Source organism: Amblyomma mixtum, chromosome 3 (assembly GCF_055824585.1).
Source record: "Amblyomma mixtum isolate Tamu chromosome 3, ASM5582458v1, whole genome shotgun sequence".
NCBI lineage: Eukaryota > Metazoa > Arthropoda > Arachnida > Ixodida > Ixodidae > Amblyomma > Amblyomma mixtum.
The window spans coordinates 57,784,937-57,857,025 of record NC_143014.1 but is presented as its reverse complement, the minus strand read 5'-3'; the positions used below and the strand labels follow the sequence as shown (position 1 = coordinate 57,857,025).

At 47.8% G+C, this 72,089-nt stretch overlaps 1 protein-coding gene and 1 long non-coding RNA gene across 3 annotated transcripts; one reads left to right on the top strand and one right to left on the bottom strand.

Moving 5' to 3' along the window:
- Positions 1–14,184: 14,184 nt before the first annotated feature.
- On the bottom strand, positions 14,185–19,874 carry LOC149350296 (pfs47 receptor-like). Its single transcript, XM_089576867.1, has 3 exons — positions 19,829–19,874; positions 18,938–19,179; positions 14,185–14,701 (listed from the first exon to the last, which is right to left on the bottom strand). Exons 2-3 carry the CDS (start codon positions 19,136–19,138, stop codon positions 14,456–14,458), a joined length of 447 nt encoding a protein of 148 aa, XP_089432993.1. The 5' UTR covers positions 19,139–19,179; positions 19,829–19,874; the 3' UTR covers positions 14,185–14,455.
- Positions 19,875–45,134: 25,260 nt separating this feature from the next.
- Positions 45,135–51,554, top strand: LOC149350295 (uncharacterized). Of its 2 annotated transcripts, XR_016290316.1 has the most exons (4): positions 45,135–45,409; positions 45,954–46,118; positions 48,680–48,849; positions 49,198–51,554. It is a non-coding gene; the product is annotated as an uncharacterized LOC149350295 (long non-coding RNA). The 2 variants fall into 2 exon arrangements; XR_016290317.1 differs by lacking the exon at positions 48,680–48,849 and having other exon boundaries at positions 45,140–45,409.
- The last annotated feature ends 20,535 nt before the right edge of the window (positions 51,555–72,089 follow it).

The following is a 72,089-nucleotide window of genomic DNA, read 5'->3' as shown; positions in this document are numbered from 1 at the left end:
CATTGAACCCTAGACTGCGCCTTCGTCTTCTCCACAATATACCGCGAAGCAACATAGCTGTGCCGTCTATGGCTCGGTGTTGCATTTGCAAACGAGTACACGTTCCGGATTGGGATGGCCGACAGCCCTGCTTGTGAAAGATGTGGCTGGGAGGAGGCAATAGAGCATCTCCTGTGAGTGTCCAGGTTTTGCGACAGAAAGGCATCCGCTGCGTACTGCTCTGGACCACTTCGTCCCTTGCCCTTTAACAAAGATTAAGATCCAGGGACCATGGCCGCAACAGTCGACTGCCCTGCAGGCCTGCAAGGCACTGTTTCGCTTCCTGACAGCGACTGACCTTAACGCTAGGGCATGAGCGCCTGGTTGATGATCTTCCCAAACGACAGGGTATAATTCGCTGTTAGCTGTTTGTGAGCAGTTCAACAAAAAAAAAACAGACAAGAAAAGCTTTTTACCTGCAATTTCTATCCAACCATTTGATTAACGCAGACGAATGCACGGTTCACGTCCAGAGAAAATGGCCAGGGTTGATAAAAGGCACACTTATCATACTAGTATTGTGCCAAATGAAACAGCTGCTGACCAAAAGCGTCTCCACAAAAATATCAGTACAATGAAGTTAGGAAATAAGAACGAAGAGACAGCACTTAAATTAGAACTTAGTATTTGTTCAGTTTTTATCGTTCTGAGCGCTGTTTTAAGTGTTTACGAATACAAACTTGTAAAAGCAAACACATTTCGCCTCTGATGGCTCGACATTTCAGTAGTATTTCTGCAAACATTTAATAACACAGAAAGCGTGTCATGTAGTCCCAGCAATTTTAAAGAAATATATCGCCATGACGAACATAATGTCGTAAAATTCACAGCACGCTAATAAAACGACTAGGTCAAGAAGTTCTCACAGAATATGTTCCTGCCGGATACTTCCGGTAGACTCCGATACTCGGCACGTCTTAACACCGCCCGCAATGAAGAAAAAAGCACTGAACAATAGTAAACAGTCTGTGTCCCGTATTGAGTTCACTTCAAGAAATTCACGAACCAATAAACGGTAGAGGCCTTGAATAATTAAAGCCACGCTATAAACAATTTCGTGCCACTTCTGGCGAGTGCGCGAGAAATGAATGATTGTATAAAAAAGATTGTCCTCCAAGAGCTCGTGCCGGGAGTGATCTTCCGCTGCAAGCACAAGGTCCCACAGTTTGTGGTTTGTCCAATCCAACATTAATACTTTCAAATACCAAGGACATAAAACATGACGAAAGCACATGACTGGAGTTTCCGGATGACAAAAAAAAATAGCACACTTCAACTTTCCGATGTCCATTTAGATATATTGATATCGGCGTAACGAGATCGGCATCTCAGGTAGCCTATATTTAATCATTGCTTCGGACATAAGAAGCTGGCATACACAAGAGGCAAGCACTGACATTTTTTGTATGAACGCCAGTCCTTTACGCGTTGACTTGGGCTTACTGCCGACGGGAAGGCTGCCGACGCCCTACCGAAACCTTTGCGTCAGCCGGCTGGAAAACAGCTGCTGTGGTTGTGAGCTGTAGGCGGCTGGCACCCAGGTTCCTCCTAGTCAATCTCCACGCCACCGACGACAGATGGCGACAGAGCACGCGATGCATCAACAAGGAAGACCTCCTGGAATATGCTGTCAGTTTGTCACCAAGCTTCTCGTCTTCTTGGATGCTTCAGGCGCAACATGGTACGTCAACAGAGCACTCCTTCAGCAAGACATCCGTCAGGTGGCCATCAAGTTCCTCCTCCTTGTAGACGCCAGTGAGGCCACATGATTGAAGAACACCTGGTACATCTACAGGACGGTCCTCCTGGAAGACGGCCATCTGTTGATTGACAAGTTCTTCCTCGTCTTCCTTGACGCTGTCGACGCCGCATGATGGAAATGCACCTGCTACGTAAACAGGACGGCCATACGGGAAGACGGCTGGCATGTGATCAGAAAGTTCCTCCTCCACCTTTATTGCGCTACCGTAGCCACAAGGTGGAAGCATACCTGGTACGTCAAAAAGACTCTCCCTCATGGAGACGTCCGGCAGGTGGCCAAGTTCCTGCACCTCCTGGATAGCAGTGAAGCCGTATGGTGGAAGCATACCTGCTACATCTGTAGCACGGTTCTTCAGGAAGACGGCTGGCAAGTGTTCACAAAGTTCTTTCTCGTCTTCCTTGATGCTACCGAGGCCGCACGGTGGAAGCGGGCCTGGTATGTCTGCAGGATGGTTCTTCAGGAAGACGGCTGGCCGGTGGTCACAAAGTTCAGTCTCGTCCACCTTGATGCTGCCGAGGCCGCATGGTGGAAGTGGACCTGGCACGTCAACAGCGTTCTCCTTCATGGAGACTTCCGGAAGCTGGCCAAGTTCCTGCTCCTCGTGGATATCAGTGAGGATGTATGGTGGAAGCGCACCTGCTACATGAACAGGAGGGTCATTCAGCAACACGGCTGGCTGGTGATCACGAAGCTCTTCCTCAACCTCCATCATGCTACCGAAGCCGCATGATGGAAGCACGCCTGGTACGTCAACAGGGTTCTCCTTTATGGAGACGTCCAGCTGGTGGGCAAGTTAATGCTCCTCCTGGACGTCAGTGAGGCCGTATTGTTGAAGCGTACCTGCTACGTCTGCAGTATGGTTCTTCAGAAACACGGCTGGCAGGTGGTCACAAAGTTTACTCTCGTCTACCTTGATGCTGCCGAGGCCGCATGGTGGAAGTGGACCTGGTACGTCAACAGGGTTCCCCTTCATGGAGACGTCCGGGAGGTGGCCAACTTCCTGCTCCTCCTGGATATCAGTGAGGCCGTATGGTGGAAGCGCATCTGCTGCGTCTGCAGGATGGTTCATCAGGAAGACGGCTGGCAGGTGATCACAATGGTGTTTCTCGTCTTCCTTGAAGCTGCAGATGCCGCACGGTGGAAGGGGGCCTGGTACGTCTGCAGGATGGTTCTTCAGGAAGGCGGCTGGCAGGTGGTCACAAAGTTCAGTCTCGTCTACCTTGATGCTGCCGACGCCGCATGGTGGAAGTGGACCTGGTACGTCAACAGCGTTCTCCTTCATGGAGACTTCCGGAAGGTGACCAAGTTCCTGCTCCTCGTGGATATCAGTGAGGCCGTATGGTGGAAGCGCACCTGCTACATCAACAGGAGGGTCATTCAGGAACACGGCTGGCTGGTAATCACGAAGCTCTTCCTCAACCTCCATCATGCTACCGAAGCCGCATGATGGAAGCACGCCTGGTACGTCAACAGGGTTCTCCTTTATGGAGACGTCCAGCTGGTGGCCAAGTTCATGCTCCTCCTGGATGTCAGTGAGGCCGTATTGTGGAAGCGTACCTGCTACGTCTGCAGCATGGTTCTTCAGAAAGACGGCTGGCAGGTGGTCACAAAGTTTAGTCTCGTATACCTTGATGCTGCCGAGGCCGGATGGTGGAAGTGGACCTGGTACGTCAGCAGGGTTCCCCTTCATGAAGACGTCCGGGAGGTGGCCAGCTTCCTGCTCCTCATGGATATCAGTGAGGCCGTATGGTGGAAGCGCACCTGCTGCGTCAACAGTAGGGTTATTCAGGAAGACGACTGGCAGCTGAACACAAAGCTCTTCCTCAACCTCCATCATGTTACCAAAGTCGCATGGTGGAAGCACGCCTGGTACGTCAACAGGGTTCTCCTTTATGCGGACGTTCGGCTGGTGGCCAAGTTGCTGCTCCTCCTGGATATCAGTGAGGCCGCATGGTGGAAGCGTACCTGCTACGTCACCAGGATGGTTCTTCAGAAAGACGGCTGGCAGGAGGTCACAAAGTACTTTTCCGTCTTTCTTGAAGCTGCCGAGGCCGCATGGTTGAAGCGGACCTGGTACGTCATCAGAGTTCCCCTTTATGAAGACGTCTGGAAGGTGGCCATGTTCTTGCTCCTCCTGGATATCAGTGACGCCGTGCGGTGGAAGCGTACCTGCTACGTCTGCAGGATGGTTCTTCAGGAAGACGGCTGGCAGGTGATCACAATGGTGTTTCTCGTCTTCCTTGAAGCTGCAGATGCCGCATGGTGGAAGCGGACCTGGAAGCGGACCCATTCTCTCGCTCGCCATCAGCTGGGCATGCAGCACTAAAGTGGGGTTCCAGGGCGACCGTGGTTGCTGCAGCTCAAGACTGCACGGCAGTAGCTGCGCCATCAGAGTAGGCTACAAGGTGGGAGCTTCCTAGAGGCAATAGAAGCTAGCGTTGTGGGCGCGAGCTGGGGCTTGTGCGCTGCGCTTGGTTCGAAATGGAAGAACTCAGGATCTGTACCTTGCGTAGATGTCCACTCCGAGGGCTTCCGGTGTCGCCAGTTTTGGTTGAAAGGAGCACAGAGGCGTCACCGCGCTGCGCTGAGCTCAGCTGAAAAGCGAGCCTGGAGCGACGTCTTCAGTCGGTGTCTTTGCTCTCTGAAGCGGATGGGACGGAAGCCTTGAAGGTCTAGTAAAGAATTTCAACGAAGAATTCACTTTCCCTGGCTGTTAAGCACCGAGCACAGTTCCCAAATGGACGTGCATGGAGGTTCCCGCGAGAGTGCAATAAGCCACCCTCATCTTTTTTTTCATCACCTGGCTGTCACTGGGAGGTGCCTTTTCCTTTGAAACATGATAATTAATGTCCTGTATTCTGGGAATCCGGCGATTGTGCATACAGACGGTGGCAGTAGTGACTGCGCTGACTACGGATGCCTAGTTTTTGCTCCTCAGTTGGTGCAGGCCTTGCCTCGTGTGGTCGCTGATCATTCTGCAACTGCCCCTAGCGCATCTGCACAATCGCCCACCGACTATCTCCGGATTCTAAAGCAGCGCTGAGTCATTCACCCCTTGCTGCGCGCCAATTAGCCTCACCAGTATCTACGTGACGTCATCCGAAGAGGACTTCATATACCTGCAACAAGCCCTGGAACCTCTCTTGGCAGCAGTGACAGAGCTGACTGCGGACGCCTAATTTTATTAAGAAAGCATCAGTACGCTCACTAACGGCCTTTCACCGGTAGCGACGTTTGACCTTTAGAATTACCTCTGACATAGCAACCGTCGCGGTGGACACCTGAAACGCACCGTACCAGAAGGGAGGCAGTGGGAGTGAAAGAAGAAAGAGAAAGAGGAGCGGTAGTGAAGAAAATGAAAATTCTATTCGAGGAAACGAAATTACGCAGTAACTGTCTCGGATCTCTTGGTGGACACCCGTCATCCATTTGCAGAGGAAGGGAGGAAGTGGGCGTGAAAGAAGGAACAGAAAGAGGGCCTGTAATGAAGAAAATGAATTAGAGGAAGGGAAATTTAAGCAGGAGGTTGCGCCGCTGCGCGGAGGAGAGGCCACAGTTGCCACGATTCTAGCGCAAGGACGGACATCGCGAGCATGAACCATTAAAGGCTTTCGCATTAAAATGAATTAGAGGAAAGGAAATTACGGAGGAGGTTGCGCCGCTGCAGGCAATCCATCGCCGACGGATTCACCATCGCCCAAGTTGAAACCAAAAGGCATTTCTTCACGGATCACCGAAGCGTATTTATACGCATAAATAAACTTCAACCACAGTAGAATCCGTGTCTAGCCTCAGTTTAATCACATAGCCAAACAATACATGGGTGCACCATGAGCTTGACCCAAAGGGAAAGCCATGTAGAAGCCGTGTTTAACCAAGGGCACCACCAAGGTACACCACAAGCCGTGCTAAGGTGTAGCCAAGGTGTATTGCTTTCGCAACCTACCAGGCTTAACCAAAGCTAAGGCCCCTCCTATTTTTTGCTCCTCAATTTGTGCAGGTTAGTTCTGGTACCGAAATTTGCATATTGTCATTTCTACTAAGCACTGTGGCTGCTGCTGCCCAAGCAAATTTTTTTTTACTTTGGTATTTACTGGTTGTGTTCTCGTTTTGTAGAAAAAGTACTATGACAAAGGGTGCAAAAAGCAATGGCAGAGACAATCGCGGCAAAAGCCGCGATCATCGCTCCGAAATGGCCGAAATGAAAGAAAGCTTAACTTTCATCAACGACGCACTTGAAACGTTCAAGAAGCAGCTTAGTGCTATTTTGGCAGAAAGTCAGGAATTAAAGAAAGAAAATGAGCATCTTCGCAATAGATGCACTGAAAATGAAAAGCGAATAACTGCCCTTGAAAATAAACTGGTTCAGTGCGAGCAGTATTCACGACGAATTAGCTTACAGATTAAAGGAGTGACTGAAAGCGACCAAGAAGACCTTGACGATTGTCGGGAAAATGAGTTATGCTGTGGGAGTGGCTACATCTCCGGCTGATATCGAGGCTTGTCATCGCGTACCAACACGGAACGCAGAAGTGAGGAACATTATCCTCCAGCCATGAAGCCGTGGGCTGCGGGACCAAGTTCTTGAAAAGGCTAGAAAACAACGTCTGAGAGCTGCTTCGCTGGACTTGCCCTCGACTAAGCACAGTGCTAACGACAGTGCCGCCGGTTCCGTCAATGCTGCTCCAGTATTTGTGAATGAGCACTTATATCCCCGTTTGAAAGAACTTCTATCCTTGGCCGTTGCTAGAAAGCGCCAATTTCACTGGAAATTTGTTTGGACACGAAATGGACTTATCTTCGCACGTCAGGTTGGGGGTAGTGCGGTAGTTGAAATCAACTCTGCTGAAAGTCTTAATATGATTGCATAGAACAAAGCTATTAACGACAAAGGATCTTTCATTTTCCATGGCTCTGCACAAAACTTCTCAGGAATTTGTCCCGAATCGCTGCAACTTTGTTCTGATGTCCAAAACATTGAAACAGTTCGTGTAAACGCTTGTTCCCTCGTTAACAAAGCTGATCAATTCACACTGTTTCTTGAACAATTTGCTTTCAGGTTTACTTTTATAATGATAACCGAAACATGGTTTTCTTCTGAGTAATCTGAGCAATCTGAGTAATCTGTAATCTGAGTGGCTATAGGGTTTTTTCTGCGCACCGAACTGGAAAACGTGGTGGTAATGTAGCGATTTATGTTTCGGACACAATATCTTGGGATGAATTGCCCAATTTTACTTTTGTAAACCCAAATTGTGTGGTCCTATGCTTGCAAAACTGCAACAATCTTTTCTGTGTTATGTATCGCCGCCCTTGGGCTAATACTAATGTTTTTTTAAAATTTTGTTGACTCTGTTCTTGAGTTTGATGCCACTAATAGCTTGAGGTTGGTTTTAGGGGATGATTTAAACATTAATCTTTCTCCTGAAAGCGTTGCGACCAAATAACTCATGAACAGAATAACATCATCAGGTTTTCGGAATCTAATCGTTACCCCGTCTCGTGTAACTCCAACGACTTCTAGTAATTTGGATCTGTTCATAACTAATGTTAGCACTGCCGTGGTGGCGGCTGGCACTTTAAGCTCTCGCATTGGTTATCATTGTCCCGTATTGATAGCTTATTCGCGATCCACTCCTCGATTAAAGCAACGACTGCCCATAATTAAGCATCAAATCAATGCTTATTCTAGTTTGGACTTATTTCGTGTCAAGATCCAGAACAACTACTGATCTGCGGTTCTCAAGGAAAACACGACCAACGGCGCCTACAGTACATTTATGTCCATGTGTTTGCGAATTTACAGCTCTTCTTTTCCTCTAAAAAACCTTAAGCTTCATAAGCATGAGCGAAGACCTTGGATCCGTCCCGAACACATGCAGTTAATTCGTAAAAAGAACAAACTATATGGAGCATTTTTTAAAAGCAAGGATCCGTGAACGTTCGCAGCATTCAAAAAATTCCCCAGCAAGATTACGGTGAAACTGAGAAAAGCGAAAAGCACACTATTACCACCAACTGTTCAGTGACATCTCTATGGGTCGACCACACCGAACTTGGCGAATCGGCAATGACGTGCTTGGAAAGTGCCTTAACCACCCTGATATGCTCGAGATCGTCGTTGATGGTGAACCAATTTCTGGATCTGCATTATCTGACCGCTTTAACGCCCACTTTGCTGCCAGACCAAAAAAAGACTCGTCACCAGGTAAGGCCTCATGCTGCCCACAGAAAGACTTTCCTGAGACCATGTTTTTAAAACGAACAGATGAATCCGAAGTTCTTGACAAGTTTCTAAGCCTGAAGAATAGCAGAGCCCTTTACACTGATAGCACTCAGATTAAACCTATAAAACATGTTCTTGATCTCCTATGTCCGTACTTAGTGCACATATTCAATCTTTCGCTAGCATCTGGCACTTTTCCTAACGACATGAAACGTGCAAAGGTTTCTGTTATATATAAGGGAGGAAACAAGAATGATGTAAGCAACTACAGACCAATATCTATAATTCCAATCTTCTCAAAGGGCCTTGAGAAGGTTATGCTTACCCGAATGGGTGTCTTTTTTACTAAACACAATATCTTATCAGAAAGTCAGCATGGTTTTCGTAAGGGAAGGTCAACGGAATCTGCCCTTCTGTTACAAAAGGAAATCATCATAAAGAGCATTGACGCGAATAAATGTACACTGGGAATATATATAGACTTCAGTAAAGCCTTTGATTCAATATGTCACGCAACCATCCTTAATAACATAGATTATTATGGTGTCCGTGGGCTAACAAATACTCTTCTGCAGTCGTACCTAACCGGCCGATCCCAGTGTGTTGAGATTGATGGTCACTGCTCCACTTTCCAACAGATTTCATCCGGTGTTCCACAGGGTAGTATTCTTGGACCGTTTTTATTTAATCTCTGTGTAAATGACCTTGAGTCTACGTATGATAATGCCGTATTTGTATTATATGCGGATGATTCAAGCTTGTTCTTTAGCTCAACTAATGAAGTTGATTTGTTTAAACTGGCAAATAATGCGTTGTCAAAACTACTGAAATGGTCTGAAACATACAGCTTAAAAATAAATGGGAAAAAAACTAACGCAATTTTATTTGCGCCTAAAAAAACGCTTCGCCTCTAGTCGTGAGCTAAAATTGGGACCTAATGAAATAGATATCGTGAAATAATATAAAATACTAGGTGACGTATTCTCCACTCAGATTACATGGGACAGTCATGTTGAGCAAATGGCTAAAAACTCTCAACTGCTGTAGGTGCCTCATTTCGAACGCCTGATGTCTTTCCGATATCCATTAGACTACAAGATTACCACGCACTCTTCCGTTCACACCTTAACTATTGCACACTAGTATGGGGAACGGCTACAAAAAAAAAAAAAAACGTCGGTACACTTCTGCCTCTAGAGAAAAATGCGTTGCATAAACAATGTGCCATATTTACATCCTTCAGTCGTGCTACTTCGGCAGCATCATGTCATTAATATCGAGTCTCTTTATAGTTACCACCTCCTCAACCACTTTTATTCTGCTAATGAAATGTATCAAGAATTCCTAATGACACTCGGGTGCAACGGTACGCTGCAATATTTCTAAAACACGTGCCCCTGAAAAATGGTTGATTCCACACCACCGAACTAATTACCTTCTGCAGTCATTAACTATACAGTGCCAGTGTTGCTAAATAAGATTAGTCTATCTAGTTTTAATAACACTCGAATAACACGTAAAATTTTGCGTTCAATGTTTCTGGAGTGTCCCGTGTTTGCTGTTTCTGGCGTAAACTGGTAACGCGTACAATAAAAACATACAGATGGTAATTTAACCTCTCATATGTGCAATTATCGTTTTTTTTGCAGTATCATGTGCATGTTAACGTTAGTCTTTGTGTAACATCTCGGAATCTTTTTTGATTCATTTACTTCACCTCTTATTTTTGTAAATTTATGATAAAATGTGACTGTTTCGTTGAGTATAGCAATTGATATCTTGTACAGAATTATTTTGTACTGCTGTCACTGTTGCACTGTTGTACTGCTGTTCTATTTTTTTTTTCATTGCTTTTAGAAAGGGAAGGGGACACCAAAGTTTCCAAAAGCAATTTTCTGCACGTTATGACCTCAATACGCACTGTAAAAGTAGGTCTAAATTAGCTGTTTGTGGAGTCTGCAAAGCATATGGAGCCGTCTGCATGGTAGCGAGGTCTTCATAGCAACCAACCGCTGACTGATGTCACTGTTATGTCGGCTACTCCGAATTTCCGCTTCGTCTGCGTCACGTTGAAGAAACCGGTCGAGTTTCGGTAATGTGCATACGAAGCTGCGCAACTGATTTGTGTGAGAGCGCGTGAAAAAACTTGTGTACGTGCGCTGGAACCTCGACATGTTAAAAGGTTCACTAGCAAGCACTTTCCTACCCAACAGTAACGAGCAAGACTGTTGCAATGCTTTGCATCGATTGTACTGTATGCATTACCTCACTATCTTTTCCTGAAGAACTTTGCACCATCTTTGTTTTGGTGCGACAATATAATTATTTTCTTATTTCTACTGAGAATAAGTTAATCTGCCCAATAAGTTACTTTCTCGTTTATTCCCGAAATTTCATATTATTCTAGAAAAAAAGACAATGTTTTACCGGGGTTTCACATATTTTTGAAATTTCATATCCCTACTCAAAACCCAAACCTTGCCTCGACCAATGGGATGTCACCCTACGACCCTGACCGACAGGCTGTTCGTCCGGGCCACGGCGACGGCGTCGACCAATGGGATCGCAGATTACAGGAGGGGCCTGGTTAATTTTTTTAATAAACAGACACTTTCCAAACTTCGCAAAAACTGTTTCATAAATTCGTGTCTAACTGCGCCTAACGTTTTTCAGGAAATGACAATTTTACAACCAGTATACGCCACACATGGCTTTTAATTGGCATCGCAAAGAGGCATGCATCCTTCCGAGAAGCTGTTAAGTAAGCTACCACCATTGCGTGCGTTCGTCGCACTGCGCAGCATCGCTGTAAATTTTGCGCGATACTGCGAAGACCAGTGTACAGGCGTCCAGAAGAAATAGTAGCAGTTGCTTATTAACAGGCGTCATAGAAAATACACTGACTGGGTGATTTCCACTGTTTTACGCGAGATTCAGCGACAGCTGTTTGGGTATTTTTATTTCGCGATATATTAGGGCAAAGAATTTGAGAGCTACACGCATAGAGGTATAGGTGGTCTTTTCAGTTTTCCATGCATACGCATTCTTCAACTGACATTCCTTTCATGTCCGCCGCCCCACACACGCGGCGCCACCGCCGTTGGGCCTCTCCTCTACTCCTATCCACTCTCATCCTACTCTCCCTCGTCCTTTCAAAGTAACCGTCCAGGTGCGCATTCCTCCGGTCTCCCCATACTCTCCTCCTTCCACGGTAGCCACCTTCCGGCTACGCACTCCTCCGCTCTCACCATACACTCCACCCATGGAACCCCTGCTGCTCCTATGACATAACCAGCCTCTGGATGGCTGTCCTTCCACGTAGACCCTCCTCCATCGTCCACGGGGCCCACCTTGTAGGTGGTACCTGTACGTGGTAACCGCCTTCTGATTGCACTCTCGTCCACTCTCGCCGTACTCTCCTGCCGCATTATTCTTCCTCCCCCTCCTTCGGTAACCATTCTCCGTATGTGACCGTATAATAACCACCTTCCGGTCACTACTCCTCCCCTCTCGCTTTACTGTCCTTTCAAGGCAACCTTCCTCCTCCGCCTGGATGAGTTTTTTGTGGGCAGAGGTTTCCTATTCTTATCGAGCCTAGCGTACACTAGGATATCTCTCAGGTTTGTGTTGCGTTGTCCCGCTCGGTACATCATGAAATATTTCGTTAAGGCGATCGTTGCTAATACAGATAGGGTGATATTTCCGTATGTATGCACATCCTTAAGTTAGGAAGGGTGTTCGATAAATTTGTTATAAATGCAGGTGGCCGCCTAATGTTAGGTTTTAAGGCGGAAGCCTTTAATGTCTCATCGTTGTAAGCAGCAGTTGTCGACAGAAAATGTCACGCTTTTCAATTGGTGGAAACGGTCGTGACGTCACAGTGCGCGAATTTCAAACGGGTCCAATTGTACTTTGGCTAGTAACCATGCAACCAATTGAAGGGATCGTATAGTGATGCTCCAATTTAGTGGGACTGAGCTTAGTTATCTGCTAAATTACCCAATTAGCCTAATTAGCTTTACTAGTCAAGCCATATAAATAAACAAAATCGATTAAGAAATTGGTCGAGCTCAGGAATCGAACCCCGGTCTTCGGCGTGAGAGACGAGCATGCTATCCACTCCGCCATGCCAGCTCGATGGTTTGGAATGAACAAAGGCGCGTCTAGTGAATACGGTGTCTTCACTCACTCTCATCCTCCTCCATTCCCTTCCGGCGAGGTTTAGGTGTCCACCGACAAAAGAGACAGATACATTTCCTTTCCTCAAAAACCAATTTACTGACGAGCGAGGCGTACAACCGAATGGGCGATGGCGTTCTATGGACCCCTTGGCAGCGTTGCAAGACGCTGTCGCGTTCCACTCTTAGGGGCATCAGTCACCACACTTTAGGTCAAAAAAGTGCCCCCCTGAATTTTGTGAGACAGTTACTGCGTAATTTCCTTTCCTCAAATACAATTTTCATTTTCTTCATTACGGCTCCTCTTTATCTATCTTCTTTCACTCCCACTTCCTCCCTTCCTCTACGGTGCGGTTCAGGTGTCCACCGAGATGACAGAGAATTACTGCGCCATTTCCTTTCCTCAAAAAGCGTTGCGTTCAAGGGGTCGCGCTGAACGGGTGGTGTTCCGTGGACTCCTTGGCAGTGCTACAACGCGCGGTCGCGTTCCACTCCTAAAGGCGAAGCTTAAGCGTCATTAATTAGCAGTTAATTAGTATTCGGACATTAATCAGTAATTAACCATTAATTAGTGATCTGTCATCACTTAGTAATTAGTAGTCAATGATGTGACGCCACCGGTGCCACAGAAACAGCGAAGGTGGTGCGGAAAACGCTTCCGCCTCTACCCACTTTAGACAGTCAAAGTGCCCCCTGAATTTTTGGTTGTGTTTCGAAAGTTGTTCGTTCGAAAGTCTTAAGAGAGTTCTGGGGGCGATACCTATGGTTTGGTAGGTTGGTTTATGGGGGTTTAACGTCCCGAAGCGACTCGGGCTATGAAGGACGCCATAGTAAAGGGCTCCGGAAATTTTGATCAGCTGGGGTTTTTTAACATGCACTGACATCGCACAGTACACGGGCCTCTAGAATTTCGCCTCCTTCGAAATTCGGCCGCCGCGGCTGGGATCGAACCCGCGTTTTTTGGGTCAGCAGCCGAGCGCCATGATTTATCTTTTGTTAGCTAACTTCCTGAAGTGAAAAGTTCCAAAAGGAGACGGGCCGCCGTGGTAGCTCAGTGGTTGTGGTGCTCGGCTGCTAACCTGAAAGGCGTGGGTTCTAACACAGCCGCGGCAGCTGCACTTCGATGGAGGCGAAATGCTAGAGGCCCGTGTGCTGTGCGATGTCAGTGCACATTAAAGAACACCAGGTGGCCGAAATTACCCGGAGCTGTCCACTTCAGCTTTTGAGGTTGAAGTGTCCACCGTGAAGCGAGACAGCTACTGCGCGGTTCTCTTACTCACAAATAACCGGCGGCTCTCTCTCACACACACACACGCACACACACACACACACACACACACACACACACACGCACACGCACACGCACACGCACACACGCACACACGCACGCACGCACACGCACACACACACACACACGCACACACGCACGCACGCACGCACACGCACGCACACACACACGCACGCACGCACACACACACACGCACACACGCACACACACGCACGCACGCGCACTCTTCAATCGTTATTGCTCTGCGTCTTTCCTTCCTACCCTCCTTGTCACGCCATCCGTGGTTGCGGTGACGGTACCCCCTGAGATATAAGGCAGTTAGTGCGATATTTACTTTGAGTTCAATGCAGCGTTGACGATGTGCTAAAAGGAGTCCAATACTTCGCGAAAAGTTCGACATGGCGTGCTCGTAGATTCGCCATGCCGGCAGGAGCGGATATTCTCCATTCCGACGGGAAAGCCAAGCAGCTTTGGGTGTCAGGTTGGCTCGTAGCGTGCATAAAATATGTCTGTAAATGCGTTTGAGCGAGTGCAACCGTCTTCGTTGCATGCATATGACAGACCGACCTTACCTGGTTGAAACGCCGCTAATTCCAACCAACTTTCATTGATTAATACATTAGGCTGGTAAGCTTATCTCTACTAATTTTTTGTGAGTGTGTAATAAATAGAAACTGCCGGAAGTCAAAAAGCTCATCCATTTTGTTTTATTGTTCACATGTTCAAAATCACTTCACCTCAGCCCTGAATTAATTGTAGTGTCGGAATAATACAAAGTTTTCCATTTATGGGTTGAGCCAACAGAAGCTCGCAACATACGCTGCCTAGAAAACTGTTTAGTATCCTCCCCACGACTTCATCGCAAGCATGGCATCAGCTCTGTCTTTCAGAACGCACACTGCGTAGACTGTTTACGATAAAGTATGGTGTCCATAAAACCAGTCGCGCAATCTTACATCCACTCAGGACTCATCGGCATTCACCAAGACCTCGTAACCATTGTAGCGGTACTCTTTGTTGCCGTAAGGAATAAAAATTGACCGTGTAGACGGGTGGACCTTGCCCACGGTCAACGTGCCCGCGTGGCCAGTGCGGCCGATGTAGAGCGTTTCGCCGTCGGATGTGTGGCCACCCGCGATTGCACCTTTCGGCACGTTTCCATCGCAACTCGGTACCCACTTCAATGAGGCGCCATCGTTGACCAGGACCTACCAAAGAGAGGTACAAAGATAGTGGCGTTTATTAGAATCACCCTCATTCCGTTTCCCGGTCGATCAAACACTCAGCTGAATGCTGCGTTATCGCATAGAAATTAGACGTTTCAACGATATCTTGTTTTCAAAGCACGACGATATACGACAAAAGGAGGTATGATTTTTTCGATGAAAATTTCAGCACAAGCAGAAAGATATCCTAGAGATTACACTGTGTCCTTAAGTGACGAAAAGCGTCCCCTATGGGAATACTCATTCCAATGCTCGGGAAAGTGACGGCAATAGCCTTGCCGGCCGCTCAACTCACCCAATCCCGATCGCTCGATTACAAGGTGCATAGCCACGACAAAATTAACTCCCGGGCCACCCACACAGACAACATTCTCATCTTCCAGCAGGTGAACGCAGGAGTTTGGTGTCAGGACGTACAAAGATGACGATGTGGACTGAGAACGAGGTTCAATATATGTGAACCTATCGAGCCTTGCCGATCCGACAGCCTCCAAAGCCATCAGATCGACGCCGACGGGAAGCAGGGCGATATTGAAAAAGAGGTCCAGACGGCCGCCTGTGGTTTTGAACAGTTTTATAGCCGCCCAGGGCGGTGCGCTATGACGGCCTGTTGTATGCTTTGCCGATAAACAGCAGCAGCAGTACGAATTTTTACGTTACAGCGTTAAGCTCCTGTTCAGTGGAGAAACCGTCCCAGTTGTTGGCATGTCGAGAAAATCCCGATTCGTCGAAAGGATTGTGACGTCACACGTTGAGCTGTGGAGTGAAAGTGATTAAAGCTAGAGGTAAGTTTTATTTATGAGGTCACAGCTTCATTCAAGTGTAGTTATGATATCTAAGGATGCAAAGTAAATTAATTAGCCTGAAAAGTGAATTGGAGAAATATTGTTGTGAGTCGAACCCAGGACCCTTGCGCTGTGACTCAGGCACGCTACGCCTACTTCATTAAGCCACATTTTTCGCTCGACTTGGTTGAAGGGAGACCTTGTGTTTCTTGTTTTGCATCACGTGGACTATATGACAACTGATTCATGGTATTGAACATATGCAATTAGGAATGGGTACTAATTTGAACTGACTAGTACCTAATTACTAATTATCACCAAGTGCCTGTGCAGTCGTGTCACTCCTTTGTCTTTTGCGGTGTTTCCTTTACTGTATTTCATGCACAATCGTGCGTTGCCTGCTGTTCGCAGACTTTGCTTTCAAGGCAGATCAGAGGGAAACAAGCTAAGATAAAACGAGAAGACATCGTCATATGGCTGTAGCTACCTGTGAGGTATAAGGAGGTACCGGATGGGAAGCTGCCGGATTTTTAACCTAGATGAGGTGTGGGCTGCTGCAGGGCACAAGGCGTTAATGATGTGGGTGGACCTACAAAGCTCGTGTCGAAATTCGCACACCCAAGGTAGACGACAGGTCTGAAGCAGCTCGAAGATAGGACGCATCACTGTGACTCACATAGGCAAGGAAAAAGAGTTTTCTGCGGTTTCCTGGACTACTTCCGTGCCAAAAAGATTGTCAAATCGAGAGTGATAGCATAGCATAAATGTTTTAGCGTGGACGTATACTACATGAACTTATACCTATGGTGCACGCTCAGTTCCATGGTGTAAAATAAGATGGGGCACGCACTTGTAACTGCGCGTGTGCAGCTCGTACACATTTGTACGGTATATCGCAAGGCTGACGCCAAGATACCGCCCACGCAATCAGAATTTGTCCATCTCTAAAAACAGCCCCACTGCCGCCGAATGGAGGTTTACTGCATGCTGTGGTAAACGCCGGCGGGCAATAAAGAGTTCTATATTGACCAATCATTACCACTAGTGCAAAAGAAAAAAAGATAAAGGTACAGAAACGCCTAACGGACGCTATTACGTGATTAAATGTCCTGTCCACGACACAATCAGCCCTTCGCATGTCCAGTGTCGTGAATTCACGATGTACAGTTTGTTCGCAGTGTGCTCATTGCTAAATACTGCCTGCGAACAAAGTTTGATGCCAACGTGTTCTAAGTAGCCAGCGCTTCCCGGTTAAAATGTTCGGCGGTACTGTCAGCAAGTCATGCCAAGGAAAAGTGAAGTTAATGTGTGACTTCCAGCCAGCGCACAATACATTCTAGTCTGTTCTGCGGGGGAAATGGGACGACATGTGTTGGACAAAAGCTTGCCTACTAACCCTGAGCCTTCCACTTGGTAGAAGGCCCTCGATTTGGTACTGCCCAGAACACAAAGCTAGCTGCGCAAAATGGACCAAATGCTAGTTTAGCTGATTGGCGCCAAGCCAATTTCCCCGATTCAAGTGGCGCCAACACAATTTTTACTTCGCCTTTTTTGCATGCGGATATATCAGCCAGCATAATGTGGACATAATTTTTTTTTTCCGTTCGTTCATAATTTGGGCATTAAAGGGTTAATAACAGCAAACACGCACGACATTCTGCGATGGCTTTTAGGTCGCATATGAAAATTCTTGCGCCCCGAAACCGGGCCTCACTTCCAGGTAAAGCAGCGCTCTCACCTTGCCATCCGTAATAAACAGGCGGAGTCGTATTGTGCTGTAACAGTTACTCGACTCTCGAGTGTACGACTGTTATCAGCTGCCCCCCGCAACAACTCCTGGCTGAAACGGCTGTGGCCCCAGCGAGCGCAACCCATTCTCCTCGTCTTGTCTACAGTGCCCGCTCTCACTTCACTAGGCAGTGTTCTGAAGCATAGATCTGACGTTGGCTGGCTGGGAACGAACTGACTGGGAACCAAAACTGCAAAATGTCACTTAAGAACGATACGTGATCGGCAGTCAATTCGGCTTTTGAAGCGTTGCGATTGTGATTAGCCAGCGAACAGATGCTGTAAAACATCAAGAGTTCTTACGTACAAAAACTTTCGTTGCTTTCACCGCTAAAAAGCGGATCGCAGCTCTTGCTCCAAAAACACTGCACTGCACTGGTTTGACAGGGTATACTCATGCCTGTGGCACGATGAAATTTGACTAATTGAAAGCGGTGAACTAAAATTTGGTGTGCACAGAGCACGAATACAAATTGCCCGTGAATCTCGCAACCTCTGAGGTGGCCGCGGTCCGGTTAACATTTTCGCGCGCAGCGGTCGTATATCCGTGAGCGAGCGGCGTATATACCCTGCGCCGCAGTTGCTCTGTTGTTCCACCCGACCTCACTTTCGCTCTTCAAGTCAGGTACTCGTGAGGACAGAGCGGTGAGTTTTGCAGGCAACACCGAGGGAGTAAGGCGCAGCTTTAAAATTAAAGCAAAACAGATTACAGGCAGTAAATCAAACGTTGACTACCTGGAGCGGAGAGGCATTTCTGGACTTCCACCAAAATGCTTACGGCTATGCCGTTGAAAGCGTTCCAGTATCTCGTACTACCACGAAACGTGCTCGCTTTTGTCTTTTGTTGTTGGATTATGTTCTACGATAGTGCCCAACAGGTGGTGTTGGTACTTGAGACATATAAAAATAAATAAATAAACAAGTTATCACCGGTGGCGTACGGCCGAGAGCGGACCGTATTCTCATTTCTGACTTAGTACACCGAGTACAGTAGCTGCTATCACCGCCGCCCAGCTGTTCAATTCATCGCAGGCACAAATTCATCATTAGAATGCCACGCCAACCTGTGCTCCTTTCGATAAGAACAGTGCCCATGAAGTCGTCACACCCATTTGACAATATGACATAGCGTAATCCAAGCGGCGTTCCGAAGCAGTTCTTATAATCTGCGATAGAGCAGAATATCCGTTGCCGCCCAATAAGAACTGAGGGTCTCAATCCAAATAGTGCATAGAAATATGCTCTTTGGTTACGTGGAGCACTTGCTAGAGGTCACCGATTGGAATACGCCATTATTTGCAACAATCTCGAGAAACCTATATAGAAAATAATTTGTTTGTGCCCGTGTCACTGCATCTATGTACAGGTACCAACAAAAGTTTTTGACACACGGAAGGCAAGAAAAATCTAAACCTTAATTTCCTGGCAACCCAGGCACGCAGGTTTTGGTATTCGCTGCCCTTCCATGTTCAACCTTCACAGCGCACGCCTGAATGTAAGGTCACGCCTCCAGGCATCGAGGAAGTTCAGCCTTTCCGTGACTTCTGTGTATCGAAAACTTCCGTGGATATCTGTACCATAAAGCTACTATGGCAAGGCATGCAAGATGTGTGGATTGATATCGGCCCATTAAAAATGTGCTTACTTCATAATCTTTGTACCAGTACTCTTTGCCTGCCCAGCACACGAAGCAGCTTTGGAGAGAGCGGATTGCCTTGCCCGGTAGTAGGCCATTTTTATGCCAGGCACGGGCTACGAACATCTCTCTGCATTTTTCGGTACCACCCACCACCGCATTCTGCGGGATGTTGCCCTTGTAGCAGGGGACCCAACGTGTCTTGGACATGTTGCGGCAGGCTGCGAGGCAGGTTGGCAAGGGTCTTCGAGCTGGTTCGGGTAGTAAAGAGAGGATGAAAATTTTAGTACCTGCCTTTCATGGTGAGCTCAAATCCCAATTTTCTGGAACGTTAGATGAATTTCAGCGTTCGCGGCGTATATTCCGTGTAGGCGATATTGTTGACAAAGAAAAGTCTGCGGCTCAAAAACAAGGATACACTCAGGAGATATTTGGTTCGCTTCCACGTCCTTCTAGAGAGCAATCCATATTTGCTTCGACTCCTGCGCCAACTAGCCTGGAAGCAAATTATTTTTCACCCATCGCGAAGTTGTTTTTTTTGTGTGTGAGATTCAGATCGAAGCTGGCGACATGTCGCAGTGGAATGGGTGCGCTGCAAAACGCGATTGAGGCTGCAGAGAACTAGGAAGCACTGTGGGAATGTGCTTCAAGAAGTATGGCGTGGCTGCTTGCTGATGCTAAATGGTTTTTCCTAATATAAAATCCACTGAAGCCTTTTTTTTAGCGCATGCAACTGTCCATGCAGACCGCACGTTTATGGTATAGACTCTGGCTAAGATTCGTGAAATGTAATAATCGCCTTCTGACGACTACACTTGCGGTATATGTGTTTAACGGCTTATCACAATGAGCAAACTTGCATTCATGCAAAATGAACACCGAGCAAAGCGAAAAACTCACATTGGTCGTGGGCGTGACAAAACTCTGTGGCACCCTCTGCTTGCAATGCAAACTACGCGCAAGAATTGCGGCTTATAAATCTGCCAGGTGAGCGACACAGAGGGGGGCAACAGTCAGCGCAGATAAAGCAACCAGGAACTTGGCATGGGGACGAAAAGACTGATAGCGTGAATATAACGACATGGCCCCAGAAATAACTCGACGCTTCTCGTTTTGTTGCTGATTTTTTATTCCTTCCCTCTAACCGACGTGCCCCAGGCTACCCCATTCGCAAGCAGTTTGTTGCAGAGTATAGCAAACGAAATATGGCAAAGACTGCATGGGTCTACCTACGGTCGTTCTTGGTGCTTGTATTTGTTCTGCGAGATCGCCAAGTGCGGTATCCTAAATTCGGCAGCTCAAGGAAGTAGCTGCATTTTGTGTTCTCCGCTCGTTGCTGCTGTGCTCCAGCCATTCTATTTATTTCAACACTGCGTACCTTCGAAGCACTCGTGTGTCGAGAGTTTTCGTGCAAGTGCTGGGCAAAAGAATGAAGGAGGTGTTTGTGTTTCAATGACTCCACTCAAGATAAATTTCATGGTTGGCAAAAAGAGTCGACCATTCTGACTCCACAAATTAATAGACCCCAAATATATGCAGACGAAAATGTTCAGGCATGGACCTCTAGCAGGAAACGCGAAGAACTAGCTGCGTCGCAGGACAGCCGGAAAATCCAGAAAATTGACACGTGCTTGATAACAGGGCGTCAGCATCTGTAGACAAAACTTTAAATGGTGGCGTAGCTAAGCTTGGCATGATAAACCTGCGGAAGTGTACCGATAATGTTGTCGCTTAAAATGTGGTTTTGTGGTCTTCCAAACTAAGGCGGAGAAATGGTAGAAAAAACTCTCGTTTATTTTACTGTAAATAACACTATATCCGCATGCATGGTTATCTTGCCAGAAATTTTTCTTCCGTACTAAGCTCATTGAATCTGTTTCTTCGCAAAAAGATGGTTCTTCAAAGCTAGAAGATGCAGTGTCCATCGGCAGCCGCGGTGTAGGGTTAGTCAGTCCTCATTTAGAAGCGATTCATAGCGGTGCTCGGCGTGTCATAGTTTCTAAAAACGTACCGATAGCGTGACAGCCATGGAAACCTGTTTACATCTCTCTCTTTTTTCATGACATAGAACATCATGTTTCCCATATGTCTTCGATAAGATATAGGCTATCACAACCGGTATCTTACAGTTGACGATGAAGAAAGAACGCCGACCAAAGAAAAACAAAAACAAAAACAGACGTTTCGGTTCCCGTACGGGAGCCTTGTTCACATTGAAATGAAGCAAGCAGCTGAGTGGCATTACATATGTTTGAAAAGAGGGCGCAGGGAGCGTGCGTAGATGGGGTTAAGATTTCCGTCGTTGCTCCCCGCTGATAAAGGAAACAGCACAGTCCTCCTGAACCGAACCGACTACATAAGCAGAATGGAAAGCCTCCTGGAAGATGAAAGCACCTACTCCCGTCTGGACAAGGACCCAACCTCGAAAGTTCAGCGCGACTTGCAGAAACTTCTTTCAGACGTCTTTCGTTTCGTTCCCCCGACCTACAAGCCACTCTACTTCAGTCTGCTGTGCACCAACGGCTCAGCCCCTGCTCTCTACGGTCTACCGAAGGTGCACAAACCTAGTATGCCCATGCGCCCCATCGTAGACTACAGTCGGTCCCCTCTTCACAGTCTGTCCAGTTACCTCCATCGTATCCTCTCCCCTCTTGTCGGCCTTGGCTCAACGCACGTTCGCAACTCGACTGATTTCATCAAGAAGGTAAGCGACATAGCACCGGACGATGACGAGCTCATGGTCTCGTTTGACGTCAAGTCGCTGTTCACATGCGTTCCCGTCGACCTGGCCGTACAAGTTTGCTCTGCTGCTCTCGAAGCTGACAAGTCCCTACCTAAACGAACCCCTATTGAAGTTTTTGATCTCCGTAGACTCCTGCAGTTCTGCCTGGATAATACTTATTTCGTCTTCCAAGGACGCTTTTACCGTCAACTAGAAGGCACACCAATGGGTGCCTCTATTTCAGTGACCGTCGCTAACCTCTGTATGGAATCCGTCGAGCGCCGTGCCCTTGAAACGTTTGCATCACCTCCTAGAATTTTCCTGAGATATGTTGACGACTGCTTTTGCCTGATTCGTAATTCTGACCTAGCCGCCTTCTCGGACCATTTGAATTCTATAGAACAAGCAATAGACTTCACTACCGAAGAAGAAGCGAATGGTGCGTTGCCCTTTCTGGATGTATTGATAAAGCGGGAAAGCAATAAGCTCAGTTTCAGCGTTTATAGAAAACCGACTCACACCGGAAGATACCTCAACTTTAATTCGGTTCACCCTGCTACACAGAAGAAATCAGTCGCTATGTCCTTGTTCAAACGATCCCAACGCATCTGCAGTTCCCTTGAAGACCAGACCACTGATTTTCAAACTGTACGACAAGAACTTTCAAGCAACAGCTACCCGACCTCATTTGTGCAATCCGTGGAAAAACAGTTATGTCGCCCAGCAGGCGATACTCCTCTGTCACCCTTGAAGCGTGCTGCCGTGCCCTATGCTCCCGGAATAAGCGAGGCTTTAGCGCGCATCATGCGCACCTTTGGCGTCCATATCGCCCATGTTCCGACAAGAAAACTGCGCCATGCGTTGGTAAACGTCAAAGACCCCCTTCCCAAAGAAAAATATCCTGGCGTAGTGTATAAGATTCCTTGTTCCGACTGTGACTACGCATACATTGGCGAAACCGGAAACTTCGAAAGGCGGCTAAAAGAACATAGTAACGATGTACGTAACAAAAAAGTGGATTCCAATGCTATCGCCGAACACGCAGTATCTACAGGCCATGACATCGACTGGGGTCGGGCACACGTGCTTTCAACAGAAAAGAAGCTACGCCCTCGCCTGCACTTGGAATCATTAATCATCCAAACTACTAGTCACACCCTTAACCGCAACGACGGAAATCTTAACCCCATCTACGCACGCTCCCTGCGCCCTCTTTTCAAACATATGTAATGCCACTCAGCTGCTTGCTTCATTTCAATGTGAACAAGGCTCCCGTACGGGAACCGAAACGTCTGTTTTTGTTTTTGTTTTTCTTTGGTCGGCGTTCTTTCTTCATCGTCAACATGTTTGTCCCCGACCAGACGAGTTTTCGTCGAACTCTCGACTTCATCTTACAGTTATTCCGTTAACAACATCACCATATGTTTCAGCACGCATTGATCAATCTCAGGTAGCTCCAATTATTTTACGTCAACAATATGTTTTGACGACTCTTGGCTACCCAGAGTATGAGTCAAATTAGTCATTTTTCCCATGACATGGGACAAACAAGCTTAATGAGGCGTTTCCTATCGCTGTCAAATTTTATTGTTTGTGGAAGTTCCTGGTGACTCTTTTAATACTTGTTCTAGATGCTTGCATATTCTAGTTAGGACGTACTTGTATGCTTATGATGACGATGAGGGCATATCTTCCTCTCATCTGCAATTCCCTCAAACCCATAGTGCAAGTAAATACAACGTGCAAATGAGCCTCGGACAATGCCTTCCGGGGTTGTTATTAAGCGACATCTTATCGAAGACCGAACTCACGCCAGATTAGTCACTCATAACTTTATTGCCTCCCGCTGCATGATTCAAGGCACGCACCAGTGAGTCATATAAGGATGCGTTGTTTCCTATATGAAAGATTTCTGTGCAGTCACACATAAGTGCGTCACCGCTGTTTGCCAAAATAAACCTGTTATGAATCGATGCTGCCTAAGAGATATGGGCCTAAGTGTGACACGGCTTCATGGCTGCTCAAATGAATGTACAGAGTCTCCGGCGCTCGCACCAGTAAAAAAAAAATGTAAATCTGGAATCCTCTATGACAGTCGTCCCTTCGTGCATGCTGCGGGCCTGATCCCGAGTCATCGTCACCAGCAACAAGCAGAACCTGGATGCCGTCACAGCTTTGCGCCAACAAAGGCGGCGGCTCTTCCTCTACCAGCGACCCACGCGGCCCTGAAAATCCTAAGCGCGTCCCGCAGAAAGCAGAGAATTATTTTACAGGCACAATCAGCATCATTCTGCCAACACTAACACACCTAGCTAAACGCAAACCGAGACGTACGCCTCTGCAATGTCATCCAGCGCACATCGGGACTGCCAGCGGTGGAACTCGGCAGCGTCGGCAGCGGACATTTAGACGCTTGCGATGGGTCCGGGGATCGCAAGCAGGTACGGCACAAGGCGACAACTTCAGGAAGTATCCCTATAGCGAGGAGCGAGGCGGCGAGCGAGCAGATACTAGTGTTCAGATGAGTGGGCTTTCATTCCTCGGTGGCGTTGCCAGAGGGGCATGGCGTAGACGCATATTTTAATAACAAGTACAGCCGACAAGTAGGCAGAACAAACTGGACGGACCTTTCATGTAACCGACTCTGCAGTCGCAGTAGTGAGGATGGAATTTGAGCACGAGCTAAACCTTCGACAGCTAGAGGCAGACAAGGACGTTCGAAATCACGAAGCAGAGAAAGAGGCTCGTAGAGGTCAGATCGAGTGAGAAAAGCGTTGCTAGAGAAAGAACTTGAAACGAAGTGCAGATTGAAGTGCAAGGAGTAGGCTTTCCCATGAACCCTCGGCGTGGAGAGTCTGAAAGGCTCACAGAGCTGCCCGCGGCATGAGTGCTAACAGAAAATACTCCCTTCTCCAGAAACGCTCCCTGAGAAGGTGTCATCAGACTTCCCGCCGGCCTTCATGAAAAACACCTGAAATATGCCAGGAAAAGCCATGGGCATGCGTGACAGACGCAAGAGGTTGGCAGTTACGCAAGTCTGTAACTATGGGTTATCTAAACTTAGAACAGTAATCAGTGTCTTCTCAGATTACATATTCAGGAAAATGCATTTCATTTCCAGCTGCGAGACAGACATGGTACTGTTGTGTCTCTACCCCCCCCCCCTAACTCTCTTTGTGTGTTCCCGTCACATCTGTATCCACTTAGGCCATTCCCAGAGGCAGTGTGTGGTTCTGCGAAAGTGGTCTTTCTTCATGCACGCGAGCGTGTTCCACCAGGCATCGGGTCCAGGAGCACCGCCGCTGTGCCGACGGAGGAAGGAACGTGGGCCGGAGACGGGGAGTAGGGGATGTGAAGGAAAAACTGTATTCACATATTTACATGATTATTTACAAAAAGAGACAAACATGGTAAAAGCTGAGAAGTCTCAGGGAAACGTTGAGGGAATCGCTCAGGGAGTCGCTCCGGGAATGGCTCTTCGATGAACGTGTCGAGCGCTTTTAAATAGACCCTCCCGAGATCTTCCCGCCTTTTCCGACCAATCGTAGGGACTTCGTCCGGGTGCTCCAAGGTCGTTCACCGCTTCGTCGTCTTCCTCGGCTGAGGCCCCTGGGTACTCGGAAGTGGCCCGTCAGGCCAGGAGGATTCGATATCTTGTTTTGAGGAAACGCCAAGGGCGAACACCTGCAGCGTCGTCACCTCGCTTCATCCGCTGAGGCCCTTGGATACTCGGAAGTGTCCAGAAGAGCGTGTTGTCGGGCTAGTCGTTTCTGGCCAGGTGGATTCCATATCTTGTTCCAAGGAAATGCCCCAAAGGCGAACACCTGCTGCGGCGTCACCCCGCGGTTGACAAAAGAGCGAGGCGCGGTTAAATGGCAGACGCTTGGCAGACGCTCGTCTCCGCAGGTGGCAGCAGGCGTTGAGACATGTCACCCTGACAGATGCACAAACAAAGTCGCAGGGTCAATACTGCAGCGTTGGGTGCCGTTTAAGGGGAACTCCGGAAAACACGTCGTGGCAGTTAGGCAGAAGTGGTGGTACGTGGAATCCAAGAGTCGAATGCGTCCCTCGTGTTCGGTTCCACCTGTCAGGAGGTTGCATGGGAGCGCGTGCATGAAGAAAGACCACTTTCGCAGAACCACACACTGCCTCTGGGAATGGCCGAAGTGGATACAGATGTGACGGGAACACACAAAGAGAGTTAGGGGGGTGGGGGGGGGGGTGTAGAGACACAACAGTGCAACTACAGCTACCAACTGAATCATCCCGGATCACTATATGAGAGCAGATATATGTATGATTTACAGTAAAATGGAAAACGAAAGGTAAAAGAACGGCTCGTTATGACGCACGTGAAGGAAGCCGAAAAAACTGGCAGTGGCTTAGCTCTGCTATGCCAGGATGAACGTATATAGCGTGAGGTGAGGGCAAGGTGTCCACCGAGAGGTGGACACCTGAACCCGAGGGAAGGCGCATAACTGCTCTCTTAGAACAGTGGACACCTCAACCGTGCTTTAAGCTAAGCGGTGGTAGTGACAGGTGTGTGCTGTATTCGTTGGCATTGACAACGTTGTGCCAGAAAAGCGGCGCTGAAGCATTAGGCTGTCGGCGTTCGTTGTGTTCATTGGCGTTGACGTTGAAAACGTTTTACACTCCGATCATTTCAAGGACAGGAAGTGCGCATAATGGCTTCCTGGTCCAGTGGACGTCTGAATCGTGCTTATAGGTACGTGAGGTGATGGGAGAGAGATGTGGGCTGCAGACATTGACAAGGTTGTGCCAGAAACGCGGCGCTGAAGCCATAGGCCGTCGGCGTTCATTGTGTTCATTAGCGTCGGCGTTGTCAACGTTTTACGCTACAATCATTTTAAGGAAGGCGAGCGCGCGTGTGGCACGACAGCTGTGCGCTGTAACGTCATTTGCTCCTTGCGCATGCGCAGTATGGTCATGCAAGAGAGCACGTGAAATGGCCAGGCTGTGGGCAATGTAGCTCACGCTACAAAAGTCACCGCAACGAAGGAACATAGAGGTTTCTTTTTTCTAATTTCTCGAGTTCGTCAAAGGAAGGTTAATAGGACAGCTACTGATCTTTACAATAAATTTAAATTTAAATAATTGTGCTATAAATCTTCCATTGAAGAACACCACAAATTAAAAAGAAAGCGCTATGCTCCTGCGCTTTTGTAACTGCTGGCTTCCATCTAATATTAAAATAATGAGCCATTATCCAGAGCACCACAATTCCATAGACACTGAGAGTAAGTTGTTCCTTTCGTGAACGGCCAAGTCCACAAGATTCCAGCAGCCCTTTACTTGTGCGCGCTTCAAGTACTCACTTCCTGCCACTGCTCCTGTATTGCAGCTTATATTCAGCGCGACAGTACGTAGGGCAGACCGCACTCGAGTAGAAACTTGCGCTAAAACCGTATACGTCTAGACGGGTTCTCTAACGCCCACGCTGTGATCCCGACAATATTATGGTTCCTCACGGTAGACAGAGGTGAACTTGTTGCAGTGTGATGATTTTCGAACGTTGTGACGTGTGGTGAAAAAGTTTCGGCTCGGCAGACCCACGTTGATAGGCTAGAGCAGCTCGTGAAGGCGATTAGCATTTCTCATGTCAAACATTCTTCGACAAAAATTTTGAATATTGAAAAACTGTAGGGTACTGGTATAGAAATATTGGAGGCAATGGTACTCTCTCCCGATATATGTAGAAAAATTTTTATTGTATAGTGTTTCCATCGCTCGCATCGAGCAGTTAAGAGAGTCATGAAAACCAGCTGAGAACACTTTTGACGGCAGCAAAAACGTTAATAGCAAAAAATTAAAGCCCGCCGACGGGTGACATGCGGGTATATTGATTGTTATCATGAAATCTTACAATATATGAAAAAGTGCGCTCGTCAACTCTTTGCCGTTAAAAATATTTTTGCCCAGAATTGTTACAAGGGAGTAATTACTCATTGGCATCCATCCGAGCGCAGCCATACGGCTACAAAGGAGAGCTATACAGCTTCCTCAGAAACTTCGTAGTTAAAGAAAAATTCGTCCTGGTACGGGGTTCGAATCCGGGACCACAGCTTCACCGGAGCAGTCGCTCTACCAATTGAGCTAAACGAGACGGCAAGCCCCTAACCATTTGACCGACCCAGAATTGTTGTCTATATATCGTCCACTGTCGAATAGCGGAGTGCTCTAGCGCCACTTCAAGAACAACTGGGCTAAAATAATGAAAACGACTCGGAGCCACATTCCCCACCTTGGAATCTGATCCCAGGCTGGTGTGAAACATCTTTGTGTTTTCGCAAACCCAAAAAAATCCCTACATTACAAAACACAGCGGACAGTCCATGCAAGGCTTCATAATTACAATCGCACGCTTCTGTCCGGAACCCGTCGGAGCATAGGTGGCGCGGTCTAATGTAAGACACCCTGCATATTATAAAGAGCTCACACATTTAGCCACGCCGGTCAGTTCGCTGAAGTCCGTATCTTGGCGCAGCTTCAAAAGATGCGGATTATTTGCAAAAGCTAGAGTTAGCCTACCCACTTCTCGATGGAGCCATCTGATGCGAATGGGAAAAGGGCGGAGGGTATCAGTAAATTATGTCTTGTTTTCCACAAAGCAGCGATACTTTGAGAGATATGGGAAACGTAGCCTTATCATTTTGGTTGCGATGACTTGCACTGTTTTATGTTCTTCCCTTACTTGTTCCTTCGTACCGGAGTGATGAATACGCGCATGCGAACCCGAAAAGCTATATATTTGACTTATGCGTTGTCGAAAGGTTTAGTGGAGAGTACAGCTAGTTTCTGGATTCCCTTGTCTGAAAGTTCGTTCTAACACAGCCCACAAAAATTCTCTATAAGACGTAGTCTTACTATAAAGTTACAAGATTGTTTTCCATTGGCGTCAAGGCTCCGCTCTGTGTTAGACTTAAAAATTCAGCAGAGACACTTACCTCTGTTTAGGCGTCGGGATGCGAAAGACTCATATGTAGAACTGCACAAGACAGACGAACAGATAAGTGTACCGCCGGCTTCCAGTGTTGCCGGGGCCAGTGACTGCGAAGGCAGTCCCGGTGCACAGTAATCTCCGCATGTTGACGTATAATGGTGATGCAGGCACTAGCATGGGTCGGACGCTGGCAAGCGAAAATCTTGATCCACATGTCCAAGCAATGCACGATGGTCATGCGTAGATGTGTTGATGATGCGGCGCCCAAATGAATGGCCTTGTAGTAGAACATCCGCCGCGCATTCGGAAGGTGCCGGGATCGATCCCAATGGACAGTGCCACCGGATACACACTGGATTTATAATGGATATCAGATTTCCCCCGCCCTGCTGCTCGGCTTTTATGGGGTCGAATGCTTCGAAAAAGGATCATGGACGAAACCACGGGGCGGTAATTCGTTCCCCAGTCACACAATCCTACCGCCTCGTGCGGTAGAAGCCCGCTTGTGCCGGTGCGGTGGCTCAGTGGTTATAGTGCTCGGCTACTCTCACGAAACACGCAGGATCGATCCCAGCCGAGGCCAAATTATAGAGGCCCGTGTACTGTGCGATGTCAGTGCACGTTAAAGAACCCCAGGAGGTATAAACTTCTGGAGCCCTTCACTGTGGCGTCTATCATAGCCTGAGTCGCTTAGGGACGTCAAACCCAATAAACCAACCAACAAGCCCACTTGTGGCCCTTTTTCACACTATCCGAATTTCGAGCCATAGACAGCGGCCGTCTTTTGTGATAACGGGATATATAGTGCTTTCGCATTAAAAGTTTCCAGCCTTAGCGTCACTCTAAACTCTTGAGCGACATTTTAAGACGCCCTGAAGGGCGACAACTGTTGGGAAACAAATAAAGCCGCTCTCTCGCATTTTTAAATTCATCTTTTCAACACTTACAAAAATTAGCCAGGCATAGTCACTCCAAATCAAAGATGGCAATAGAAAAGGGTATAGACAGACAGGAGCATCAACATAAAATTACGGGGCACACTCCGAATCCGAATCCGAGTGCGACGTGACGGCTGCCACGAGCAAGTCGTTCCAGCGCGTCACCGAACAAAAAAAAAAAAAACAAGCCAGGAAGACGCCACTCCCCACTGGTGGCTGCCACTTGCCTCAATAAGAATTTTGGGACGGAGCAAACTCCTTTTCTTGGTGCGTAATACATATATTGCTAAGATTGCCAGTGACAGAAAAACAAAGAATGTCGAGGAACCCCGCTACAGAAAAAACGAACTAAGTAAACACTTCGCTCGCCGTGTTTTCTTTGTGTTCGATCTAGTTCAACTAGCAGGTTCCCCAACAGCTGCACAAAACATTTTCTTCGCGTTAAATGTTCGTTCAAATCTTCAATTCACGTGAGACCGCGAAGCAGCAGAAGCTGCTCACTTCACGGTACTCTCGCAATATCTACCTGTCGCGCAAATATTTAATGGATGCGTAGGCGTTATGCTGCGATGGTGCATCCATGCTGCTGCAAGAGCTTTGAAGAACTTTTCTGGAATCCCGTCGCCAGTTTCCCTAGCTAAAGAGCAGGCTTATAAAAATTGCGGACACCACCTTAGTCCTGAGTCTGTTCGTTCATGTTGTTCTGAAGCTCGGATATCTTCGATTTGAGCACAGTCACAATAAAGGAAGCTACATCGTACAAATTTTCTCTTTATTTCCGTTGAATTATAACTGGTGTCCACACACCATTCGTTGATTTTATTTATATTCGCTACTCAAAGTCATACGCCATCACTGAGTTAAACTTCTAGCTCCCAAAATTTAATTTTTTATTTAAAAATGCTGTGAGTGATCTTTAGTGATCTTCGAGTGATCTTTTTATTAACTCCTTTTGACCACTGTATCATCAAGACTGTTATACGCCACATCGCAGGACTTTACATGCGCCATTTCTCTGGCAAGGAGAAACAGTGGAGAAAAGGATGTATGTTTGTGTGTTGTACTATAATTTTCAGTCTTTTTTACTCCAAATTTCCATCCAGCAGCGGGACCTTATCACCTGAGCTGAGGTAGTTCCTCCACTAACAGCTCCCTCATTCAGATAAAGACATTGAATTATATACTCGTATGCTCCACCATGCGGAACTTTCCTGCAAAAGCGAGGCAGCCCTAATTTAAAATTTTATTGTAGCTTTCTTTCTCTTCAATTAGATTTGCTGTCCGAACATGATTCATTTTCTTTTTCATATTGTCTTTTTACGAAGCCTCGATCCTGAACTCAATTATTCTTGTTTTAAAACATTAAATTCGTATATCCAATTTATACTATCTTCCAGGTCTCAATCTTTTTTGCAACCTCTCGCTTTATCACTGTGAATTTCCTCCCCCCCCCCATCGCCATGATTAGATGCTATTCTCCGCGATTGATCGCAAACATTTATATTTCTCTCAATAACAAGCCAAGACCAACATGTCATTTCTTTCATGGTAGGTATAAACATCTTTCTAGTTAATTCACCTCTCTTTTTTCGTGCATACCGTTTGTTTAGATACAGTGATTTCTGCAATTCTTGCCCACTACGCCACCGATGGCATATGATCGCGAACAGAAGACAAGGAAGTCAGCAGCTTACGCGTGCCACGCGCAGTAGCGCCCTGCCGGCCTGTAGCGCCCTGCAGGCCTTCGGCGACCGTCCCCGCCGCTTCCCCAGAGGCCTGCGCCGAGAAGCTGCGCCGTCTTCCGGTCCCTGCCACGCCTCAGCAGCGGTAGCGCGGCTGGGCATGACTTCGAACCCTGCGACAACTGCAAAGATCACCCGCAGCCAAGTCGGCCTTCAGTTGGAAGAAGCCTCGTAGGTGCACACCGCTCAGTAGCCGCCCACAGCTGTCCAGGCAGAGACCGGTTCCTCGCCCTCACGAGCGCCGACATCACCAGCCACGGTACCCAAGAGACACCACCCTCAGCGCACCATGGACAAAAAGCAAGGCTCGAAGCAAGCACCAAGCCCAACGGAGAACGACAGTGGTGAGCAGAAGGCAAAGCGGGGCCGGAAGACGGCAGCGGTGCCCGCAGGGGCGGCCGTTTCTGCCACTGAGAAACGAAGCCCGACGCGCGCAGGAGCAGTCAGCGCTTGGTCTAAAGGCAAGCAGACACTGGGGGAGCCAGGCGCCGCTGCTACGAGCCGTCCGCCAAAAAAAGCTGCGGACGTTCCAAGCGGCGAAGATCCCGGGCCTTCAGCCGCACAGACGAAGACCATGCCTGCTAGCCGCATGAGAAGTCCATCCACTACAGGTTCGTCCTCGGCCACCACCGACGGGAGTACGCGGAGCAGTGGGAGGCGTCGCCGTGCCCGAAGCAGGTCTTTGAGTACTGCTGGTGGCACTGAAAACGAAGGAAGCAGTCGTCAGCCACGCCGAAGCAAGAAGCATCGCTCCAGGTCCCGTGGCCGGTCGCGTACAAGGTCCTCCGGCCCCAACCGCGCCGGCAAGAGGACTGGCAGGAAGCGTCGCCGGCCCCGTTCGAAGTCCTCGATGCGCAGCGGCGGGCGGAAGCGCGGAGGAAGGCGTCGCCACCGTTCTGCGAGCCACTCATCTGGGGGTAGCGCCGCAAAGGGCCGGAAAAAGGCCCGGCGCTCCAAGTCTGGCGGAAGGAAGCGTGCAAAGCGAGGGGCCAAGAACTAAGGCCGGAAGGTTCCGGGATAAGTTATTCCATCCCATGGAAAGAACGACGCATCCAGCCGTATTTTGCCATGGAAGGTCAAGGAAGACCCCGGAATAACACACCTATGCTTCGATCAATCTATTTTCCTTTGGACCCCAAATTACGCGCGTGTCTAGCAAGCCTGCCAGAAAAAACGGACTGCGTCGATTCTCCCACCCTGCGAGGATCCCTACGAGAATGAAGATTTCTTATAACAGTGAAAATCAGTGCACTGTGATAAGACCACCCATGTGGGGCCTCGGAAGGAGTTTGTAGATTAAAACCAAAATTGCTTCGTTAAATCGCAAAGCTGCTAATAAATTGCTACTCCTAGATCTAACACTTTTCTTCTTTAAATCTCATCACTGCGTTTGCATAGTTGCGGCCCAAATTGCGGTCGTTATAATCACGTAGCTCTAAAAACATTCTTCAGCTGCCAAATTTTCCCAGTAAAAAGATGCTCATTTCGGTTGTATAAATGCGCGAGTTATAACGCTTCGTTCCCGATTTTTTTTCGCTTCGAGAGTGGTACGGGGCACATATTGCGAGGTTCGCGGGGTTTTGCTGATGAGCCTAACACAGATCGCAATACCATCCGTAAGAAAGAACTTCGCTCACCTTAGTGCAGTTGGGACGACAGGCGGGGCTACAACCGACATGCCGCGGAGGCATAATGATTATTTTTTTTCGTGCACGCCAATCCTAATGTCGCGATGGGAGGAATATCGGGACCACGGAGCCGTGATGATAATTATTATATTTTAATCGAGAGAGGACAGCTTGACCAAAGAGCGCCATGGCTAAGGTGTGTTTGGTCGTTCAAGATTGGATCAAAAACACGTTATCGTGACCAGTTTACTCCAGGAATACTGAGCACCAGGGCCAGGGAAAGCGTCTTTCATTGGCAAGCAGCCTTAGCCTTCGTTGCAAGGCATGGTTAGCGGAACACAGTGGCGCGTAAGTGCAGGAGTTGTTGTTGCGTTCTTTTATGAAGTGTTTATTGCGTCAAGGTGTTGAAATTCGAGTGGGCGGGAGGAGTGTTTTTTTCTAAAGATGTCGAAGCAACTGTTTAGACAACATTTTTGTGCCCTCAGAGTTTAGCTTTCAATGAATGATGCACTAAACGTACGATTTGTGGCAACTCTGACTCAAAAAACCTTGCTTGGTTCCGCGATCATTCTTGCTCTTGTTGCTATCTCCTCTAGGGTTTTTAATAAACAGAGTACCAGCAGACTGCCAGGTTTGTTCTTTCATAACTCTGTAAAAGAAGAAGTGCAGTGCGCGCAAGAACAAGAAGAATGGCTGTAGCTGCGGAAATCCCTGCCGTTGGTATGTGCCGTTAAGCCGCCCTCCATTGGCTGCCCCGTCAGAGGTCTCAGACTCCTCATTTCGCCGCCTGCGCCGCCAGCCATCGGTGCGGTTTGGACTTCACGTATAAGCGGGGGCCCCTATAGAACCCTCCTCTGGCTGCGCATAGGGCACAGCCGAAGCGTGCTTGTGCGAGAAAGAAAACAAAGACGCGGTGCTGTGGCACGTGAAGCCACCCACGGCAAGCAGTTCTATTCTTGCCGAGATCCGAGCTAGCTGCTTGTTCTTTCGCTCCTTAGGAATAATCCTACAGTTTCAACACTACGTACCTTCGAGGCACTCGTGTGTTAAGAGTTTTCGAGCAGGTGCTGTGCACTAGAACGAAGGAGGTGTTTGTGTTTCAATAACTCCACTCAAGATAAATGTCATGATTGGGAAACAAAATCGACCATTCGGACTGCACAAATCAATAGATCCTAAGTATATGAAAACAAAAATGTTCAGGCGATGAACCTCCAGTAGGAAACGCAAAGGATTAGCTGTGTCGCAGGACAGCCGGCAAATCCAGAAAATAGAAACGTGCTTGATAACAGGGCGTCAGCAAATGTAGAGAGAGGTTTTTAGTGGCGTAGCTGAGCTTGACGTAATAAACTTGCGGAAGTGTACCGATAATGGTGTCGAACAAAAGCATCTTCGACGGAAGTGTGTCTGGTTGGGTTCGTGAAATAGTTGAGAGAAAACTGACACGAATTGGCGTCAGTTTACTCTCAACTATAATGTCGTCTTTTAAAATTGATTTTGTGGTCTTCCAAACTAAGGCGGAAAATTCGTAGGAAAAACTCACGTTTATTTTACTGTAAATAACACTACCCGCATGCACGGTTATCTTGCCAGAAATTTTTCTACAGTGCAAAGCTCATTGAGTCTGTTTCTTCGAAAAAGATGGTTCTTCAAAACTAGAAGCTGCAGTGCATAAGCGATTCATAGCGGTGGACGGCGTGTCATACTTTCTAGAAACGTACCGATAGCTTGACAGCCATAGAAACCTGTTTACTTTTCTCTCTTTTTTCGTGACATAGAACATCATGTTTCTCATATTCATATCTCTTCGCTAAGATATAGTCTATCACAACCGGTACCTTACAGTTATGCCGTTAACAACGTCACCTTATGTTTCAGCATGCGGTGATGAATCTGAGGTAGGCCCAATTATTTTACGTCACCAGTATGTTTTGACGACTCTTGGCTACCCAGAATATGAGTCAAATTATTCATTTTATCCCGTGACATTTGACAAACAAGCTTAATGAGGCATTTCCTATGGCTCTTAACTGTTATTTTTTGTGGAAGTTCTACGTGACTCCATTAATACTTGTTCTTGATGCTTGCATATCCTCCTGTCGCCTGCAATTCCATCAAACCCTTAGTGTAAGTAAATAAAACGTGTAAATAAGCCTAGGACAATGCCATCCGGGTTTGTCATTAAGCGCAGTCTTAACGAAGGCCGAACTAACGCCAGATTGATCGCACAAAACTTTATTGCCTCCCGTTGCACGATTCAAAGCACGTCTCAGTGAGTCATATAAGCATGCCTTGTTTCGTATATGAAAGATTTTTGTGCAGCCACACAAAAATGCGTCACTGCTGTTTGCCAAAACCAACCTGTTATGAAGCAATGCTGCTTTAAGGTGGCGGTCCCACTCTGACGGTGAGCGGGAACCATTTTTGGTGATGTTTGTACGTCGACTGTACCTCGCTCATTCGATTCATAAATATGGTTAAGATATCTCCGAAAAGCTAGTTTTCTCTGCTTTCAAAAGATGCATTTGGTTTAACGATAGAGGCAAATTTGTTTCAACTGTAAAAGAAAACGCAAAGGTGAAAACTGGCAGTTGAGCTCAACTTGTCTCAGGAAATGCAAAATTGTGAAAAACCTCTTGCACCTAGAGAAAAATCTTTCGAAATACTTTGAGATCTGATGCTAGTGAGCGTTTTTAAGCATTTAGAAGTACGTGTATAGGTTAGTTTATTAGCCACGCATGTTTGAAAAGCATAGAAAACAGAACAATGTAATCTGCAATAACTTTTGGGATATGCATTGTAATGCGGCGACTTTTTGTACAGTTTGAGATCGTCTAATCACCTTCCATTCTGAAAATATTGTCACAGATGGGTCCTTAATCACACAGGCTAGGCACAGGCCGCAAACAGAGAAGCAGAGTCTCAGCTCCGAGAGCACGCGAGTTCCACACTTCTTCGTCCTTTCGGCGCCGCCCGGGGACACCTGGCGGCATTATTCCCCCTCCCCCAAAAAAGAAAGCAAAAACGTGGGCGCACATTGAGTGAACGGGAGGAAGTAAGCACGTGGACGGTCACATGCCGCTCAACGGCTGCAGGTACAAATAAAAAGAACACGCGGAAGAGGCTACGCCCCTTACTGCGTACAGTAAGGCTTCATGCGCAGTACGTGCACGACCTCAGGCTGAGGTCGACGGCGCGAACTCGGTAGAGTGCCATCGGGGAGGACTTCATACGTCACATCCGTGATACGGCGCAACACTGTGTACGGTCCAAAGTAGCGGCTCAGGAGCTTCTCCGACAGGCCTGGGCGACGTACTGGGGTCCATACCCACACTTTGTCGTCGGGGTGGTACTCTACGTGTCGATGTCGTTGGTTGTAGCGTTGTGCATCCGTGACCTGCTGCCGTCGGATGTGCATACGGGCCAGTTGCCGGGCTTCCTCTGCGTGCCGGGTAAACTCCTCGGCGTCCGACGTGAGCTCCTGGTCGTCAGGGGCGCACGGAAGCATGGCGTCGAGCATTGTCTGTACGTCACGCCCGTAGACGAGGCGAAACGGCGTAAAGCGAGTCGTTTCCTGAAGCGCCGTGTTATAGGCAAACGTCACGTATGGGAGGATCTCGTCCCAGGTCTTGTGCTGTACATCGACGTACATGGCGAGCATGTCCGCTAAGGTTTTGTTGAGGCGCTCCGTGAGCCCGTTTGACTGCGGGTGGTATGCAGTAGTCTTGCGGTGGGTCGTGTGACTCAGCTGGAACACCTCGTGCATGAGCTGTGCAGTAAACGCAGTGCCCCTGTCGGTGATTACGGAAGACGGGGCGCCGTGTCGTAAAACGATGTGGTGTATGAAGAAATGCGCGATTTCCGAGGATGTACTGCGCGGCACCGCCTTGGTTTCCGCATAGCGCGTCAAATAATCAGTCGCAACTATAATCCACTTATTGCCAGATGCTGATACAGGAAATGGGCCCAGAAGATCAATGCCGACTTGGTCAAAAGGTGTGCGAGGTGGTTCAATTGGATGGAGCAAACCTGCAGGCTTTAGCGGTGGCGACTTACGACGCTGGCACTCACGGCAACCTCTGACGTAGCGATGGATGGTCGCTGCAAGTTTATTCCAATAATAGGCCTGACGCACTCGGGCGAGCGTGCGGGCAAATCCCAAGTGGCCAGATGTGGGCTCATCATGACACGCTGAAAGGATGTCGTCGCGGAGGTCTGATGGCACGACTAGGAGGTAGGTCTGGTCACCGTTACGTGAGTTTTTCTTGTAGAGTACGCCATTGCGAATACAAAAAGAGGACAGGTGGCGGGAAAAGGGTCGAGGTACGTTGGAAGCATGGCCCTCTAGGTGATCCATGACAGACCGCAGGTCAGCGTCAGCACGCTGCCTTGCCACCAAGTCCGAACTGCTGACCACACCTAGGAAACGATTGTCGTCCTCTGTGCTGTCATCAGCTTGCTCGACGGGTGCGCGCGAGAGCGTGTCGGCATCTTCGTGTTTACGTCCGGACTTATAGACAATTGTATAATCAAATTCCTGAAGGCGAAGGCTCCAGCGTGCCAGGCGGCCTGATGGGTCCCGGAGATTGGTCAGCCAGCACAAGGAATGGTGGATATCATTCATCTGCCTTGTTTAGTATAAAAGTTATTCCTGATCAAATTTAGCGTTTTTTCGAAATAGTTAAAAACGGAATGCTATACTGCTCAGGTAACCAGCACGGGGCAGTTCTGAGATTTTGCGTGAAGAAACTTAATACTTCGCTCTACGCGGCTAAGCATCGCCTTTACTCTACGGCTTTTGGGGAATGTGCAATGTCTAGTTGATTTTAGCTACCTTTTTTGCTATCCTTATGAAGGGCACAAGCTCTTGAAACGTTCCGCGGCTTCTTTTTTCTGCCAAATATACTCTTAAAATGTCGGTCTTTCATTCTTTTAATAAACTTGTAACGATTACCAACAGCAAAGTCCACAAAATACAAACAATAATAGCAATAACGCAGAGACATGCGATAACTGTAGACAAATGTAGTAAGTAGCGCCATCTACACCAACGCACGTGTACTAAATAATCACAGTTCAAAAAAATAATAACGAGTGTGGCGCTGCTAAACATTAAAAATCAGGAGGTGTTCACGAGAGGGAACGATATCTCTACAATGCTTGCACGTTTCCCTCCATTTCGCCCTCTGCAGTGTGTGTCGAACTTCCAAGCAGATTTCCGCCATATTGCTTTGCTGGATTGTTTTGTAACGTAACTGAGCCACACTACGCTGGTCAGACCCGAGTTTTGCGTGTGTGTGGCGCGCCGCCCGTTCTGCGCATGCGCGAAAACCGTGTGACGTCACGAGAGGCGCAGGTGCGTCGCCTCCTCGCCACAGCCGGTGCGAGCTCCTCGCTGCCGGCGCCGCCGGCGTGCGCTCCTCTCCGACGCGTGACCTAAGGCCCAACTCCATCGACGCTTTTCGGCGCGCGTCCTGCGCGCTTGGGGGCCCACGCGTCGGCCAGAACAGGTCTGCGCATGCGCGACGCGTCGGCCGCTGCCCAGCGCGTCCACGACGCGCGCATCCGACAGTGCCAGATATCGGCGCCTGCGCACGGGCGCTAGCGCGCGCGTCGGAAGCGGGGTTCGGTTGACAACAATCGGAGGACCGCGGGGCTCTCGGGGAGTCTTTTCTTCGCGGCTGAAAGCTTTCATGTTCCCCCAAATTTTCTCGGAATCCTTGCAGCTCCCCAGCCATCTTTTGTTCACGGCTTGACATTTTTTCAGTCGGCTCGCGAGGGGGAGCGAGCCAGCACCAGGTGCATGGAGATGCAAGCCAATTTTCGACGCTCGTCGCGGCGCGTGCCGGTCGCGCAGGCGCTGCGCTCGCTCACCGAAAAACGACGATGGAGTTGGCCTCCTCTAGGAGGCGCTGGCCGGAGCTGTGTTTACGACAGTTGCGCCGCGCGCTACTGCGCATGCGCGAGGAGGGTGCGCGGAGAAAAGACGGTCGCGCTCGACATGTAAGCTCTGGTAAGCTAACGAGAGTCGAGCCGCTGCCAAACGGCGCAGAAGACTGGAAAATTTAAATTCTTCCGATCCCGAGGTTGTTGCCTGGCAATTCGCCGTCGAGCAGCGTATGAGCAATCGAGCCAAGGCAAAACGTGCGGCCGAAACACCGGAGCGCTTTACGCTACGTATATCCAGGCATAGCAGAGCTAAGCCACTGCCAATTTTTTTCACCTGACGCTACGAAACGCATTCAGGGCGTCGTATTATTTTTCGAGGGCAGCTTTGGCATTGCTAAAGCGACAGGAAAGGGAAAGAGACAGGCTTTCGCTTCGTGCTGCCGGTTGTTCGTTGTTCCGGCTAGCGCTGTGGAGGGGAAGTTGAAGAGCGCTCGGTTCGCCTGCACTCACTGCACCAGTTCGGCAAAGTTCTGCGGCAGCGGCGGTGCGGCGGGTGTGTACCGCTAGTTCCGGCACTTTGAGCGCAGTTTGGCACTGTCTCCTTCCAAAACGGATGGTCTATGCAGGCCTGGTCGTCGCTAGCCTTTGAGATGCCAGTGAATTGCAGCCAGCTGTTTACAGCCTACATCAGCGGCTGCCAACATCTCGTATCTCATGAAGAAATGTTCAAACAGCACATCACAATAACATGTTGCCATGAACCAGCCTCGATCCGTTTCTTCGGAGAACTCGAGCAGCGTTCTAGCTTGTCGACGAGTGAAAATTACTTGAGTCTCCGCCGTTTATCACAACCAGCAAACCATCATCTGCTTCCATGGCGGCTGCAGCTGCACTATTTCAGCACTAACCATCGAGAAGGTGCAGCTTTCCTGAACTAGACTCGCACTTTTTTCAAACGAATGCCGTGGTTCAGAGGGCGCCATGTTCCACCGCTGAAATGAATCCATGTGGCATATAAGTCGGGTACAACTCAAGAACGAAGCAGCACATGCCCATCAAAGGAGACCGCCCAGCCAAGCGCGTCGACCGAACAGTTTTCTGTTCGGTCTCCACCGGTCCACCGGTGCTGTCGCGGCGCACCGGTGGAGACTGAAGCCGCCACGACCGTCTGATGCCGAACATGACCCACCGAGAGCACTCAGCGCTTTTGCGCAAAAAAACGCTCTCGCGCGGACATATGCGAAGAGGCGCCCCAGCTCCGCCCCCCATGTAGTGGCCAGTGCTGCTGAGACAATAGACGCGGGCGCCACACCTACTGCTTCCTACCACACCTACGTTCTCCTTTCTCCCTGTCTTTTCGCACTTTTATTTCTCTCCTACCTGTCAGCTCGTTATCCCTTTCCTGACTGGTGCCCCTGCTCAGGTGCTCCTAGAGACGATGGCAGATGCGGGGGCAGCAAAATCTTTTCCTTTCTTTTTGTGTTATTATTATTTAAATAAACTAGTACTGGCTATGCAGCTAAGGCTATGCGCAGCCTTATCCCGAACAAAGGCCATTCCACTCTCGGCGACACGGGGACAAAACGCCGTCTCCTTCCCTCTCTTTCGCAGACTTGGCTGCATGCACAGCCACAGAAATCGACGTGACTGGCTGGGGGGCTCCCCTCAGTTGTATGTGCCGCTTCGTTCTTTAGTTGTAACCGACTATAGCCCTGAGAAGTTCCCTCTTTCAGAACTGGCACAAAGGACCGCCCCCTTCTCTTTCCAGCTGAGCCAAAAGGTGCGCGCCCCTCCTGCAGGTGGGGTAGACTAGCGCCGCAGGAAAAGGAATTCTCGGAAAATGATCACAAGCATGTTATACTCGTAAGCGGTGTTTACATGACGGGTTGAGTTGAGGATTTGAGGTGAAATCCGGTTATTGGGTTCATGTAAACACCTAAAAGTCGGGTCCGGGAGTCGTGGGAGCGAGTCCAGTCAACTCCGCTGCTGGGGGTAGGTTGACTCACTCGACGCTAACAGCAAATAGCATGTAAACCGGATGGAGTCGGAGTCGGGTTAGTGGAAGGGGAAGTGATAAATGCGAACCTGTTATTCGCTTGCGCCGTAGCGCCTCCGAGGCAGCCGTGCATGCCGCAATCTTCCAGGCTGCCGCTGCCCTGTCCCGCTGCACCGCTCGACGCTTGGTGCCGCTGCTGTTGAACCGGTCTCGACTCGCTAAAATCGAGTTCATGTAAACACGCAGTCGTCAAGTTGGGCTGACCTTTCTCAACTCGATCTCCTGGCTCGACCCGCCAAAGTCGGGTTCATGTAAACGAGGCTATAGTTTGTGGGTTTCTACGTGGACACAGGCCACCAACCACCGCGGGTTCGAGCTTCGCGCGAGCCATGGGCCCCGATCAGCCGTCACCACACACACACTGGGACACCGCGGCGGCGCACTCAACCTCCGCTGGGAGGAGAGCGATTCGTCGCAAAGAAATAGGCCTCCAAGTTCACCAAGGAGACGTTTATTCACGTCGTCCTTCAGCAGTACACACACACTCAATCGTCACCCCGTCCCGGGGGCGCGCGAGGAGCAACGCTCCGCTGCGCGCACGAAGCGGCTCGAGCAATGCGCGCCACTAGCACGCCGCTGCAGGAGAATGTCCCCGCGGCAGTGCTGTGATCTCCCTCTCGTGTCGACCGTTGGGCCGGTTGCGAGAGAGAGTGGGCAATAAACGCAAGGTACGCCTGTCGGAGGTCGCTGGACCCCGCTGGACAGGCTCGAGCCGCTGCAGGTCAGAGGACACGTGCGGGCGAGCTCGAGTAAGCACTGGTCCGAACGGCAAAGGCCGGCCCGGACAAACAGTAGCGTACGCACCTTACGCTGTTTCGGAGGGATCTCCCTCTGGGCCCCGCTCGGACGGTCGCGCGGTGCGCGGCCGCCCAAGCGGGTCCCGAAATCCCACCAAAAGGCACCAATGGCAAAGGCCGTTGGGGAGCCGGGGCGGAGCTGTGGCCAAATGACAGTGATTAGTCACTTAGCCGCCTCTCCACCGCCTGAGGCGGGAGCAAGGGAAAGAGGAGAAACAACGCGGGAAGCCGGCACAGCCGCGCAAAGGCAACGGCGGAAATCCAGGATTCCCACAAGTTGCCAGACAATAGATGGTGTGAAAATAGCAGCTGCTCCTTCAGTTTCCAGGTACGCGCGCGTGGACACGCACGCATACACACCCACGCGCGCGCGCGCTTTTTCCATCTTTGATTCAACCCAAATCGGGGCAAATCGACGCAAGGCGAGAAAGATATACATTTCAGCACGCGATGGAAAATTCTGGAGGGAATAAGCAACCTAATGATGCAAACTGGATGGAAGAAAGACGTACGTCTAACATAAATAAGAGCACGCAGTTGAGGGTCAAACGGGAGAGGGGAAGGGGTCGCCCTAAGCAGTATATTGAGAGGGTGTTGCCCTAAGTGCCTACAGAACTATCGCTTTGTAGCCGACCCCTTTTTTTTGGCAGCGTTCCTGCACCCCCCCCCCCCCTTTCTTCGTACAATGTTTAGTCGGAGTCCGCCTCGTCAATGGTATGCATCTGTACTGCATTTTTGTGAACCTTGGCAAAATTCTGTCTAAGTTGATCGGAATTGGTTGCAAGGTGCCGCCGCATGTACGGCGAATATTTTCTTCTGAGGTGAACACATTCCGACACCCTGCGGTGCTAACCCTCTCAATAGCAATTCACGTCTCTTGCGCAATGTCGATTCATCTCAAGGGTAAACAAATTGACAATTGCCCACTTCTCTCTACCTTTTTCTTTACCAACCATAGTTTCTAAGGTTGGACAGGCATACGCCGAGTGTTGACTAAATTGTAGAGCTGTCTTTGTTATAGTTTTCTTATCATAGGTGTAATATCATTTGATAAAAAAAATATATATTTTTGAGCGCTAGAGTTAGCAGGTTACTCTTGACCAGGAGTGTTCCGACTACTACTAATATCACTATGCATCAACAGTGACGAAGTGATTGCACGCGCAAAAGACGAGGGCTGGCAGAAGGAAGGACACAAGAAAGGAACCGAATTCAACTATAAGGTTCATTGAAAAAAACAAAAAACAAAAACGCTAGAAATACATACATGGGACATAAACATAAATAATTTGCTTGATATCACACCTTTCTTATTTTTGGCGTCCGCTTTCTCTTTTCGCTTACTTAGTAATTTGCGCTGTGCAATTATGTCGACAATTATCACTAACTCTCCCAAGTTTTTGCACTGTATCGACGTTGTGCCTTTTGCGGTGCCGGCTGGACAGCATTATTTTTTTTATTTTTCTTTGCTCCCACTAATATATGTCACGACAGATAAAACTCAAGAACGAAACGGCAGATACTGTCAAAGGAGGCCCTCCAGATAGTAACATCGACGGTACAGCTTTCTGGGGCTATTCAACCAAGGGAAGGAAACGGTCCTTTGTTCCCGAGCTGGGCATCCTTATCCCGAACAAGGATCACCCCACCTCTGACGCCGTTTGGACAAAGACGATACCCTCTTTGTCCCGGCTCTCCAACTTTTTCCCTTCATTCTTCCCGAACCATAGACCGAATAAGGAAGCCCCACTCGCTTTGGCTTTGGCAAGGGACAGGCAGAGAAAGAAGCATGCCGAACCACCCCAGCCAACACCTCCCCCCCACGCACGACGGGGACTAGCAGCCGGGTGTGCCATATGGTTCGTTTGTAATCCTCTGAAGGCAGGCGCAGCAACAAAAGAAAAGCCTTCACGCAGCGCGGGTCAAGAAAGGACCGGACACATAGCTCTACATCTCAACCAAAACCAGTCTGGGGTCGCTCGGGGCCAAGACGGGTAGACACTTTCTCAGTGATGGATCAGTGTCTAGCCTGGTGGCAGAATCTGAACTACTCGCAAGATGGCGGCAGTGGAACCGCCACCTTAAATTGACGTCATTCTGTGAAAAAAAATCAAGGCCACTGCGTTTGTTACATAGGCGGTGCGATCTGGGACTTCAAAGCACTAAAGAGGTCAAGAGAAAGTTATAGGCGCATAATTCTCACCGTCAAGAATATTAGACGCGGTGTATAAAAGGTATATTCGACGTACCCAGTTCATTAATCTCATTAAAAGTACGATGAATGTCGTCATGGGTCCATACATAATCACATCCAGCGTATGCACATCATGCTTTTCCCCGCGAAGCGTAAGAAAGTTTTACACATGACATTGTGACTTTATTCAGAGGAAGTTCGCCCATTCGTATATCTATATATACGATTGATGCGGCGACGACAATCGAAGCATACATAGCTCGTGTTCGTCAGCGCTGCACACAGATATGCTAAAAAACCACTGAGATGTGCACGCAAAATCACCGATGATAATTGAACACGTTAATGTCCACAAATGGTTGGCGTCATCACGGCCGGTTGTGCGCTGCGAGGCTCCTATGCGAGGGCAGCGCTACGCGGAGTGCGCCAGGGTGTGTATTCGCTATATATGCCTTCGCACTCCGGCTTCCAACAGTCTCGTAATCTGTTACCTTTCTGTTACCATCACGATTTTGTACTGCATAGGAGGCCATGCACCTTCATCCACGCATGTGTATTTTTGATGCTGCAAGCCTATAAGTGATTTTAATTTCTTCGATCAAAAACAAGTTAAAAAAGTAAGATGTGATGCGATCAGAAAGCGCAGTAATGGCGTGAGGCATTCACTTTCAGTATGGTACTAACGCATATGGAAATCGGCAAAATGTCAACAGAACGCCACGCAGTTGTTGTGGGCGCCTGGCTGTGGATCATTGACTAAACACGCGTGAAGCATTGCGCGCCGGTAGGAAGGAGAAAAAAAAAATGTTGCACGCTTCTTGCGTGCCTTCCGGGCGCAGCCGTCGGCAATGCGCACATTTCACAATTCAATATACACCACTGCACTGCAGTGGACAGACTCTACTGTTTAGACTGTATGTGTACCGAAGTACAACGCTGGACCCGATCTTGGAGTTTATATAGGCAGTACTGGCGGGCCTCAACGTGTAACAATGACAAGAGCTCAACATTAACATATTTTACCATGCTCAAGAGTATGATTCGGTTCTGATTAATTTAAGCCACTTATGCTACTTTTCTTCACAGGTCTGTTAACTGAAATTTGTAATTACACATGTTACTATTAGGCACGAGACTAAAATCCGCCCGTAATAGGAATGTGAGGTTGTCCCTAGGTTTCCCTGTTGCATTGAACTGCATGTGTTTTGAAAGTACCTAAAAGAAGACACAGATGTCCCTAGTTGGGTCTAACCTGTCACCAGGATTTTTCGTTTGCCCTTTTTCCACTTTTGCCTTTGTCGTCAGCGCAGCGAGAATATCAACATGCTGGGCAGCGTGCGCGTTGGCGAGAGTCCGAATCCCGCTGCAGAATACGGTGAACGTCGTCACCTTTAGCTTCGGTGCTTCGGTGGAGCCACAACGGAGACGCTGCCAGGTCTTGTCCGGGGAATTTACCTTCGGCCTCAATTAGATTTTATTTGTGTTTAAGTGGGCGGAAACGATTTGTTCGTTCGAAATAGCGATACAGTGTCAACGATCGTTGCACGCCTCGAGGTAAGCCACTTTTACTGATGTTCGTCATGGTGCGCCGCGTTTTATAGTCTGGAAGTGAAGCACTGGGTAGTGTGTGGGGTCTGTTTTGTGTTTAAGGTCATGCTGCTTTGCTGTTCGAAATCGGCGACAGAGGATAAAATTCCTTAAAGCAAAGTACACATTTTGTCCGCGATTGTACTTGGTTTACTAGTTGCTGCAGTGTGCAGATAGGGCTAACCTTTCTCCTTCCGGAAAGTTCATTTTTCATGTGTGTTTGTGTTGTTTGGTGACCCTCAATGCGGGAGCTTGTTTTCGCAATGCTGTGGAAGTGCAGCTTAGTGTCGTAGTTGTCTTTGAAACTGTAGGTCTCGTTCTGTATAGAACTTTCAAATAAAGCTGGGAGCTGTCAGTCTGTGCATGTCATTGATGCTGGAAAGTGCTGAAGAGGCAGATGTGGAAAACACGTGCTTGCACTTTGCATTCTTCTGCATTCCTGATGTAAAAATGGTCTTGCAAAAACAAAGCATTGTTGTTCACTGCTCATGATCCAATATTTTCTATGCAGAAGATTTTGGCAGAAGTGAAGCAGTATGCAAGCCACATTTTCGTCTACAAGATAGTGCCCCGAGGGGACGAACTGGGGCGTGAGAAGGAGGCTGACCGCCTTCACCTGAACAGGCTTCTGGTGTGGCGCCTTTCCAGGCTAGGTGCCACAATTCTCAACTTTGATGTAAGCGTGTTTTACATTCCAGAAATGTCCTGTACTACTTATTCATAGCTTGCACTGATGTCAGTGGAAGAAATTCTAGGATATGCTTAAACCACTAGCTCCTGCAGTATGCATTCCACATCATTTCAGCACGGCAGCACGCTATATTTCAGCAGTCCAAGCGCAGCAGTAGCTGTGGTAGGAAACACCCGACGAACAGAAATTTTCTCGCTGTGTGAGCGAACGAAGGTGCACTGAACAGAGCGATAGAGCTTGCGTGTGGCGCGCATTTAACGTGCCAACTTTGACCACAAAAACCGCTACCATCAAGTATGGGGTGCATTCTTCATAACAGGTAAATTTGCAACTTCAACTGTCGAGTATGTGACAATGGTGAAGCAAGGAAAGCGCCAGTGGTTAACCGGATGTTTTTTGTTGAAATGGTGACCACTCAAGTAGCTCGAGGAGACAAAGCTTGACTGGGCCCCATCGCTTCATTTCATGCTTTGTGCCAAGCATGAAAATTTCGCATAGTGCCAGCACACAGTGAGACAATACACAGTGAGAAGAGGCAAGCTGAGGCCCATGCCAAAACAGCATGCGAAGGCCAACGTAGCAGGGACGCTGATTAGCCTTGCGTAGGGGCCTTGATGCATCGTTCCATATCAAAGCAGGTAGATGACGACAATGAGCGATTGAACTAGTGGAAGCAGACGAAGACGACAACGAAGTTCTGGCAGTGTTCTCGGTGCCGCTCGGAGCTGCTCCCTTCGCTTGTGTAAATAACAATATATTCTTTCCCGCAACAATATCGAGGCACCCTAGCCATACGCTGATCTTTTTCATCCCGCCCACAGCTGATGGCAGAACTACATGTTTTTGGGAACTGTCTATTTTTTGCAGCAAAAAAGAAACTAACATTTACTGGCAGTGCAACATTAACACCTCGAGATGAGCTAACCCAGCTCAAATAGCCTAAAAGCAAAGAAAGTTTTCCACTGACCTCTAAAGTAGAACTTCGCGTTCCTTGAGCTTGCATTGCTGATGAGCTCTCATCTATGCACTAACATAGGAATTGTGCGATTACAGTGATTTGTGTACTTTCAATCGACGGTCGCAAAGTAGCTGACAAAGTGTGTATTCAATGTCTGCAAACAGGCTAACGCCTGCGCTCTTCTCTGCTTCCAGTCATGAGGGGCCAATTTTCTTGCACTGTCGAACCTTTTCCTCGTATTGAACGTGCACTGACACTATCAGTTGCAATTTTTAGCCCTAGTGAAAGGACTGCGCATTCAGAAGAGAAGACATTTCCATGCACAGAGAGCAAAGGAGTTGGTTGCAGCACAAAATGCATCTGTTTATCCACATCTTGAAGCATGTGTGGCAGCCAAGTGGTTCATAAACATGGCCGCCATAGCAGCGATATCAATGACGTGACGTCATGACCAAGCTATGTATAGCCTAGGATGGTTCACGTTGTTCTCAAAGCAGTGTTGCAGATCTACCAATGCAGTGTACTGCCAGCAGACAGCAATGAAGGTGGACAGCTTGCATGACTTTTGCAGAGTTGTTCAACCATCTGATAGCCGCTCTATTCTAGTCTCCATACATGTCATCATTTTTGCATACCTCTCCTTCTTCTCGGCAGTATTGCGTACCTAACCTTCATTTCCAGGAGCACCTCTGACTTTCACTTCCTTTGTGCGCGCAGATATCAGGTGCATTCAGTTGTAAGCTGGAGCTGGATTTTTAAATTTCTTGTACAGAAGGTTTAATCAAGGTACTAAAATAATTACATTGCTAGTACTCAACACAGCCCTCTTTTAAGTTTTTTTTTGCCAGTTCTTGGCAAGTGCCTATATATTATGAGGAAAAATTATTTCAAATTGGTTAGCGCAGTTCATGCATTCCTGAGTGAACTTTGTTGTTGTGGGACCTCATTACGTTTTGCACATTTTAAAGCAGGACAAACACAAACAAACTCGGTGGTGTGAGGTTGGTCGAATACAAATGATGCGGGATGCCCCAAAACTGCACTTTCTCAATACTAGTTGATGCAGTCTGTGAAGCAGTTTGTGGCTTAAAATAGTCGCAGCGGAGACTGTTGTTGGCAGCCAGTGCCATTTCCAGCTTATGAAAGCTCTATTCAGTCAAGGTTGCTGTTTTGTTATTAGAACACAGTAATCAGTCGATATAGGCATACTTCACTTTGACCTTGGTGTTCTTTTCAATTCTGTTCGCAGTCTTATGTCTGCAGCTGTATACATCTGCAGTCTTTATAAGCCATTGTATGGGTGAAAGATTGTGCCCTCTAGTTTTGCACCCACGCAATTACTATTTGGAATATTTCTTTCAACGAACTTCCTCTTTTCATCTGCATGCGATGAAACTGCACCTGCTTTGTCTCTGGCTACTGATGCATGACAGGTGCGTGCCAGTGGCGTGAAAAACCTTGCCATTTTTCTGTATGCCTCTTTCCTTAAAAAATTACATATCTCGTTCAAAATATATTTAAAGGTACTGGTGTTGAATGGTAATGGCCTGTACAACCCACCTGATCAAAATTATGCCTATTTTTCTAGCACCTCTTCCCGACAGCTCAGCGAGAGCCAAACCTGGAGATGCTTGCTGTGGATTGGTACCATGTGTGCCGTGTTTGCAGCATACAAGCACTGGCTTTTGTTTAGCGCCGGGGAGTGGCCGCCCTCTTTGGTTCTGAGCATCGTGGCAGGACTGAGGAAGCTGCAGCCAGGTTTCTAGCACCGTTTTTTATTTTATGTTTTTATGTTTATTTTTACCACCGCGGAGAATGTGAAGGATTCAGATTTGGGTTCTAACAGTTCTTTGAACTGCTTCAGTGAAGTGTTAGAACAGCTCTTTGAACTGTTAACAGTTCATTGAATCCTAACCTGAACCTTGTAAGTGAATTTGGCCTCCCTGATGGCATTGTCTGGCATGCAGTAGTCATTGTTGTATCTCCTTATTCTTTTGACATGGGGAAGAACTCACCATCTCATCGTCATTTGAGAAAGTACTAGCTGTAACTCGTCTGTTGTGCAGTGGCTTTTCAGTGGCACTGAAGAATTGTTTCCTGTTGCAGTGCCCTTGGCTATGCTCTCCAGTAGTCCAGCACCTTCTGGTGGATCTCAGCATTGCACGGACATCCGAGAGTGCAACAGAGAGCGCAGTGGTGAGAAACAGTTCTTAGACAGAACAAGAAGCCACTGCACAAGAAGCGAGCAGCATCTCACCTCACTGACCGTGTGCACAGCAGTTTTACAGCAGACAACGGCACTAGACATCACTCAGGCTGCTTCAATATGGCCGTTAAGCTGAAATGCATACGTAGGGCCCTACTTCTTTTTTAACTATGCATAATAACATCGTGGCTAGTAGCTGCAGTGTAAAAGCTTGACTTGTTGGTAGACCATATCATAGAGAGAGAGAGAAAGGAATTTTAATGAGGGAAAGGTGGAGATGACCCCTTTAAGAGTGTTCAGTTGATGCCTTCTGCATGACTGGTCTCAGTAATGGTGAAGAGTTCTGTCAAGTTTATTGGTCAAGAGTTCTGTCAAGTTAATTTATACAGGGAAAAAATATGAAAGCAGTAGATGCAGTGCTGCTAAAGGCACTTGTTCATGGCAGTTGCAAGGGTGTTGACCTTGATTCTGTGTGGTTGTTGCTTCTCAAGTTAAAAAGGATTGCCAAGTGGCTACAGGTCCAGTGACACCTAACCAGCAGTCTGATATGTCAGCCCATTCTGTTGGTATGGAAGGCATGGACATGGTCTTAAAGTAAACTCCTGGCTGTCAGAACTGAGCTTTATCCGGTAGAAACCAAAGTTGGCATCAAGCTTGGAGAGATACTTGGCAACTTGAATGAAGGATGTGTAATTCTCTTTGAATTGACTGGTTTAGTTTGGTCAGGTTTATGCAGAGCCATATGTCTTCTGGTGGTTTTTGCACGGGAACAATTGGGCGCACCGGTATGTATGACTGTCTGCTTTTATAAGCCCTGAGCTCTGAGGCAGTGGAGTTCCTTATCGATGGCTGGCCCCATGGGGAACAAAACTCTGCATGAGGTCACCTTCTTTTCAGACGAACGTGTATACTTTCCACACATAGTTCCTAGGCAGTCCTGGGAACATTTTTTCATTGTTGTCTTTGTGTGTGATGACCAAAAAGTGCGTGATGACCTGCGCTTTAACTACCAGAACTCCTGTACCAATAGGGCAGTCCTTGGAGCTTTCACGACATGAACATCTGTGGCAACCATTTTTCTTTGGACATAATAGTTGCACAGAATTTGCTCTACGCATGTAGAGCAAATTTCCTCTGTTCCCTCTGTTCGCCCCTTGAGTTCTTCAGCTGTCTTGAGGCCTTCCGGTTTCAAAACAAAATCCCTCTACGACATCTCCCAGCAAACCAAAAACCTGGGTCTGTGATGTTGGCACCCGATTCAGAATTGGCATGCACTTAGTACGCATTTACAGTGCCGTTGGCAAGTATGCCTTTTGAAAGTAGCTGAATCAACGACATCGAGAAACTGGTCACTTTTTTCAGGGTCTCGACCTATGCCACATGGGGATTACACCCATGCACATCTTATATACATTTTTGGCGTCTCTCATAGCCTCAGTCGCTTTGGGACGTTAAACCCCATAAACAACTTCTTATATACATTTGCTTCCATGTCTGTAACTGCACTGCTTGTGCTGCATTTACATAGTGATGATTCTTTTATTGTACCACAGAGGCGGCCTAGTGGTCTGAGCACCCGCCTCCCATGCAGGAGATGCGGGGTTCCATCCCCATTGCCGCCGGGTACCCACCGGTGATACAATGGGTTCAAGCTTCCCCTGGCCCAGTGCTCGGCTTAATCAGGGTGAAATTCTTGGGAATTGGTCTTTGACCCCACCTTGAGCAAATGAAAAATACCTTGCGCCATGGCGCACTTTGGCCGCCGATGCCCTTGCACCATAAAAATTCACTATCATCATCATCTTTTATTGTGTATGATAATTCAGCATCAAAATGACATGTTCATTGTGCCCAAAGGCCCTAGATTTTTGTGCTTTAATGAATTTGAAAGGTAGAGATGTGGAAAATGTCAGTGTGTGTAGTGGTGAAGAAATCATGACTATGGTTTTGTGTTTTGAAGCCGTGGTCCTTGCTGACTTTTCCATCACTACACATCTCCCAGTACTATTGCCAGGTACCTTTCATTTTAGTTTACTGCTAGTTACATGCTTTGTTGCAGTTTTTTTTACTCCTCTGCTCTGTGCTATGGTCTTACTATTTGCAATGATATCCATTCACCACATGTGCAAGGTCCTGGCAGTGTTTTGTTCTGATTTTCGTGCAATCCTCCTGGTGCCCCTGAGCTATTGACAGCTAGCTCTCAGCTGCTTGGGAACCGGGCTACATGGAGTTGGAAAATAAACAGTCCTGATCTTGAGATACTTTGTGGACTCGTCAGTGATTAGCCACTGCAGTGGTGTGCTAGCTGTGAGCAACTACAGACAAAGGCTGCTTTGTGTTCCTTAAAGCTGTTGTGAAAGGCATTACTTACTTGTAAAAATGTGAAAAGTTAACATGGGCACTGCTGTTAAATACATTACCAAAGGTGCATTGCTGTGCAACTTGTGACTGAAACTAGTGCATACTTCCAGAAATGTGTTAAAAGTGACTGCAGTGCAATGCTACTTATACAGCACTGTTCGTTGCTAATGGTTACCATTATTTTCACTCGTCTGTGCATTGCACTTCAGCCTGCAGCTGCAAAGTGCAATGAACGGCTGCACTGAGTAACAGGAACTTTATGAAGAGTGCAATTTTGCACTGCTGCAGTGCTGCGGGATCCTAATTTTGCAATACATGGCTGCATCATTCAGTAAGACATTTTTATTAAACCTGGTTGGACGGTCATACGGCCAAAACAGGGCCTGGTGTAGTCCAGATACTAGCTTAATTTTGCCAATTATACCTTGTGGGAAGCCAGAAATGATGCATGATGCTGAAAATCAATTTATGTTGACATGTATTTTTATCCTATGTACGACATGGAATGCACTTTACAATCTTTCATACCCGTTCAGGCGCGGCGCGCACGTATGGGGAGTTTACGCTTTTAAACGTTCCGAGAAAAATTCGCGCTTTGTTGAGAACAAATTCAAAACGTTGGCATATCATAATATCACTAAAAATCAGTATGATGCCCTGTGGCGCCACCTGTCGGTTTTGTAACAAAATGCGTTTGCACTCTTGCGCCATCTGTTGACTTTATAAGAAAACGCTTACATAAACAACGTTACCAAGATGGACGTCTCACTCTTCCTCCATGCTTTGGAGCATAAGTGGCTGTCTGCATTCTTTCTTAATTTATTCTAACTAGCTTCTTACCTGAGACGAGTATCGACTGCAGTTACTGCAAGATAAGGTGCCCTGCACGCCTGTGAACGCATTTCCTTTTGCAGCCGGAAAGATAAGTACGTTTGGGTCGGAACAGCGATCGCGCCTCGCTGTTGCCTTTTTTTTTTTTGCAGCAGCAGTCAGTTTCTTTTTTCGCAGTGAAAACGTTAGATTACCTTTTCACTACCTCCAGAGCAAGAGTGACAGGAGGAGGATAGCGATGCAGTTTACAAGGGCAGCGCCAGCTTCTGCCGAAAATAGCTGGCGGATCTGTCTGCATGGAGACTCTTGACGTTGAATCGGAATTTGACTGCCACTTTTCTTTCACAGCATAGCATGGTCTCCTGAAATGCTTGCAGCTGTTTTCTTTCTCAGTAAATCATGGTAAGGCGAGTGCGTCAGTGGTCAACGCTCGTCACATGCCACGGTCCCAGTGCCGTAGGCGACTTCGATGGGGCATAAGTTGCACCCAAGTGGAAAGAAAAGTATGTGTATGTGCCCACGAAAGTTTTCAGAATCCCGAAATCACAAAACGCCTCCATTTTCCCTCTACGTAGAGGCCCAGCCTGGCATTAAGAAGTGCATCGTGTTGTTCGCGAAGGAAAGCACGTAGTTCATCCGTCAGTTCGTGGATGCATGCTGAAACTGTTCAGAAAATAAATTTTGTTGTAATTTGCGTGTCCCGAAAACTTGTGTCGGCACTTGTACTTTGCTCCCTGTGACATTGATTGCCACTGTGAGCTGGAAGGAGTGTCCTGCGTCGGCGACTTGTGCACTTTTGTCGCCTTACTTTCAGGGAGCAGAGCTTGCGCTTTTGAAAAGCGCAAAGATTGCGCTACGAAGTGTTTTTTCCTATTGTTGGTTTTTGTTTTGTTTCTTTAATATCTGTGCACGGAAATTGTAAAGTGCTGCCAGAATCCCTGCAATACCTGTCTAAGCATGAGTTGTTTCTTCAAAATTGGAGCTTTTCGATGTGCAGATTCAAATACAGAAAGGGGCCCAAAGAACAGGAACTAGTTCCTCAAAAGTCAAACCTTTGCTGGCAGCTGTCAGACACCAGTGCTTGCTGCTTGTGCATTTGGAACGAAGCATTAATAACTGAATAATACAGCTGACAAAGTGCATTGCTTGATAGCAATTTTCGAAAGGAAAGTTAAAGGAAAACAGTTATCGTTGTCTGCTCCAACTGTGATGGCCTTGCTGTTGAAATCATTGGAAGGAAGCAAGCATAGATAGTGTATGCCTCCACTGGGGACTTGGCAGATCAGTTGTAGTGCAGCACACAGGAACTGTGTCCAAGCGAACACGTCGGATGCCACATGTATGGTTACTTCATTTGGTGAAATTTTTTCCTTAGCAGAAAAAGGTTTGAGAGTTTGGCTAGTGGCACTATTTGGGGAAACTGCATGGTAGGGTGAGCAGTGAAAATAGAAACAAAAGTGAGAAAGGTAGGCTGTGGTAGCTACGCCGAGGCTTCCTACGTAAAGAAGCATTGCTATTATAGCGTTTGGTTTCAGTTCACATTAAACCCACCTTAGATGAGCATAACAGTTGCTCTAGTTTCTTTCCAAGATAACGAGGTCATTGCAATGGCCTCAGCCCATGTGGGCACTGGAAATGTCTTTAAGGCCACGCAGATCCACATTGATATAGCTTGTTTTTTAATAGCCCATGTGTCACTTTGGGACATTAATTTCCAAAATTTACAGTTTCTTTGAGTTCTGGGTGGCAGCATATTTGGTATGGTATGCTGCAGTGCGGTATATGAGTTCGGCATCCTGAATTGACGCACGGACTCTGACTGAGGTTTAGAATTTTCTGTGTAAAAAGAAAATACTAATAAATTTGTACTAAATTCAGTTTTAACCAAATCTGTGCCACAGCTAGCTGGCTATTGAGTAGGAGTCATACTCGGTGGAAGCAGAAAATGAAAATACTAAAAGCGGGGAGCGTGGTGAGACGGTTGTACCCTTGTACCTTTGAATTAGGTAGTGCAGTGGTGCTTTTTGCAGCATTGTCCCACTGCCCCCAAGCAAATTGGTGGGTTTCATCTCCTCGCCATATGTCGTCTGCTAGTGTAGCGCTGTTTGCCGAGTGTCATTGCCTGCTTAGGGCAGATACTTAGTTGAGCAGATTTTTGAACTGCATATGAGGACACTGACATGAAACTATGAATAAATGTCACCAAAAAGTGTCATGTTCTGGCTGCTGTTACAGTTCAGTGGCGGCTCCATATGGCTGCGATCAGCACACACACCATGCGGTGTCTCGCCCTTTCACTCAGCCCAGTGCAACAGCCCAACAGCAGCATCACAACCCAGTTTTTAGAAGTAAACTTCCAGTTGCAAAGTTGGTTGATATGCATACTGAAAAAATTGCGCAGAAAAAACGAGGACAAAGCAAAGACATGACAAGGACGAGCGCTATCCTATGATAGCGCTCGTCCTTGTGTCTTTGCTTTGTCCTCGTTCTTTCTGCGCAATTTTTTCAGTATGAATCACAGTTACTTTCCTAGAAAAGAGTTACTTTCCTAAAAAGGGAGTAATTACTCATTCGCATCCGCCCAAGTGCAGGCATACGGCTACAGAGGAAAGCTGTATAGCTTCCTCAGAAACTTCGTAGGTAAAGAAAAATTCATCCTGGTCCGGGGTTCGAACCCGGGGCCACTGCTTCATCAGAGCAGTTACTCTATTAACCGAGCTAACCAAGACGAGAGCAAATTGATCAATAACTCGTGTTGGTGAAATGTTTAGGGGTCATCGCTGGTCAAATGTTTGACCAACAATGTTCCCATTTCAAGTTATTGATCAATTCGCTCTTGCGCTACCATATGCTAACTTCGACATAATGGGTAGTGCACAAGGGAGACGCACACAGAAGGAATCCAGACAGGACAAACGCTAGTGTCCTGTCTAGTGACGTTAGTGACAGGATTCCTTCCATGTGTGCTAGCCATTATGTCGAATTATAGCAACCAACTAGCCCAGTTAAGAGCCTTGGCATATGCTAACCTTCTCGGTTAGCTCAACTGGTAGAGTGACTGCTCCGGTGAAGCGGTATTCCCAGGTTCGAACCCCGGACCAAGACGAATTTTTCTTTAACTACGAAGTTTCTGAGAAAGCTGTATAGCCTTCCTCTGTAGCCGTATGCCTGCACTTGGGTGGATGCAAATGAGTAACTCCTCCCTTATTACAAATCTACTCCACCTTGGGGTTTCCTTGCACATTTGACCAACAGTTACTTTTCCTAATGCAGAAAGCATCTCTGCAAGGACAGATGTAATAAGATGCATTGGACATTTAGCATCCAACACAATGTGTGCGCTTAGGTCAATGCCTAACTTAACTTGAATAATCAAATACTCATTTTGAAAACTTTGGGACAGACAAAGAAGTCACCATCATCATTGGAATTATTGCAAGCTTCTGTGACTCTCGTGTTGTAGTTGCTTCTTGTGTTCACTTAAAAAGATGATTTCCTGTCACAGCTGTCTTGGCCGCACTCTCTCGGATGTTCATGGAGGAGCACGACGACGGTCAGGGATTGGCCCGTCCATACAAGCCAAATTTGCTTTATCATCAGTGTTATTCTATGCGTGTGCCAAGGTGCAATCTCAGGGTAAAAGACATTGGTTTTGTGCTGCACACTTCACACTGGCCTGCTGGCTCAAATGAACGTTGTAAATAGTTTGCAGAGATGCTGTCAAGTGTCAGTGTGAAAAACGTCGTCTTGTTTCCTGCAGTCATTAGGGATTACGCACCCAGCTGATTGAACAGGTTGCTAGCATTACTACAATTCCTCACCAGGAGGCAAGCCAAAAAACCTGAATCTCGCTTGTGGACACGCACGCATACACACCCACGCGCGCGCGAGCTTTTTCCATCTTTGATTCAACCCAAATCGGGGCAAATCGACGCAAGGCGAGAAAGATATACATTTTAGCACGCTATGGAAAATTCTGGAGGGAATAAGCAACCTAATGATGTAAACTGGATGCAAGAAAGACGTACGTCTAACATAAATAAGAGCACGCAGTTGAGGGTGCAAACGGGAGAGGGGAGGGGGTCGCCCTAAGTGCCTACAGAACTATCGCTTTGTAGCCGACCCCTTTTTTTTTTGGCAGCGTTCCTGCACCCCCCCCCCCCCTTTCTTCGTACAATGTTTAGTCGGAGTCCGCCTCGTGAATGGTATGCATCTGTACTGCATTTTTGTGAACCTTGGCAAAATTCTGTCTAAGTTGATCGGAATTGGTTGCAAGGTGCCGCCGCATGTACGACGAATATTTTCTTCTGAGGTGAACACATTCCGACACCCTGCGGTGCTAACCCTCTCAATAGCAATTCACGTCTCTTGCGCAATGTCGATTCATCTCAAGGGTAAACAGAAATTGACAGTTGCCCACTTCTCTCCACCTTTTTCTTTACCAACCATAGTTTATAGGGTTGGACAGGCATCCGCCGAGTGTTGACTAAATTGTATAGCTGTCTTTGTTATAGTTTTCAAATCATAGATGTAATATCATTTGATAAAAAAGATATTTTTTTGAGCGCTAGAGTTGGCAGGTTACACTCTAGACCAGGAGTGTTCCGACTACTACTAATATTACTATGCATCAACAGTGACGAAGTGATTGCACGCGCAAAAGACGAGGGCAGGCAGAAGGAAGGACACAAAAAAGGAACCGATTTCAACTATAAGGTTCATTGCAAAAAAAAACGCTAGAAATATATACATGGGACATAAACATAAATAATTTGCTTGATATCACACCTTTCTTATTTTTGGCGTCCGCTTTCTCTTTTCGCTTACTTAGTAATTTACGCTGTGCAATTATGTCGACAATTATCACTAACTCTCCCAAGTTTCCACTGTATCAACGTTGTGCCTTTTGCGGTGCCGGCTGGACAGCATTATTTTTTTTTCTTTTTCTTTGCTCCCACTAATATACGTCACGACAGATAAAACTCAAGAACGAAACGGCACATACCCTCAAAGGAGGCCCTCCAGATAGTAACATCGATGATACAGCTTCCTGTGGCTACTCAACCAAGGGAAGGAAACGGTCCTTTGTTCCCGAGCTGGGCATCCTTATCCTGAACAAGGATCACCCCACCTCTGACGCCGTTTGGACAAAGACACCCTCGTTGTCCCGGCTCTCCAACTTTTTCCCTTCATCCTTCCAGAACCATAGACCGAATAAAGGAAGCCCCACTCGCTTTGGCTCTGGCAAGGGACAGGCAGAGAAAGAAATATGGTCAAGTAAAACTCTAGTTTGGGCGAGTTGGTTCATGATGAAATAAAAACTGGTATGGCGCAAGAAACGGGGACACAGAAGGCACACAAAACACAGGACTGACGCCAACTCAGACTTGAGTATCTTGCAGACGCGCCTGACGTGCCCCCAAGATGGCTGCAGAACACCGAATAATGACTGAACCTCCAAGGGAACTATTTTCCGTTTGAAGCAGTAGGAGACCACTCGAGACTGGCACGTTGAGACAGCAATCAGGTTGAGACACGTAATGGCAGGTTCGGTGCGGAAGCTTCGAAAGAGGAAAGGGCCCATTGTAGGAGAAATATGGTCAAGTAAAACTCTAGTTTGGGCGAGTTGGTTCATGATGAAATAAAAACTGGTATGGCGCAAGAAACGGGGACACAGAAGGCACACAAAACACAGGACTGACGCCAACTCAGACTTGAGTTTCTTGCGCCGTTTCTTGCGCCGTTTCTTGCGCCATACCAGTTTTTATTTCATCATGAACCAACTCGCCCAAACTAGAGTTTTACTTGACCATATTTCTCCTACAATGGGCCCTTTCCTCTTTCGAAGCTTCCGCACCGAACCTGCCATTACGTGTCTCAACCTGATTGCTGTCTCAACGTGCCAGTCTCGAGTGGTCTCCTACTGCTTGAAACGGAAAATAGTTCCCTTGGAGGTTCAGTCATTATTCGGTGTTCTGCAGCCATCTTGGGGGCACGTCAGGCGCGTCTGCAAGATACTCAAGTCTGAGTTGGCGTCAGTCCTGTGTTTTGTGTGCCTTCTGTGTCCCCGTTTCTTGCGCCATACCAGTTTTTATTTCATCATGAACCAACTCGCCCAAACTAGAGTTTTACTTGACCATATTTCTCCTACAATGGGCCCTTTCCTCTTTCGAAGCTTCCGCACCGAACCTGCCATTACGTGTCTCAACCTGATTGCTGTCTCAACGTGCCAGTCTCGAGTGGTCTCCTACTGCTTGAAACGGAAAATAGTTCCCTTGGAGGTTCAGTCATTATTCGGTGTTCTGCAGCCATCTTGGGGGCACGTCAGGCGCGTCTGCAAGATACTCAAGTCTGAGTTGGCGTCAGTCCTGTGTTTTGTGTGCCTTCTGTGTCCCCGTTTCTTGCGCCATACCAGTTTTTATTTCAGAGAAAGAAGCATGCCGAACCACCCCAGCCAACACCTCCCCCCACGCACGACGGGGACTAGCAGCCGGGTTTGCCATGGTTCGTTTGTAATCCTCTGAAGGCAGGCGCAGCAACAAAAGAAAAGCCTTCACGCAGCGCGGGTCAAGAAAGGACCGGACACATAGCTCAACATCTCAACCAAAACCAGTCTGGGGTCGCTCGGGGCCAAGACGGGTAGACACTTTCTCAGTGATGGATCAGTGCCGTAGCCTGGTGGCAGAATCCGAACTACTCGCAAGATGGCGGCAATGGAACCGCCACCTCGACCTAAATGTATTACCCGTGCCACACGGGCAGATTTAATGCCATTAAGTGCTTACTGCCTTAAGTTTTAATGGCATTCGTGCGGTGCCAGACGCATAAATTTAATGGCATTAGCCTTACTGCCATTCGCGACCTACTGAGTTCGCCACAACTCATTCGCCCGTGCAATGTGTACTCTCGTTCCCATTCCACACGCAGAAAAGCATGCAGCTTGTCAGTTACAACTGCCTAGCCCACTATAAAATGGTTAATTCTTAACTTTCAGCCAGATGAGGCACCTAAACCGCATTTTCGATGCGAAGAGCGCCATTTTAACCAGCCTTATTGACAGGTACTCTCGACTTGGGTGCTGACATGCGAGCTTATGGCTACTTTTTCGACCTGTAAATCAGGAACATCCGTATTTTCTGGAAAATCGTTTTTACATTACATTTGAACATCATTCCCGATATATTGTGCTCATTAGGAATGTTTATATTAAGATGAAACTTTTGACTACCTTGCAAGCGTTATCGTCATCGTCACTTTCGATAATGGCATTAAAAGTGGACGTGTAGCACCAACTCCAAAAATAATGGCATTAACAAACTTAAGGCCTTAAGCATTTACTGCCATTTCTTGTGCGCGGGTATAAGACGGCTTCTAGGCTGCTCAAATGAATGGACAGAATCTCCAGCGCTCGCGCCAGCAAAAAAAAAATGTAATTCCCGAATGCTCTACAGCAGACGTCCCTTCGTGCATGCTGCAGACGTGATCCCGAGTCATCGTCACCAGCAACCAGCAGAACCTGGATGCAGTCGCAGCTTTGCGCCAACAAAGGCGGCGGCTCTTCCTCTACCAGTGGCCCACGCGGCGCCGAAAATCCTGGGCGCGTCTTTCAGAAAGGAGAGAATTCTTTTAGGGGCGCAATCAGCATAATTCTACCAACACTAACACACCTAGCTAAACGGAAACCGATATGCACGCCTGTGCAATGTCATCCAAGCACATCGGGACTGCCAACAGGCGAACTCGGCAGCGTCGGCAGCGTCAGCAGCGGACATTTAGACGCATGTGAAGGGTCCACAGTGCGTACCGCGATAGCGAAGGCGAAGAGGTAGAGCATCCGCCTCGCATGCGAAAGGACCAGGGTTCGAATCCCGGTGCCACGCAATTCTCCACCGGGTTAAAGAAAAAAACTCCGCGTGTTGATGGAATTGCACAACCAGGCCTGAGGTGCAGCCTCGTCTCGGTGACCAGAACCGACAACGCACTTTCTCACCTAAACAGGATTTGGCCACCCTGGTGGAGTACTTGGCCGCTACCTTCTATGAACAAACAAATTAACTCTCGGCCCTCAGTCCCCAGCGGCTGCGCAGCAACTGACCAAGCCGGCGTTCAGAACTGTGACGCAACGCAGGGTGCTAAGAATCTCTGGCTCCGGACAGGCCGCGACTGGAAAGCGAACCTGGCAACGTTTGACGCTAGAACCTTATTCACTGAGGCTAGCTCAGTAGTGCTGTTGGAAGAATCAGCGGGTATTAAGTGGGATATCATAGGGCTTAGTGAGGTTAGGAGGACAGATGACGCGTATACAGTACTAAAGAGTGGGTACGTACTGTGCTTTCGTGGATTAGCAGACGGACGAGAACTAGGTCTGGGATTCCTCATAAATCAGAATATAGCTGGCAACATCGAGGAGTTTTATAGTATTAACGAGAGGGTGGCAGCTACCACTGTTAGGCTTAATAAGAGGTACAAGCTGAAGGTGGTGCAGACCTGCGCGCCTACATCAAGCCATCATGAGCAGATCGTTGAAAGCTTCTATGAAAACGTGGAATCGGCACTGAAAAAAGTAAAATAACAGTACACTGTACTGATGGGCAACTTTAATGCGAAGGTAGGGAAAAAGCAGGGTGGAGACCAGGCGGTAGGTGACTATGCCATTGGTTCTAGGAATAGGTTTATGGGGTTTAACTTCCCAAAGCGACTAAGGCTATGAGAGACGCCGTAGTGAAGGGCTCCGGAAATTTCGACCACCTGGGGTTCTTTAACGTGCACTGACATCGCACAGTACACGGGCCTCTCGAATTTCTCCTCCAAAGAAATTCAACCGCCGCGGCCGGGATGGAACCCGCGTCTTTCGGGTCAGCAGCCGAGCGCCATAACCACTGAGCCACCGCGGCGGCCTGGTTCTAGGAATAGGAGGGGAGAGTTATTAGTAGAGTCCGCAGATAGAAATAATTTACGGATCATGAATACCTTCTTCCGCAGACGAGCAAACAGGAAGTGAACGTGGAAGAGCCCCAATGGTGAGGCTAAAAATGAAATAGACTTCATACCATGCGCTCAACCTGGCTTCGAAGAGGATGTGGAGGTCCACGGACAGCTCCGTTCTAGCGACCATAGAATGGTAAGTTCTTGTATTAGCTTAGTTTCGAAGAGAGAACGGAGAAAACTAGTGAAGCGGGAGGCTACCAATGAGTTAGCGTTAAGAGGGAAGGTAGAGGAATTCAGGATGTCGCTGCAGAACAGATTTTCCGCTTTTACTGAAGAAGACGACCGTAGTGTTGAAACAATGAAGATAATCTCACAGCTATCGTTACAGAGTGCGCCGCAGAAGTAGGTGGTAGGATGGTTCGACAGGATACCGGCAAGCTATCTCAGGAGACTAAAGATCTGATTAAGAAACACCAAAGCATGGGGACGTCTAACTCCACAGACAGGATAGAACTGGCAGAGCTATCGAATATAATAAATACGCACAAGGTAACCGACAGAAGGAAGTTCAACCTAGAGAAAATCAAACACACTCTAAAGAATGTAGGTAGCCTAAAAGCAGTTAAGAGAAAACTGGGCATAGGGAAAAACCAGATGTATGCGCTAAAAGACAAGGAGGACAATGTCGTTAGCAATATGGATCAGATAATTAAAGTAGCCGAAGAGTTCTACACAAAACAATACAGTAGCGACTGTAATCAAGTTACTTAGAGAGGCAATGGAGCACAGCAATGGGACATCCCGTCAGTAACGAAGGAGGAAGTAAAGAAAGGCTCAGGAGAAATGGAAAGGGGGAAAGCAGCTGGCGAGGATCAGGTAACAGCAGATTTGTTGAAGGACGGAGGAGAGATTGTGCTAGAAAAACTAGCCACCCTATATACGCAATGTCTTGTGACCTCGAGAGTACCAGAAGCTTTGAAGTACGCTAACATTATCTTAATTCATGAGCAAGGAGACACCAAGGACTTGAAGAAGATCGATCAGCTTACTGTCCGATGCCTACAAGGTATTCACTAAGGTAATCGCTAATAGAGTCAGGACAACCTTAGACTTCAATCAACCAAATGATCAGGCAGGCTTTCTTAAAAGATACTCGACAATAGACCATATTCATACTATCAATTTGGTGATAGAGAAATTCTCAGAATTTAACCAACCCCTATATATAGCCTTCATTGATTACGAGAAAGCATTTCACTCAGTGGAAACCTCAGCTGTCAAGCAGGCATTGCGGAATCAGGGTGTGGAAGAGTGCTATGTGAAAATATTGGAAGATATTTATAACGATTGCACAGCTACTATAGTCTTCCATAAATCAGCAAAAAAATTCCAGTAAGGAAAGGTGTCAGGCAGGGAGACACGATCTCGCCAATGCTATTCACCGCCTGCTTACAGGAGGTATTTCGGGGCCTGAAAAGGGAAGAGTTGGGCATAAGAGTTAGTGGAGAATACGTGAGTAATTTCCGCTTCGCTGATTACATTGCCTTGCTAAGCCACACAGGAGATGAACTGAAAAGCATGATCAATGAGTTAGACAGGCAGAGCAGAACGGTGGGGCTAAAAATCAACATGGAGAAAACCAAAGTAATGTTCAACCGCCTAGCAAGGGAACAGCAGTTGGCACTTGGTAGCGAGGTGCTGGAAGTAGTAAGAGAATATGTCTACTTAGGGTAGGTAGTGACCGCAGATCCGGATGATGAGAGGGAAATAACTAGAAGAATAAGAATGGGGTGGAGTGCATATGGCAGGTTCTCTCAGATCATGAATGGCAGTTTACCAGTATCCCTCAAGAGAAAAGTATGCCACAGCTGTATCTTACCGGTACTCACCTATGGGGCAGAAACGTAGAGGCTAACAAGAGGGTTCAGCTTAAGTTAAAGACAACGCAGCGAGCTGTGGAAAGAAAAATGGTAGGTGTAACGTTAAGAGATCGGAAGCGGGAGGAGTGGGTGAGGGGACAAACTCGGGTTGATGACATCCTAGTTGAAATCAAGAGGAAGAAATGGGCTTGGGCAGAGCATGTAATCCGAAAGCGAGAGAACCGCTGGTCCTTAGGGGTAACGGAGTGGATTCCAACAGAAGGAAAACGTAGCAGGGGTGGCAGAAAGTTAGGCGTGCGGATGAGATTAAGAAGTCTGCGGTGATACGGTGGCCGCAACTGGCATAGGACAGGGTTAATTGGAGAGATATGGAAGAGGCCTTAGCCCTGCAGTGGCCGTAGTCAGGCTGATGATGATGATGATGATAATGGGTCCAGGGTGCCCAAGCAGGTCTGGCACGAGGCACCAACGACAGGAAGTGTCTCCATAGCGAGGAGCGACGCGGCGAGCGAGCAGATACTAGAGTTCAGAGGAGCGAGCTTTCATCCGTCGGTGGCATTGCCAGAGGTGCATGGCGTATACGCATATTTTTATAACAAGCATGGCTGACAAGGAGGCAGAACAAACTGGACGGACCTTTCATGTAACCGACTCTGCAGTCGCAGTAGTGAGGATGGAGTTTGTGCACGAGCTAAACCTTCGACAGCTAGAAGCAGACAAGGATGTTCGAAGGCCCGAAGCGGGAAAGAGGCTCGAAGAGGCCAGATAGGGTCAGAAAAGCGTTGCTAGAGAAAGCACTTGAAGCGAAGTGCAGATTGAAGTGCAAGGAGTAGGCTTTCCGATGAACCCTCGGCGTAGACAGTCTGAAAGGCTCACAGAATTCCCGACGACATACATAAAAAACTGCCTTCTCCAGAAACGCTCCCTGAGAAGGTATCACCAGACTTCCCGCCCGCTTCGTGAAAAACACCGTGCAATACGCCAGCAAAAATCTTGCGCTCGCGTGACAGACGCAAGAGGTTGGCAGTTAAGCAAGTCTGTAACTATAGGTTTTCTAAATTTAGAACAATAATGAGTGTCTTCTCAGATTATATATTGAGGGAAATGTATTTAATTTCTAGCTGTGCGACAGACGTGGTACAACATCAGCTACCGACTGAATAACCCCGGATCACTATGAGAGGAGATATATGTATGCTTTATAATAAAATAGACAATAAAGGGGAAAAGATGGGCTCGTTATAACGCACCTGAAGGAAGCCAAAAAAAATTAGCGTCAGGTGGGGGCGAGGTGTCCACATCTCGGTGAACACGTGAACCAGAGGAAAGGAGCATAACTGCCCTCTTGGAACAGGGGACACCTCAACTGTGCTTTAAGCTAAGTGGCGGTAGTGACAGGTGTGCGCTGCATGCGTTGGCATTGGCAACGTTGTGCCAGAATAGCGGCGCTGAAGCCTTTCGCTGTCGGCGTTCGTTGTGTTGATTGGCGTGGCCTTTGACAACGTTTTACACTCCGATCATTGTAAGGAAAAGAAGTGTGCATAATGGCTTCCTGGGCCAGTGGACACCTGAATCGTGCTTATAGTTACATGGGGTGATGAGAGAGAGATGCGGGCTGCAGGCATTGACAAGCTTGTTCCAGAAACTCGGCGCTGAAGCGATAGGCCGTCGGCGTTCGTTGTTTCATTGGCGTTGGTGTTGACAACGTTTTACACTCCAATCATTTTAAGGAAGGTGAGCGCGCGTGGGGCAAGGCCAGCTGTGCGTAGTGACGTCACTTGCTCCTCGCGCATGCGCAGTATGGTCGTGAAAGAGAGCACGCGAAAGGGCGAGACTGTGGGCAATGTAGCTCACGCTACAAAAGTCACCGCAACGAAGGAACATGAAGGTTTTTTTTTTTCAATTTCTCGAGTTCATCGATGGAAGAATAATACGGCACCTATTTATCACTACATTAACTTTAAATTACTTTAAATAATTGTGCTATAAATCTTCCATTGATTAACAGCACAAATTAAAAACAACGCTGTGCTCCTGCGCTTTCGTAACTTATGGTTTTCTTCTTATAGTAAAATAAAGAGCCGTAATGCAGCGCACCACAATTGTACAGACACTGAGAGTAAGTTGTTCTTTTAGTGAACGACCAAGTCCACAAGTTTCCAGCAGCGTTTTATTCGTGCTGCTTCAAGTACTCACCTCCTGCCACTGCTCCTTTATCGAAGCTTATATTCAGCGCGACAGTACGTAGGGCAGACCGCACTCGAGTAGAAACTTGCGCTAAAACCGTATCTGTCTAGACAGGTTCTCTGACGCCCACGCGGGGATCCCGACAATATGGTGATTCCGCAGTGTAGGGAGAGGTGAACTTGTTGCAATGCGATGATTTTCGAACATTGTGGTGTGTGGCGAAAAAGTTTCGGTTGGGCAGAGCCGCATTACAGGGTAGAACAGTTCGTGAAGGCGATTAGCATTTCTCATGTCAAACATTCTTGGACAAAAATTTGGAATATTGGAAAATTTTAAGGTACCGGTACCGAAATATCGAAGGTAAAGGTTCTTTCTTTCGATATGTAGCAAAAAATTTCCTTGTTTACTGTTTCCGTCGCTCACATCGAGCAGCTAAGAACCTCATCAAAACCAACAGAGAACGTTTTGATGATAGCAAAAACGTTAATAGCGAAAAAATTCAAGCCTGCAGACGGGTGATATGCGGATATATCGATTGTTATCGTAAAATTTTACAATATATGAAAAAATTGGTCTCATCAACTATTTGCCGTTCAAAAATGTTTTGTCCACAATTATGGGCAATGTTTCGTCCGCTGTCGAATAGCCGAGTTCTGTAGCGCCTCTTCAAGAACAACGGGGCTAAAATAGTGAAAACGACTCGGAGCCGCATGCCCAGCTTGGAATCTGCACCCAGGCTCGCGCGCAACATCTTTGTGTTGTCGTATACTCTATAGAAAGTGCCCACATTGCAAAACACAGCGGACAGTCCATGAAGGGCCTCATCATTACAATCGAACGCTGCTGTGCGGAACGCGTCGGAGCATAGGTGGCGCCGTCTAATGTAAGACACCCTGCGTATTAGAAATAGCTCGCACATTTATCCAAGCCGGCCAGTTCGCTAAATCCGTATCTTGGCGCAGCTTCAAAAGATGCGGATTATTTGCAAAAGCTGGAGTTATCCAACCCATTTCTCCTTGGAATCATTTGATATGAAGGGGAAAAAGGGCGGAGGGTATCAGTAAATTATGTCCTGTTTTCCACAAAGCTGCAATAATTTGAGAGGTATGTGAAACATAGCCTGATTATTTTGGTTCCGATGACTTGTACTGTTTTTTTTTATTGCGGTTTAACGTCCCCAAGCAACTCAGGCTATGAGGGACTGTACTGTTTTATGTTCTCCCCTTACTTGTTCCTTCGTACCGGAGGGGTGAATACGCGCATGCGAATCCGAAAAGCTAAATATTTGACTTCTGCGTTGTCGAATGGTTTAGTGGAGAGTACAGCTTGTATCTGGTTTCGTAGCTCGGCGAGCATGTCACTTTTATACTTCTCTTATCTGAAATTTCGTGCCAACGCAGCCCAAAAAAATTTCTGTATGAGGCATACTCCTACTACCAAGTTATAAGATTGTTTTCCTTTGGCGACAAGGCTCCGCTCTGTGTTAGACTTAAAAATTCGGCAGAGACACTTACCTCTGTGCACGTGTCGGGATGCGAAAGACTCATATGTAGAACCACACAAGGTAGACGAACAGATAAGTGTACCACCTGCTTCCAGTGTTGCCGTGGCCAGTGACTGCGAAGGCAGCGCGAGGCCCATTTACAGCTTGACTGCCCAGCGTCGCCACCCCTGAGTTCCGGTGCACAGCACTCTCCGCATGTTGGCGTAGAATGACGATGCGTGGACTGCCGAGGGTCGGACGCTGGCGGGTGAAAATCTTGATCCACATGTCCAAGCAATGCGCGGTGGTCATGCGTAGATGGGTTGATGACGCGGCGCCGAAATGAATGTCCTTGTATTAGAACATCCGCCGCGCATTCGGAAGGGGCCGGGGTCGATCCCAGTGGACAGTGCCACCGGATACACACTGGTTTTATAATGGGTATAAGATTTCCCCCGCCCTGCTGCTCGGCTGTTATGGGGTCGAATGCTTCGGAAAAGGTTCATGGACGAAACCACGGGGCGGTAATTCGTTCCGCCGTCACACAATCCAACCGCCTCGTGCGGTAGAAACCCACTTGTCCCGCCGCGGTTGCTCCGTGGTTATAGGGCTCTGCTACTGGCACGAAACACGCGGGTTCGATCCCGGCCGCGGCGAAATTCTAGAGGCCCGTGTACTGTCCAATGTCAGTGCACGTTAAAGAACCCCAGGTGGTCGATATTTCCGGAGCCCTTCGCTACGGAGTCCCTCGTAGCCTGAGTCGCTTAGGGACGTTAAATCCAATAAACCAACCAAGAAGCCCACTTGTGGCCCTTTTTCACACGATCCGAATTTACAGCCATAGACGGCGGCCCTCTTTTGTGATAATGGGACATATAGTGCTTTCGCATTAAAAGTTTCCAGCTTAGCGTCACTCTAAGCTCTTGATCGACATTTTAAGACGCCGTGAAGGGCGACAACTGTTGGAAAATGAATAAAGCCACTCTCTCGCATTTTTAAATTCATCGTTTCAACACTTACGAAAATGAGCTAGCCATAGTCACTGCAGATGAAAAACGGCAATAGAAAAGGGGGCTGGACAGACAGGAGCATGAACATAAAATTACGGAGCACACTTCCAATCCGAGTGCGACGTGACGGCTCCCACGAGCCAGTCGCTGCAGCGCGTCCCCGAACAAACACACAAGCCAGGAAGGCGCCACTCCCAACTGGTGGCTGCAACTTGCCTCAAAACTAGGGGTGTGCGAATATCAAATTTTTCGAATACAAATCGAATACGAATACTTAGTTCCGAATATCGAATCGAATATCGAATAATCAAGGAAAGACGCATTTAACCACTGCAAAACATTTATTTCAGCATCCAAGAACATCACAGTTCAACTATCAATAAGTAAATGAACACAAAAGGTGTGTGTGGCTGCACAGGAAGTATCAAAGTATAGAACATTATTCTTAGAAGAGTGGAATTTTCACAGAAAATGGCTAGTACACAGCACTGATTGAATCTAGCATGCCATAAGCGCAAAAGCGTGTTGCTGGGATGAACATTAAAGGTTGATGTGAAGGAAAACCAGCTGGTCCACATGGTCAGGAAGGAGTCGTTCCCTTCTAGCGGAAACGACTTCTCCAGCCATAGGTAATTCCCTCTCACTTGGCACTGAAGTGGCAGGTATTGCGAGGTACTTCCTGCACAGCTTTGACTATTCCAGCTTCGCACTTCGCAGGTATAGCCACAAAGAAGCTCACAAGCACAGTCAGCTACGGCATGGCCCAACATGGCCCAACATTACACATGGCTCTGGACGCCGCCATGTTGTTATGTCTATGTCGATTGGACTTGCGCACAGAAATGTACTCCGGTGCTCGCAATAAAATATTCGCATGGGATCGAATATTCGAAACAACACGAATACGTATATTTCGAATCGAATACGAATAGCAAAAATCTAATATTCGAATTCTATTCGAAAATTTCGAATATTCGCACACCCCTACTCAAAACGAATTTTGGGACTGAGCAAACTCCTTTTCTTGGTGCGTAATACATATATTGCTGAGATGGCCAATGACAGAAAAACAAAGAATGTCGAGCCGCTACAGGCGAAATGAACTAAGTAAGCACTCAAAAGGGTTGAAAATTGGGCGAGTTGGTACGAATTCATACTGGTGTGGCACCACAGGGACAGGGACAGAGACAGAGTGACAACAACACAAGTGCTCAAGTGAGCACTTGTGTTGTTGTCACTCTGTCTCTGTCCCTGTCCCTGTGGTGCCACACCAGTATGAAGTAAGCACTTCCGTCGCCATGTTTTCTTTATGTTGGATCTAGTTCAACAAGCAGGTTCCCCAACCGCTGCACAAAACATTTTCTTCGCGTTAAATGTTCGTTCAAATCTTTAATTCCCGTGAGACCGCGAAGGAGAAGAAGCTGCTCACTTCACGGTACTGTCGCAATATCTACCTGTCGCGCAAATATTTATTGGATGCGTAGACGTTATGCTGCGATGGTGCATCCATGCTGCTTCAAGAGGTTTGAAGAACTTTTCTGGAATCCCGTAGCCAGTTTTCCCAGCTCAAGAGCCGCCTTATAAAAAATTGCGGACACCACCTTAGTCCTGAGTCTGTTCGTTCATAATGTTCTGACGCTCGGATATCTTCGATTTGGGCACAGTCACAATCAAGGAAGCTACACCGTACAAATTTTCTCTATCTTTATTTCCGTTGAATTACATCTGGTGTCCACACACCATTTGTTCATTTTATTTATATTCTCTCCTCGAAGCCATACGCCATCACTGAGTCAAACTTCTAGCTCCCAAAATTTAATTTTTTATTTAAAAATGCTGTCTTTATCTTCGAGTGATCTTTAGGAACTCCTTTTGACCACTGTATCATCAAGACTCTGTTATAAGCCACATCGCCGGACTTTACATGCGCCATTTCTCGAAGAAACAGTGGCGAAAAGGTCGTATGTCTGTGTGTTGTACTATAATTTTCAGTCTTTTTTACTTCAAATTTCCACCCAGCAGCGGGACCTTATCACCTGAAACAGCTCCCTCATTCAGATAAAGACATTGAATTATATACTCGTATGCTCCACCATGCGGAACTTTCCTCCAAAAGCGAGGCAGCCACCATTTAAAATTTTATTGTAGCTTTGTTTCCCTTTAATTAGATTTGCTGTCCGAACATGATTCCTTTTCTTTTTCATATTGTCACTTTACGAAGCCTGGATCCTGCAGTCAATTATTCTTGTTTTAAAACATTAAATTCGTATATCCAATTTATACTATCTTCAAGTTGTCAATCTTTTTTACAACCTCTCACTTTATCACTGAGAATTTCCTCCCCCCCCCCCCCCTCCTTCGCCCTGATTTGATGCTCTTCACCGCGATTGATCGCAAACATTTATATTTCTCTCAATAACAAGCCAAGACCAACATGTCATTTCTTTCATGGTAGGTATAAACATCTTTCTAGTTAATTCACCTCTCTTTTTTTGTGCATACCGTTTGTTTAGATACAGTGATTTCTGCAATTCTTGCCCACTACGCCACCGATGGCATATGATCACGAACAGAAGACAAGGAAGTCAGCCGCTTACGCGTGCCACGCGCAGTAGCGCCCTGCCGGCCGCGAGCTACGACGCTCGCTCAGGCCTTCGGCGACCGTCCCCGCCGCTTCCCCAGAGGCCTGCGCCGAGAAGCTGCGCCGTCTTTCGGTCCCTGCCTCGCCTCAGCAGCGGCAGCGCGGCTTGGCGTGACTTCGACCCCTGCGACAACCGCAAAGATCACCCGCAGCCAAGTCGGCCTTCAGTTGGAAGAAACCTCGAAGGTGCACACAGCTCAGTAGCCGCCCACAGCTGTCCAGGCAGAGACCGGTTGCTCGCCCTCACGAGCGCCGACATCACCAGCCGCGGTACCCAAAAGACACCGTCCTCAGCGCACCATGGACAAAAGGCAAGGCTCGAAGCAAGCAGCAAGCCCAACGGAGAACGACAGTGGTGAGCAGAAGGCAAAGCGGGGCCGGAAGACGCCAGCGGTGGCCGCAGGGGCGGCCGTCTCTGCGCCTGAGAAACGAAGCCCGACGCGCGCAGGAGCAGTCAGCGCTTGGCCTAAAGGCAAGTCGGCACTGGAGGAGCCAGGCGCCGCTGCTACGAGCCGTCCGCCAAAAAAAGCTGCGGACGTTCCAAGCGGCGAAGATCCCGGGCCTTCAGCCACACAGACCAAGACCATCACTGCTCGCCGCAAGAGAAGTCCATCCACTACAGGTTCGTCCTCGGCCACCACCGACGGGAGTGCGCAGAGCAGTGGGAGGCGTCGCCGCGCCCGAAGCAGGTCTCTGAGTACTGCTGGTGGCACTGAAACCGAAGGAAGCAGTCGTCAGCCACGCCGAAGCAAGAAGCATCGCTCCAAGTCCCGTGGCCGGTCGCGTACAAGGTCCTCCGGCCCCAATCGCACCAGCAAGAGGACTGGCAGGAAGCGGCGCCGGTCCCGCTCGAAGTCCTCGAAGTCCTCGAGGCGCAGCGGTGGGCGGAAGCGCGGAGGAAGACGTCGCCACCGTTCTGCGAGCCACTCATCTGGGGGTAGCGCCACAAAGGGCCGAAAAAAGGCCCGGCGCTCCAAGTCTGGCGGAAGGAAGCGTGCAAAGCGAGCGGCCAAAAACTAAGGCCGGAAGTTCCGTGACGAGTTCATCCATCCGATGGAAAGAACGACGCATCCAGCCGTATGTTCCCATGGAAGGTCAAGGAAGACTCCGGAATAACACCGCTATGCTTCGATCAACCAATTTTCCTTTCCCAAATTAAGAGCGTGTCCAGCAAGCCTGCCAGCAAAACGGACTGCGCCGATTCTCCCACCCTACGGGGATCCCTACGAGAATGAAGATTTCTTATAACAGTGAAAATCAGTGCACCGTGATGAGACCACCATGTGGGGTCTCGGAAGGAGTTTGTAGATTAAAAACAAAATTTCTTCGTTAAATTGCACAGCTGCTAATAAATTCCTACTCCTAGATCTAACACTTCTCTTCTTTCATTTTCATCATTGCGTTTGCATAGTTACCGTCTAAATAACGATCATTATAATCACGTAAAACATTCTTCAGGTGACAAATTTTC

Bases quoted from the DNA above. Each gene is read 5' to 3' on its own strand.
- LOC149350296 (XM_089576867.1), bottom strand. From the start codon at position 19,138: ATGTCCAAGACACGTTGGGTCCCCTGCTACAAGGGCAACATCCCGCAG. The intron at 14,702-18,937 runs GTAAGCACATTT...TCTCTTTGGTAG, and splicing joins ACTGGTACAAAGATTATGAA to GTCCTGGTCAACGATGGCGC.